Source organism: Rissa tridactyla, chromosome 14 (assembly GCF_028500815.1).
Source record: "Rissa tridactyla isolate bRisTri1 chromosome 14, bRisTri1.patW.cur.20221130, whole genome shotgun sequence".
NCBI classification, from domain to species: domain Eukaryota; kingdom Metazoa; phylum Chordata; class Aves; order Charadriiformes; family Laridae; genus Rissa; species Rissa tridactyla.
In genome coordinates this window covers 14,997,369-15,067,239 of record NC_071479.1, presented here as the reverse complement: position 1 = coordinate 15,067,239, position 69,871 = coordinate 14,997,369, and the positions used below count along the sequence as shown (strand labels likewise).

Below are 69,871 nucleotides of genomic sequence, written 5' to 3'. Positions count from 1 at the left end.
CCAGGACAGCCCTGCTTTTCGTCAGCAGAGACAGTAAAATCAAGATAACAGAGCCACCCCTGTCCCCACTACGAACCCTCGTGCAAACACCCACCATCATCCATCCCATCCCGCAACCCCCAAATTCCCCTCAAATCCCTCCCGCAACCCCCATCCCCCATGAACCCTTGTGCAAACACTCGTGTGAGCCCCCTCCCCAGCCCAACACTCCCAGCCCCTGACTCTTTGCACGAGGGTTTGCACGAACCCTGATGTGAATCCTCGTGTGAGTCTCCTCACCCACCCCACCCCCAAATCCTCTGCAATTCCCCCCTGAAACCCCTCCCCCACCCTTTCAAACCCCCTGCGAACCCTCGTGCAAATCCTCCCGCAAAAGCTCCTCATGTGCCACCCCCTCCCCACCTCCAAAATCCCAAATCCCCCTTCAAAACCCTCCCCCACCCTTCAATCTCCCAGCCCCCCACAAACCCTTGTGCAAGCCCTTGTGCAAGGTCTCGTGCGAATCCCTGAGTGAATCTTTGTGCGAGCCCTCCTGTAAATCCTTGTGCGAACTCCTGTGCAAGTCCTCGTGAAGGCCCTTCATGTGCCACCCCCAAATCCCCCCTTTTCCCACACCTCCAACCTCCCCCACCTGTACGAGCCCCTGTGCAAACCCTCGTGCAAATGCTCGCGTACCACCCTCCACTCCCTCCCCAACCCCTAAGTCCCGCCTAACCCCTCCCCAGCCCCCTGCAAATCCTTGTGCAAATCCTCGTGTGAGCCCCCTTGTTCCCAACCCCCAGCTCCCCCACCCCGAAATCCTGTATCTCTCCAACCTGCCACCCCCCCAGCCCCCTACAAACTCTTGTGCGAGTTGTCGTGCAAGACCTTGCACAAATTCTCATGCGAATCCTTGGGAAAGTCCCCTCATGTCCTGCCGTCCACCCCCATTCCCACCCCCGGAGCCCCCTTAACCCCTCTACCACATCCCCCCACCCCCCATGAATCCTCGTGCAAATCCTTGTGCGAGCCCCCTCCTGTGCCACCACTCACCCTGTCCCCCCTCTTCCTCCCCTCGAACCCACCCTCAAACCTCTCCCCCACACCCCCTGAAAAACCCTCATGCGAACCCCCATGCAAAACCTGCTCGTACGCTCTCCACACCCCTCCCCCACCCCTAAAATCCCCCCCAAACCCCTACCCACCCCCAAAACCCCCTCATTCCTCTACGAACCCTTGTTTGAAGCCTCATGCGAATCCTTGTGCAAAATGCCCTAAAGTCTCACCACCCCCTTCCCCCCTCCCCAGCCTCTCAACCCCCCCAAACCCTTGTTTGAACCCACCACCCACCCCCCCATTCCCCAAATCCCCCCAAAGCCCCTCCCCCACCTCCAACCCCCCCAAACCCCTACAGACCCTTCTGTGAACCCTCCTGCAAATCCTTGTGCGAGCCCCCTCATGTGCCAACACCTGACCTCTCCCCCTCCCCACCCCCAAATCCCCCGTGAAACCCCTCCCCCACCCCTTCAAGCCCCCTGTGAAGCCTTGTGCGAACCCTCCTGCAAACCCTCACGTACCATCATCCACCCCTTCCCCCACCCTCAAATCCCTGCCAGCCCCTCCCCCCCTCCACCTCCCCATGAACCCTCCTGCAAACCCCCGGCCCAGCCCCCACCCCACCAGCCTCCCTGCCCCCTCCCCCCACAGCCCCTCGCCCAACCCCCATCAACCCTCGTGCAAACCATGGTGGAAGGCCTTGTGTGAACCCCCGCACACCATCATCCGCAGCCCTGCCCCTTCCCCCCACCCTCCAAATCGCCCTCAAACCCCTCCCCCAGCCCCCTGCAAGGCCTCGTGCGAATCCTCGTGTGAATCTTTGTGCAAATCCTCATGTGTAAATCGTAGTGCACCACAGCCTGTCCTCCTCTAAGGTCACGCCCCCCAAAACCCCCCCAACTCCTCCCCAAACCCCCCTGTCACCACGCACAACCCCCCACCCCACTCCCCAAATCCCCCCTCAACCCCCTCCCCCACCACCCCACATGCCCACTCCCGTCCCCCCAGCCCCCTGCAACAAGTCATCGTGGAGATCCTCGTGTAAACCCTCGCGCAAAACCCCCTCGTATGACCCCCCTGTAATAAATAAAATCATGTTTGTTAATCAAACCAGGCTTTCTTAAAGGCTGGTGAAAAATTACAATGTTTTGACCCTTCACATACTTAAATCACAGGCATCCGCTGTGCTATCTGGTGCGCTTTGACACCTCAATACCTAAATCGCAGGCATCTGGTGTGCTTTACCACTTCAAAGGGAAGAGCTAAGTTGTGCGATAAGCTGAAAAGAGTCACCCAAAGGACACCGATAAAGATGAGGAGCCTTCAGCCTCACGACCACCAGGAGGCGGACAAGACCGACCCCCTAGCAACACGTCGCTCAGACACAGAATATACCAGGATTGACACATATACGGGAACCAGAAGAGTATAGAATCAGCTACTTTCGGGAAGTGGGTGCGCGCCGTTGGCGGAGCAAAGACTCCCCGGCCGCCCAGCGCTGTTTTGCTTGCTGCCGTTTGCTTAATAAACTAATTTGATTAATTGGACTGGTTCCTGTCAATTATTGGGCCACAATCTATAACAAATTTGGTGCCGTGACTCGGATAGAGGCAATTTGGCTGTAAACCGCTGAGTAAGCGGCCCCTGTTGGGGGTTTTTACACCCAAAACCTCTACCGACGAACTCGAAATTCAGCAGCAAGCAAATAAAAGCCGGCAACCCCGTAAACTTTGTGCACCGAATGAAGACTCAGGAGTGAGTAAGTATGGGCCGGTGATCCGTTCGGTTGGGGTTGGGTATCCCGGAGTGTGCCTGTGTGAGACGTCCACTTGAGGACGAAGCAAGTGCGGACCCCTTAGTAGTGCGGTTCCCATCTCCCGCGAGGGACTGGGCCACGAACAGGGGGAAAAGATTGTGTGTGTGTGTGAAGGCACTCCGGAAGATGGGACAGAAGAAAAGCAAGCCTTCTGATCCCATGGGTGGGTTGGTGCCTGAGGTTAGGTTACCCCAGATACCGCCAGACAGTCCGTTAGGATTAATGATTAAATATTGGGATGATTACCCTTCTAGGCAGGGTAAGGATAAAGCAAAAATGATACATTATTGTATGGAAGTTTGGGGTGGGAAACAAATTAGAAGTGACCACCTGTATTGGCCCGTTTTTGGGTCCTTTGAAGATTGGATATGCCAGGCTTCGCATATTAATGTTAATTCTAAGGAACCCTTTAGCCTGGAGGAGAGTGAATATGCACACTTGTGGATAAGGTCAGAGACTAGAGTAAATCTATATCACTTGAGAGAGAAGAAACAGGGGGGTAGGAAAAAACCCCGGGATGAGGATGAAATCCCTACCTCACCCCCCTCTTATGTACCACCAGCACCACCGCCACAGCCTTCACCGCCCCCAACAGCACCAGACTTTTTCAATACAGATTCTCCCTCTGGTTCTTCTGAAACTAGACGAGTAACTCGAAGTCAAACTAGGATGGGGGAGGATAAAAGTAACTTATATCCGCTTAGAGAAGTTGCATTGGGGGGAGCGCAACCTGGCATGGGATATGTTTCTGTCCCTCTGAACTCCGGGGACGTTAGGGAATTTAAGAAAGAAATGGGAAACTTGTTAGAGGATCCCCTAGGAGTTTCAGAACGGGTAGACCAGTTCCTAGGACCCAACATTTATACCTGGGATGAACTGCAGGCCCTATTGGGCATATTGTTCACTGCAGAAGAAAGGGAAATGATCAGGAGAGCTGGGATGAGGATTTGGGACCAACAACACCAGCAGGGTCCTGCGGCAGATATCAAATGGCCTCTTCAGAGACCTAATTGGAATAACCAAAACGAAATAGACAGAGGCCATATGCAAGATCTGAGGACCATAATTGTCCAGGGGATAAGGGAATCTGTCCCTAGGGGACAGAATACAAACAACGCCTTTAGTGAACATCAAAAGAAAGATGAAACCCCTACAGAATGGTTAGAGAGATTGAGAAAGAACCTCCAATTGTATTCAGGGCTGGACCCTAGTACACCGGTAGGGCAAGCCTTGTTAAAAACCCAATTTGTAGCTAAATCATGGACGGACATTAGAAAGAAGCTGGAGAAAATGGAGGATTGGCAGGATAGAGGTTTGGATGAATTGTTAAGGGAAGCCCGGAAAGTGTATGTCCGCAGGGAGGAGGAAATACATAAGAAACAAGCCAGAATGTTGGTAGCTGCAGTCAGAGAAGGGCAAAGGACGTCAACCCCTGGAAAAGGGTTCGAAGCTCGCCAGATAAGACAGGAGACCCGAAAACCTTTAAGAGGGAGAGAATGGGGAACTGTGGTTTGTTTTTATTGTGGAGGAAAAGGGCATGTTAAAAAGGACTGCAGAAAGAGAATGATGGATGAGAAAATGTTCAAAGAAGACTAGGGGTGTCAGGGGCTCTATTTGCTGGGAACCCGAGAAAAAACAGAGCCCTTGATAAAACTAAAAGTGGGTCCCCAGCAACAAGAAATTGAGTTCCTAGTGGACTCGGGAGCAGAAAGATCTACCGTTCAAAAATTGCCCCAAGGATGTAAAATATCCTCGGCGACTATACAGGTTATTGGAGCAAAAGGAGAACCTTTTGGAGTACCCGTAATAAAGGATGTTGTTATAGTTGAATTTAAAATAAATCAAGTCCGAAATAGATTCAATAAATATTTATTGAGGTAGGAAGGCAAAAGCAGCGCTGGGCGGCCGGGGAGTCGCAGCTCCACCAAAGGCTCGCAAATTCAAGCAAGCTGAGCAGCTCTTTTTATCTTCACGGAGGTCGGTTTCGGTTTCGACATCTTCGGTACGCCCCTCTGTAGCTTCTTGCTTGAGGTAGTTTAGATAAAATGTTGGTCACAGAATCAGCTTAAAACAATACATTCTGATAACATTGTGGTTAAGCTTTTTGTCAAACAGGAGTTCCCATGTTGGTGTAGCAAGATAACATTGTGGACATGTCTCTTCTGGTTAAACAGGGAGTTCTCAAGACTGCCACAATGGGTTCGTTCCTCTTGCTTAACTTGTTCGATCAGCAAATCATCTTTAGTTACTTATTACAATGTGTTTTTTGAAACCCATTCTAAGGAAGGGATGGGGTCCCTGCTACTCATGCCTGAAGCAGACTATAATTTATTGGGCCGAGATTTGATGATTGAATTAGGAATTGGCTTAGAAGTAAAAAATGAAACACTAAGAATTAAACTGTGTCCCTTACGAGTAATAGATGAAGAGAAAATAAATCCTGAAGTCTGGTACACCCCGGAAACAGTAGGTAAGTTAGATATTGAACCCTTTTCAGTAACAATAAGGAACCCAGAAATACCAGTCAGGATAAAACAATACCCCCTTCCTAGAGAAGGGAGGCTAGGTTTGAAACCTGAGATCCAAAGATTACTTGAAAAGGGCTTGCTAGAACCCTGTATGTCTCCTTTTAATACTCCCATCCTGCCTGTAAAAAAAAAAAGCCGGATGGAAAATATAGGTTAGTACATGACTTACGAGAAATTAACCAGAGAACAATAGCTAGATTCCCGGTGCTGGCGAATCCACACACCCTCCTGAGTCAAATAGGGCCCGATAATCAATGGTATAGTGTAGTAGATCTGAAGGATGCATTCTGGGCATGCCCTCTCAAAGAAGATTGCCGAGATTACTTTGCTTTTGAATGGGAAGACCCAGATAACCATCGGAAACAACCATTACGGTGGACGGTATTGCCCCAAGGGTTTACCGAATCTCCGAACTTCTTCGGACAAGCCTTAGAACAAATCCTGAAGGGGTATGAGTTAAGTGAAGGAGTCACACTGGTCCAATATGTGGATGATTTGCTCCTAGCTGGTGATAGCAAAGAAAAAGTGAGGCAGGAGAGTATTAAGTTACTAAATTTTTTGAGTTTACAAGGATTGAAGGTATCAAAATCAAAACTACAATTTGTTGAGAAAGAAGTAAAATATCTGGGACACAGATTAAGCGAGGGAACTAAGAAATTAGACCCCGAAAGGGTGAATGGCATATTGTCATTACCGGCCCCTAGAACTAAAAGACAGGTTAGGCAATTATTAGGTCTCTTTGGCTATTGCAGGCAATGGATTGAGAACTATAGCAAAAAGGTGAAGTTCCTCTATACCAAATTAACTAAGGATGGATTATTGAAATGGTCGGAGGATGATGATAAACAATTAGAAACACTAAAAACTGATTTAGTAAATGCCCCAGTTTTGAGCCTGCCAGATGTAAAGAAACCATTTTATCTATTTATCAGTGTTGATGAAGGGACCGCATTTGGGGTATTAGCACAAGAATGGGCAGGAAGAAAGAAACCTGTGGGATACTTATCTAAACTCCTGGACCCCGTAAGTAGGGGTTGGCCTACCTGCCTTCAAGCAGTTTTACAGTGCAGGAAAAAGATAAGCTGACTCAGATGGGAATCAGGGAGACAGAAAAAGGAAAGCGGAAACTCCCGGATGGCCGGGAAGTTCTCCCAAAGCCTCTGGCTTTGAAAATCATGCAAAAATTTCATGAGAACACCCATTGGGGAACTCAGGCGTTAGTGGATCAGTTTGCCACAAAGTATATGTGCATTGGTGTATACAATATAGCAAAGAGAATAGTTAGCGAATGTATGACATGCAAAAGGTCAATAAACATCAGTTACGGGAAAAAGCCCTGGGGCGAAGAGAACTGGCTCACAGACCATTTGCTAAAATCCAGCTAGACTTCACTGAACTTCCAAAGGTGGGACGATATAAATACTTATTAGTAATCATAGATCACCTAACCCATTTTGTGGAAGCATTCCCGACAGCTAGAGCCACCGCTCAAACCGTAGTGAAGACTTTGCTGGAAAATATAATCCCTAGGTATGGATCCATTGAGGTAATAGACTCTGATAGGGGCTCCCATTTTGTTTCAAAAATAGCAAGGGAAGCTCTCTCCTCTTTGGGGACAAAATGGAAATATCATACTCCCTGGCATCCACAAAGCTCGGGAAAGGTAGAAAGAGTAAATGGGGAAATAAAGAAACAGCTCACAAAATTGATGTTAGAAACTAAGATGTCATGGGTAAAGTGCCTCCCCTTAGCACTATTGAATACAAGAACACAGCCCCGAACTGATGTAGGAATTTCCCCCTTTGAAATGTTATATGGGATGCCATACAATTTAGAAATTCCGCAGGACCACCCCCAACTTGAAAATTCACAAATTAGACCTTATATAATTCAACTCATGGCTAGGAGAGTAAAGCTGCGGAATAAGGGCTTAGTAGTACAGAGACCCCCCTTGGATGTAGCCATGCATAACATAAAGCCAGCAGACAAAGTGCTAATCAAATCATGGAAAGAGTCCTCATTAACCCCCCCCCCCCGTTGGGAAGGGCCCTATCTCGTTTTACTCACCACAGAAACAGCCATCCGGACAGCAGAGAGAGGCTGGACCCATGCGAGCCGCGTAAAAGGACCATTAAAAGACTATTCTTGGGAAGTGACAAGCCCGCCTGGAGATCTGAAGATTGCCTTCCGGAGGTTGTAAATGGACACACGTATAACTGTGGTACAAGTGAGCGACTACAGCATATCGGTGGGGTACGGTTATGGTGATACAGGGGACATAAGAATCAAGTGTGACATTCTGAGCTGTAACTGTTATCCTTTTTATTTGTTTTATTTGTAAAGGGTGTCGAGAACGGAGGGGGACCCATTGCCGTTACGGGATACCCCCTCGAGGGGTTTGCCAACCTTGTGGGGACAAAGAGCGTGAGCTCACCAAATTGGCTCTAGACATAAAAATATTTAATGGTGAAATCCAGGAGCAATCTAGTGAATGGCGGTAGATTATTTGCATGGGGTATTAAACCCGAGTACTATTGCTATCACCCTAGCGAGCCTGCTCCATTTGTAATTGACATTATTAAAGTGTGTTGTCGCAAGGTGTCCTCGCACAAGGATTTGCAGGAGGGTTCACAGAAGGGTCTGTAGGGGGTCGGGGGGGTTGGAGGTGGGGGAGGGGCTTTGGGGGGATTTGGGGAATGGGGGGGTGGGTGGTGGGTTCAAACAAGGGTTTGGGGGGGTTGAGAGGCTGGGGAGGGGGGAAGGGGGTGGTGAGACTTTAGGGCATTTTGCACAAGGATTCGCATGAGGCTTCAAACAAGGGTTCGTAGAGGAATGAGGGGGTTTTGGGGGTGGGTAGGGGTTTGGGGGGGATTTTAGGGGTGGGGGAGGGGTGTGGAGAGCGTACGAGCAGGTTTTGCATGGGGGTTCGCATGAGGGTTTTTCAGGGGGTGTGGGGGAGAGGTTTGAGGGTGGGTTCGAGGGGAGGAAGAGGGGGGACAGGGTGAGTGGTGGCACAGGAGGGGGCTCGCACAAGGATTTGCACGAGGATTCATGGGGGGTGGGGGGATGTGGTAGAGGGGTTAAGGGGGCTCCGGGGGTGGGAATGGGGGTGGACGGCAGGACATGAGGGGACTTTCCCAAGGATTCGCATGAGAATTTGTGCAAGGTCTTGCACGACAACTCGCACAAGAGTTTGTAGGGGGCTGGGGGGGTGGCAGGTTGGAGAGATACAGGATTTCGGGGTGGGGGAGCTGGGGGTTGGGAACAAGGGGGCTCACACGAGGATTTGCACAAGGATTTGCAGGGGGCTGGGGAGGGGTTAGGCGGGACTTAGGGGTTGGGGAGGGAGTGGAGGGTGGTACGCGAGCATTTGCACGAGGGTTTGCACAGGGGCTCGTACAGGTGGGGGAGGTTGGAGGTGTGGGAAAAGGGGGGATTTGGGGGTGGCACATGAAGGGCCTTCACGAGGACTTGCACAGGAGTTCGCACAAGGATTTACAGGAGGGCTCGCACAAAGATTCACTCAGGGATTCGCACGAGACCTTGCACAAGGGCTTGCACAAGGGTTTGTGGGGGGCTGGGAGATTGAAGGGTGGGGGAGGGTTTTGAAGGGGGATTTGGGATTTTGGAGGTGGGGAGGGGGTGGCACATGAGGAGCTTTTGCGGGAGGATTTGCACGAGGGTTCGCAGGGGGTTTGAAAGGGTGGGGGAGGGGTTTCAGGGGGGAATTGCAGAGGATTTGGGGGTGGGGTGGGTGAGGAGACTCACACGAGGATTCACATCAGGGTTCGTGCAAACCCTCGTGCAAAGAGTCAGGGGCTGGGAGTGTTGGGCTGGGGAGGGGGCTCACACGAGTGTTTGCACAAGGGTTCATGGGGGATGGGGGTTGCGGGAGGGATTTGAGGGGAATTTGGGGGTTGCGGGATGGGATGGATGATGGTGGGTGTTTGCACGAGGGTTCGTAGTGGGGACAGGGGTGGCTCTGTTATCTTGATTTTACTGTCTCTGCTGACGAAAAGCAGGGCTGTCCTGGCTCCCCAAGACTACCATTTATGTATCCTGTGATAGCCGGACAGGCCTTCACTCCCCTGGGCTGCACAAGAGATAGCAAAGCCAGTCAGTCTTAATTTCTCTTTGAGCACAGACACTTCACCTCATTATCCAAATTCCACAGTTAACTCACTCCATGCACCACCCCATATCCATTACACCTCTTTCCTTCTTTCACTCTTGAAGAACCGTCTACGAACAAATGAGGACCCCCAGATAGGGGTTCTTCCCTTAAGTCAGGCCGTATCCTAGTCTGGTACTCAATTACATCTATGCATTCGTGTGTAAGTTCTTCATCCTTTGCCTCTTTTTTTTTTCACAAAAAGCTCGCTGGGTTAAGGCAAGGGCTGGTAGTTAAAATCAAATCATCCTTTTCAATTAAAATTCCTTCATACTTCAGTATTCTTGAATCAGTTAGCCATTTTCCCACAGTTTGGGCTAAAATGGTTTTGACTTGGTGGGGGGTGCTAACTTCTATCATTCCCCCAAAGGTAAGCTTCCTGCTTTCTTCTACTAATAAAGCAGTAGCGGCTACTGCCTGCACACATTCGGGCCATCCTCGAGAAACTGGGTCTAGAAGCTTTGACAAATATGCTACTGGCTGTCGTTTATCCCCCCGTTCTTGAGTTAATATTCCCAGTGCAGCCCCTTTTTCTACAGTCACAAACAACTGAAATGGTTTCTCCAAGGATGGTAAAGCTAAAACTGGAGCAGTTATTAGGCTTTGCTTTAATTCGCATATCAAATTTTTCTCTTCCTCTGTCCATCTTAATATATTTGGTTCATCTACTAATAATTTAGAATACAGTCCTTCAGTCCTTTGTGCATACCCTTCTATCCACAGCCTGCAGTACCCGGTTAATCCTAAAAACTTTCTCAATTCCTTTTTGGTCTCAGGCAAGGGTAATTCCACTATTCCTTTAATCCTTTCAGGATTTATCTTGTGGCTTCCTTCACTAATCAAATCTCCTAAATATTTCACTTCTGATTCTACATACTGTAATTTTGGTTTTGAGACTCTTAACCCCTGCTGACCTAAAAAATTTAATAACTCATTGGTAGCTTCTTTTACTTTGTTTTCTTCTTCTCCCGAGATTAACAAATCATCCACATACTGAAGCAGGGCTATTCCCGATGGATGTTTGAATTGTTCAAGCGCTTGTTCTAACACTTGCCCAAACAAATTAGGAGATTCTGTAAATCCCTGTGGTAGCACTGTCCATCTATATTGTTGCTTTCTCCCTGTATCTGGATCTTCCCATTCAAATGCAAATAGATCTCTGCTCCCTTCATCTAGAGGACAAGCCCAAAAAGCATCTTTTAAATCCACTACACTAAACCATTTATGATGAGGAGGAATTTTACTCATTAGCGTATAGGGATTCGGGACCACCGGATGTCGTGCCTGCACTATTTCATTAATCTTTCTCAAGTCTTGCGCTAAGCCATATGAACCATCCGTTTTTCGTACTGGCAGGATCGGAGTGTTAAAAGGGGACATACAGGGTTCTATTAACCCATCTTTGGCTAGTGCTTGTATTACTGGTTGCAGCCCTCGCCTTCCCTCAAGGGGAATTGGGTACTGCTTTTGTCGAATCACATTTGAATGCAGAATGAGTTTTACCCTGAGGGGTTCTATTTTTAACCCTCCTCGGTTCCCTTCACTCACCCATACCTCGGGACTTATCTTTTGCTCATCCTGTTCTGTTAGCAACTTCATAGGTACCATTATCTGTTCTCTTAAAGTTTCTATCTTTAATTCTAAACCAGTGATAAGATCCCTACCTAGGAGGTTACTCCCAGCTTCCAGTATGTATAGCAGAGTTCCCATCACTTTTTCAGTTTCGCTTCCCACAATCATGGGTTCAAAAACAGGGACTGAGAGACCTTCACCCTTTATTCCTGACACAACTATTCATTGATTAGACAATTTTGCCCCTTGGGGTATAAAATTCAAAGAAGTTCTAGAAGCTCCAGTATCGACTAAGACGACTGCTTCCTCTTCCCGAGGTCCCACCTTTAAATTTATCAAGGGTTCCCGGTGGGACCTCGAGCTGGGGAACCCCTGACTTCCCTATGCTACATAATCGAAATCCATCAACGACAACACTCGTTCCTCCCTTCTCAAGTCAGGGCACTCCCGCCTCAAATGGCCTATTTTCCCACAATGATAACACCCTGCCGGTGAACCCCGAGCTGCTGGTAGGAGTGGTCGGGGCAGTCCTCGTCCCCTGTTATTCACCCCTCTTCCTCGCCCCCAAGTAATAGTCTAAGGGGTCCCACTTCGGGGATTCAATTTCTTTGTCGATTGAAACATCAGCGACAGCCCGGGCTGGGAACATATAAAATGGATTTGGGCGTCCCTGAATCCTGAATCTATTCATCTTGACCCGGCAAAAAGCATATTCACCTTCTTCTAATTCCTTATTATTCCTTATTATTCACATACATGTTTAAAGTCTGACAGACCCAGTCTTCATCAGATCCAAATTTGGGCCAAAATACACTAGGAGATCTTATGGGTTCTTTGGTCCAAACAAATTCAAATGCAAATGCAAACATGTCCCCCCTGGGACACCTCTGGGATCCTCGAAGACAGACACAGGACCCCTAGGACACCCCTGAGACCCTTCCCAGGATGTCCACGGCCCCCCCATCCACCCCTGGCCCCTCCACGATGCGGTCCAAACAGAACAAATCATTTTCTTTTTATCTTTATCCCTTGTACAAGAAGAATCATTTTGAAACCTCAACATTCTCCCCTAAAGGACTGTCTGGGGGAATGTTCCCGGGGTCTTTCTTAGTATCCCCTTTTTCATCCCTAGGCCTAGAACCCTTATTTCCCATTCTGAACAGAGACTTTTCTTACACCCCTTCCTTTCGCTTCGTCCTTCTCCGGCTGCGCCCCTCGCGGGACTACAGAACCGCGGATCCGGACTCCACACCCGCTTCGTACCGCAGTACGTCTCAGTCACTCACACACAAGTCTCTTAGAATGTCCCGACCACCAAGGCAATACTTTAACAGTCCGATTTTCCTTACCTTGGTCCGTGCACGGAGTTGCCTGGTCATGGTCATACTCTCTGTGCCTACTGCACCTATCCCTTTTGCCCCTGTGCTTCACAGAGTCTGCCGTCCAACTGGGTCTTGAGATCTTAGTCGATTCCTCCCGGAATCCCCGCCGACGATCCATGAGACCATTGAAATCAACGGGGCGCGTCTTCCCATCCTTCGGCGACAGGGACTCCCAAGAAGATGACTTCTGCTCCCGGATGAGCCCCCAGATTGTGAGAAATAAGTTCCGGTCCGAATGAAATAGGCTCAGGCAGAATCCTCTGTGAAGCACGTTTTTATTCACGTTCTTGCAAGAGCGGGTGACCTAGCAAGTAGGCACACTTTCAGTTCTTGAAACACACCTTTTTATTTCCTAATCCCGGCCGAATTTTTCCCTCCCCTGTTTCCCCTTGGTTGGGTACTGCAGGGTTCACAGTCTGTCCAAGGCGCCTAAAATTCTTCCCGGGTGTCCTGCCTCTGTTTACTTCCCTCTATGCTACACCCAAAGGGATTATCTGACTAGTTTATTTCCTTCCTTTTTGGTAACAAAAAACTTGCTCAATGTCATTAGCCCTGGTTGAATGTTTGACTGCCCTTCTAGACACTAATGCAGTAGGAATGAGTTTGTCCTTTTGTCTGTGTGATAAGAGATGTTCTACAAGCCTTTGCTGGAGCCTCGTTGTCTTAGTCATTCCCTTATCGTGTCACCTCTGATGGCAACGGCTTTTCTCCTCTGCAAAAGCAATACCTGCCTTTCTTACCCCAGGACTTGGCACGAGGATTTGCACAAGGCCTCACACCAGGGTTTGTTCGAGGGCTCTTCAGGGGCTGGGGGGAAATGAGGGGGCGGGGGAGGTGGGTGGAGGGGGATCGGGGCACAGGGTGGGGTGGGCGTTGATGCGTGGTGGGTATTGCACAAAGGTTTGCACGAGGGTGCGTCGGGGGCTGAGGGGACACTTGATGGGGTGGGGGAGGGGTTTGGGGGGTTGGGAGGGGGCGGGGGGTGGGGGTGAGTAGGGGGGGAAGCGCGTGAGGGGGGCTCGCACGAGGATTCACACAAGCCCTTGCAGGATTCACACAAGTGTTTGTAGAGGGTGGGGGAGGGGGTTGAGGGGGGACACGTGTGAGGGGGGTGGTGAGTTCACACGAAGGTTCGGGCGGGTTGAGAGGCTGGGGGAGCATTCCCAGGAGCGTTTGCACGAGGGTTTGCACGAGGGTTTGCACAAGTGTTCGTGGTGGGGGGGGAGGGGGTGAGGGGGGATTTGGGGAGGGTGGCACAGGAGGGGCTTGCACAAGGGTTCGCACGAGGGTTTGCACAAGGTTTTGTGGGGAGCTGGAAGATTGGGGGGTAGGGCAGGGGTCTCACACGAGTGTTTGCACAAGAGTTCATGGGGGCTGGGGGGGTTGAGGGGTGAGGGAGGGATTTGAGGGGGATTTTGAGGGGGTGGGGGAGTCTGATGGTAGATGAGCGTTTGCACGAGGATTTGTACGAGGCTTTGTAAGGCGCTTGAAGGGGTGGGGCAGGGGGTTCACTGTGGATTCGGGGGGTGGGGGCAGAGGTTGGGGGTTGGCACATGAGGGGGTCGCAGGAGGATTTTCACGAGGGTTTGTAGGGGGCTGGGGGAGGTTTTTGGATGGAATTTGGGGGGTGTGGGTGGTGGGTTTGCACAAGGGTTTGGGGGGGTTCAGAGGCTGGGGAGGGGGGATGGGGGATGGTGGCATTTAGGGTATTTTGCACATGGACTCGCACAAGAGTTTGTAGGGTTTGTAGGGCTGGGGGTGTTTCAAGGGTGGGGGAGAGGGTGGAAGGGGAGATTTGGGGTGGGAGGGGTAGGACGTGGGGTACGGGGGGGCTCGCACGAGACCCTGCACTAGGGTTCGTAGCAGGACTGGTGGCGTGGGATTGGGATTCTGCTCGAGGCCTCGCACAAGGACTCACATGGCAGTTCCTAGGGGACTGGGGGGGTTGGGGGAGGGGCTTAGAGGGGATTGGGACGGGGTGGGGTGGCTTTGGGGGTGGGGGAGGGGTGTGGGAGCTGGGGGTGAGGCACGAGGGGGCTCGCACAAAGATTCGCACGAGGGTTTGTAGGGGCTGGGGAGGGGGTTGAGGGGGGACTTAGGGCGTGGGGGAGGGGGGAGTGGGATGGACGGTGGCCCATGAGGGGGTTTTGCAGGAGGATTCGCACGAGGCCTCACACAAGGATTCACACAAGGGTTTGCACAAGGATTTGTGGGTGGGGGATGGGTTTGAGGGGGTATTTGGGGGTGGGGAAGGGAATGGATGTTGTGCAAGGCATTTTTGCACGAGGCCTTCAACAAGGACTTCCACGAGGGCTTGTTGTAGGGTGCTGGGGGGGAGCAGTGATTTGGGGGATGAAGGAGGGGGTTGAAGGGGGATTTGGAGGGAGGGGGAGTGCCGGGGGGTGTGCGTGCGGGGGTCCTGAACGAGGATTCACACGAGGATTTCCACAAGGATTCACACAAGGGTCCCTGGGGGTGGTTGGGGTTTTGGGGAGGGGTCGAGGGTTGGGCTTGGGGGTGGGGGAGTGCGGAGGGGACGGGTGGTAGTGCACGAGGGTGTTTGCACGAGGGCTCGCACAGAGACTCACATGAAGATTCACGTGAGGTCTTGCACGAGGGTTTGTGGGGGGCTGGAAGATTGGGGGGGGGCGCGGGGGCAGAGGTGGGGTGTACGGCGTGGAGATGGGTGGGGGATGGTGCGTGAGGGGCCACAATCCAACTCACCGATCTCCTCGGTCCTCCCAAACCTCCTGAGTCCCCCCTGAACACCTCAGTCCCCCCAACCACCCCTGTCCCCAACCCCCTGCGTCCCCCCAAAACGCGACTCCCCAAACACCCGTGTCCCCCCCAAACCCCCGGGTCATAGAATAGAATCATAGAATCATTTAGGTTGGAAAAGACCCTTGGGATCATTGAATCCAACCATCGTCTCCACTCTACAAAGTTCTCCCTTACACCATATCCCTTAACACCACATCTAAACGAGCCTTAAACACATCCAGGGATGGTGACTCCACCACCTCCCTGGGCAGCCTATTCCAGTGTCTGACCACTCTTTCCGTGAAGAATTTTTTCCTTATATCCAGCCTAAACCTACCCTGTTGCAGCTTGAAGCCATTCCCTCTTGTTCTATCGCTAATTACCTGTGAGAAGAGACCAGCACCAACCTCTCTGCAATGGCCTTTCAAGCAGTTGTAGAGAGCGATGAGGTCTCCCCTCAGGCTCCTCTTCCTCAAACTAAACAGTCCCAGCTCCTTCAATCGCTCCTCATCAGATTTATTCTCCAGGCCCTTCACCAGCTTCGTTGCCCTCCTCTGCACTCGCTCCAGCACCTCGATATCTCTCTTGTATTGAGGTGCCCAGAACTGGACACAATACTCAAGGTGCGGCCTCACCAGTGCTGAGTACAGGGGGACAATCACCTCCCTCCTTCTGCTGCTCACACTATTTCTAATACAAGCCAGGATGCCTTTGGCCCTCTTGGCCACCTGGGCACACTGCTGGCTCATGTTCAGCCGCTTGTCAATTAGAACCCCCAGGTCCTTTTCTGCCAGGCAGCTCTCCAGTCACACTTCCCCAAGCCTGTAGCGATGCATGGGGTTGTTGTGGCCCAAGTGCAGGACCCGGCACTTGGCCTTGTTGAAGCTCATACCGTTAGCATTGGCCCATCGGTCCAATCTATCCAAGTCTCTCTGTAGAGCCTCCCTATCCTCATGTAGATCAACACTCCCGCTTAGCTTCGTGTCAGCTGCAAACTTGCTGATGATACACTCTATGTCCTTATCAAGGTCATCAATAAAGACGTTGAGCAGAAACGGTCCCAACACTGAGCCCCGAGGGACACCACTTGTGACCGGCCGCCAGCTGGATTTAACTCCATTGACCACCACTCTTTGGGACCGCCCATCCAGCCAGTGCTTGACCCAGCAGATCGTATGCTCATCCAGGCCATGAGCCGCCAGTTTTTCCATGAGATTTCTATGGGGGACAGTGTCAAATGCTTTTCGAAAGTTTAGGTAGACAATGTCCACAGCCTTTTCCTCATCCAATAATCGGGTCATCTTGTCATAGAAGGAGATCAGGTTTGTCAGGCAGGTCCTGCCTTTCCTAAACCCATGCTGACTAGGCCCGATCCCCTGCTTGTCCATTAGATGAGTTGTAATGGCACTCAAGATGATCTGCTCCATGACCTTCCCTGCTACCAAGGTCAGACTGACAGGCCTATAGTTTCCCGGATCCTCCTTTCTGCCTTTTTTGTAGATGGGCGCTACATTTGCTACCCTCCAGTCCATTGGTGTCGACGCGGAAGGCTCGGACAATAACACAACGACCAATATGATCAGGTTAATGCCACTTTATTGCACAGATAGCTCAGTAATTACAGATGTTCTGATTCCGCATCACGCGCCGACAATTTGCTGATTGGTTGCATCAGCTGTACATGCAGTAAGCAACGTATTATAATTGCCTTAAAACATCTGTCCACGCGAACAATCACCCCTCCTATATCCTGGGCGAAGTTCTGCATTTTGCACGCTGAGTTCAGCACACTTTCTCCTATCTTGTTTGTCTCAGCATTTCTAACACCGCTACAATGTTTTCACATAACCTTCAAACTTACAAGGCCTACACAGTTGTTAACAATTCTTCGGTGCTTGGAGTGTTCACAGGATGACCCCTTTGTACTAAAAATCCTCCCACAGACCCCCCTTTTTGTTTTTGAACAATCCAAGCACCTGAAAACATTTTTTCTATAGACACTTCTAAAGATCTTTGTAGACAAGAAAACAAACAAGGTAAAATGATCAGCAATATTATTACAACAATCAAAATTACAAGGCCCTGTTTCAACAAATCTTGTACCCAGCCAGCCAGTCCCCAAGAATTAAACAATTGCTCCAACCACGAATGACCCTGAGTGAGCTTATGCATATTGTGCTGTAACTGGGCTAAGTGGTCATGAATGGAGCGTGAGCGATCAGACAAATTCATACAACACATCCCTTCAAAATCCTCACAACCATGGCCTTGTGCTAACAACAAAAAATCAATAGCAGCACGATTCTGCAGCACAGCATGTCGTATACTCTCAGCATCTGTTAATAAAGCAGAAATCATCTCAGAAGTCAGGTTAAACTGTTTTATACTCCAACAGGCTAGCTTTTCTAGATCCGTTAAAGCCTTGGCTGCAGCCACACCTGGAGCTAACAAGCCTGCAAAAATTTTTGACGGGCGATGCCAAAACTTGATGCGGTCACTGCACTCAGGGGTAAAATCGGTAATCGTTCGTCGCGATCGCCGTGACTGGTTCCTAAGACTAATAAGACTAATCCTGTCAGGAGCAAACAAGGTAAGTCCGCCTAAATAACACGGTCCTCCTACTGAACGACTAGGGATGCCTCCCCAAGCTCGGTCACCACATATCAAAAAATACCCAGGTGGAAGTAGCTTAGGAAAAGATGCATTATTCCAAATCCCTCCATACGACAGTCCTAGGTCAGCACCTCCGTTTTGACAATAATTACTCTTAATAAATGAAACAGTGGGAGTAACATTTTGCATACCAGTGAGAGCACCTGTCATATTAAACCCATAACCTCTATATAATACTGGATTTTGCCCTCCCAATTCGATACATCCTAAGCTAAAGTTGCCAATATGCCTGCCAGTATTATTTCCAGCATGATGTCCCACTGCTGGAAGTGACCCCAAAAGATCCAATTCCTGCAAAGGGAGAGGAAATGATCGGTTTAAATGATTAATGAGATGACCTTGAAATAGGGGTCCTACTCCTTCTGGACACCAATAGCTGTCTGCAGATCCTCACAACAGGTTACAAGTGACGTTAACCTGCTCTGATTCTAACAGCAAACTATTTGTTAAATTGACTTGGGATACATAGCCTTCAAAATCCTCCAATCGCAGGAATGGAAAACCAATCAAACATGTTCGGAAAGGATCTGATGGAGTGGCCATGGATAAGCAAAAGGCCGAGTTGCCTGTCTGATTTGCCCATGTTACCCATACGTTCTGCCTAGGGGATATGTTTGTAATACCTTCCACTCCCGGTCCCACTAAACCAATAATCATTATCCCAATTATCCAACCCATGTTGCCGTTATGGTTTTCCCTTTTGCTTCCAACCAAATCGCCTTGCACACTTTTTCTTCGTTTTCTCCCACTCTTCCGGTTTTACCTTCCAAATGCGGGGTATTAAAACATCTTTGCTACACTTGACTACTAAAGGATCATAGTTATCCTGATACTTCCAAATTGCTCTCACACAACAATGTGTTTCCCAAGCTAACCGACGATTATGATTCTCGTCGACGTCATGCCCTGTTAAAATGGCTATACGAACAGCCTGTTGTATCCTTGCATACTGAACTTCCAGGCAAGCCGAACACCAAAACCCTGCTAATCCGGCACGTTGATAGAGCTGCTTCTTGCACTCGTTACACTCGCAAAGAACGCACGGTTCACACCCTCTACAAGCTGGACATATGACAGTTGCCAAGCCTGCGAGAGCCAGAGTGGTGAGTTCACGTGGTCATATCACCGTCTCGCGTTCCACTCTCTTGCATTTTAGGTTCCCTCCACGGCTTAATCCAACGTGCTGGTACCCATCTTGGACCTTGATCTGTCAAAACACAAGCATATCTGCGACCAATCATTTTTATCTCCACTGGACCCTTCCATTGCCCTGATTGCCAGTCCTTATACTGTACCCGTCCTGGTGTGGTTGCTTGCAAACCAGACCGTAATGACATGTGATGAATCACTATTGGAGGTGAGTCACGTTCTCCAGTTAACCGCAAACAGTTCAATACATCTAAAGCTTTTGCAAGGTGTTCTGCAGAAGAAGAGGTAATTTCTCCCCCTTTCTGTTTTTGCAAAAGCGCCTTCAGCGTAGTGTGTGCACGCTCGACTATGGCCTGTCCCGTGGGAGAATGAGGAATTCCAGTATGTTTACTTATACCCCATAGAGTACAGAATTTAGCAAATCGTTGAGAAACATAGGCAGGTCCGTTATTGGTTTTAATTTCCTGGGGTACCCCCAAAACTGCTATAGCTGCACACATATGCTTAATAACATGTTTGGCCATTTCTCCAGTTTGTGCTGTGGCCCAGATGGCGTGCGAATAGGTGTCAATGCTTACATGGACATATTTGAGCCCTCCAAATTCAGGAACATGGGTAACATCCATTTGCCATAATTGCAAGGAATGCAACCCACGTGGGTTCACGCCTAGGCCAAGCCCAAAACCAGTTCCTTGGCAATCCGGACAGGATTGCACAATACCACATGTCTCAGAAATAGGTAAATTAAACTGCCTTGCTAATACTCTAGCCGATTGATGAAAAAATTCATGAGACACTCGAGCTTGTTCAAGTAAGTCGGTTTGACGGTTCTCCCAGGTTGCTGCAACCAAATGGTCAGCACGATTATTACCAATGGCCAGGCCATAATCAGGCTGATGGCTACGTATGTGCACTATAAAATAAGGATACGTTCTCTGATTTAACAAATGTAACAATTGTAACAATAACTGATATAAGACAGAATTTCGAAGAGATCGAAGCATCGATCGTTCCAGTCTCATAACAGTACCGACCACATACATAGAATCTGAAACAACATTAATCGGTTCATTCTGCCAGTTTTGAAAAGCCCACACCACTGCCCGTAGTTCTAAAGTCTGTAAAGAATCTTGTAAAACACCATTTAGTACTTTGGAGTGCCATTGTCCGTTAAGGCACCAGGTAACCACCGCCCTTTTTGATTTCTTTCCGGCATCTGTAAATACCGTGAGTCCAGACACCGGAGAATTCGAACGTCGTGGAGTCTCTTCAAAAGTTTGATTTCGAATTAATGGCAAAAATTTCATTGGTGGGTAGGCATTAGTTATCTGTCCGGAAAAATCCGTTAATGCATATTGTAAAACCTCTGAGGAAGAGAGAAGCCAATCCAGATAACTCTGGGTAATTGGAACGTATATAACCTCTGGCTCATGTCCAGTTAAGTCAACGATACGACATCTGCCCTTTATAATAAGGTTTGCAAACATTTATATACGAGTGCAGACAGTATTCTTAGGTTGGTAAGATAGAAAACCCCATTCTATTATAGACACCGTACAATTGACCTGTTGTACTAACAAACCTATCAAATGTTCTCTGCCAGACCCAGAATTTATCACAATCAATTGTAGGGGAACTCCTGTTAAGCGTTGCACGCACCCAGTCATGATTTTTTGAACAATGAAATCTAAAGCCTTTTCTTGAGTTGGTGAGAGTTGCCGACAAATTTCAGCCTGTGTAGAGGTGCCTAGCAATGCCATCAGAGGAGCCAGGTCATCATTGGTGATACCGGATACGGATCGCACCCATTGAATATCTCCTATTAATTTCTGTACCCGTTAAAGTTTTAATTTTGGTCGTTAGCTGAATCTTTTGAGGCTTAACAGTACTTTGAGTAATAATCCAACCCAAATAGTGCCATGGTGCATTCTTTTGTACCTTTTCAGGAGCAATTTTCAGACCCTTTTGCTCTATGGTTTCAGTTAACTCCTTCAAGGTTGCTTCAACATCCAAATTTGGGCCTGCCACTAAAATATCGTCCATATAATGATATACAAGCAAAAATGGATTATTTTCCCTAAACGGACGTAAGGCCCAGGCCACAAACATTCGACACAAGGTGGGAGAATTCTTCATTCCTTGTGGCAGAACAACCCAATGATACCGCTTAGCTGGTTCTTTCTTATTTGTTGATGGCACGGAAGAGGCAAATTTTTCTGCATCTTCCGGATGCAACGGTATAGTAAAGAAACAGTCTTTTAAATCTACAATAAACAAGTTCCATTCTTTTGGTATCATCGCAGGTGATAGTAAACCTGGCTGTAATGCCCCCATATCCTGCATTACCGCATTGATGGCTCGGAGATCATGTAATAGGCGCCATTTTCCTGATTTTTTTTTGGAATAGTAAAAATAGGGGTATTCCAAGGGCTCGTTGAGGGTACAATATGACCTGCCTCCAACTGTTCCTGTACTAACATTTGAACAATATGCAGCCGATCCTCTTTTAGCGGCCACTGGTCCACCCACACAGGACTTGTAGTGGTCCAGGTGAGCTTCAATGTTGGCTGCTCGACCGTGACCGCTCCTAAAAAGGCGATGTCACAAGTCGAGCCCCAAGCTGAGAAAGCACATCTCTACCTATCAAGGTGACAGGTAGCTGCATCACGTATGTCTTGACTGAGACTACGGTTCCATCCATAAATGTAAAAGAAACTAAAGTTTGGCTGATCATTGTCCTTTGTGGACCCCCTACCCCGACTACACTCGTCGCAGCAGGAACAAGGGGCCACGCTGATGGCCAGCTAGAAATAGGCACAATCGTAACATCAGCACCTGTGTCTATCAACATAGTCAGGGTAATAGACGATCCTGAAGGATGCGTCACAACCACCTTTTCTTCAGGCTTGCCTCGTGCAATATCAATAGCTAACAAGACGTCAGGAGACCCTGTTGAGCCAAAACCTCCGGCACCCCTCTGTTTTGGCAGCGACCTCGGGACCATTAATCGAAATAATATCAATTGTGCAATTTTTGACCCCTGAGGAATGGTAATCGGGGGGGTCAGCATATATACCATAATCTTTATAATCCCTGTATAATCAGTGTTAATAAGGCTCGATACAATAAAAATGCCCTGACGGGACACGGAGGAGCGCCCAATTAACAGAGCACTCAGTCCATGGCCCAGCGGTCCTCGTTGATCTGAATCAATTAGAGTGACCGCCGTTGTGACTAAAGTGGTATCTACTGCTGTTGCCAGGTCCATTCCCACGCTTCCTGCAGTGGCGCTGGCGCAACGGTCCAGGCACCCTATACCGCCTCCTGTACTTGTGTCATAGCGCGAGGAGGACGCATCGCGCTTGGTACCCGGTTTCCCGATCGCCTACACTCCGCAGAATTATGGGTGGCGCTTCGACAATTCACACACCATCTACCTCCACTCTGACGTGGGGAGCTTACTTGCCCGCTCGCTTGTCCCTTACTTGCGTTTCTGCACTCTTTACGAAAATGACCTGATTTTCCGCAATTATAACATTTCTTATCATTATTATTACATTTTCCTTTTGATTGCTGTTGCACCAACGGACGTACCGCCGCTCCAACAGCAGCAGCCATAACGGTAGCCTGTTCTTGGGAAAGCACCCGTTCTGCTGTTTCCAGCAGCTGAGCAGTGGTACTGCCTCGAGGTAGGGTACTAAGAGCTTTCTTGGTTTTATCGTTCGCATTATCAAAAGCAAGTAAGTCTAAAAACTTAGCTTTCATGGTCTCATCAAGGTCAGGGTGAGCAGAAATAGCTGCATGCAATCTATCAACAAACCCAGAATAAGGCTCCGTAGGTCCTTGGCGAACATTTGTAAAAGCAGGAGGGTTTTTTTCCCCTCTAATCCCCAACAAAGCCCTGTGAGCTAGCTGTTGACTGAGTTGCAAAACCTCCACAGCAAAATTAGCTTGCCAGTCAGTTCGAACGTAAGGTCCCGTCCCCATTAACATCTGTGTCTGTACCCCATACAAAGGATCACCTTGAGGACGCCGGGTGGCAGCAGCCTGATCACATAGGTTCTGCCACACACTGAAAAACTGCAACTGCTGAGAAGGGGTGAGCAACATTTGAGAAATCTGCTTTGAATCATGTGGTGTGAGTAAATTTGCAGTAAATAAATGCTCCACTATAGCCCTAGTATAGGGAGAGCCTAGTCCATATTGACTAACAGCCTGTTTCGCCTCCTTTAACAATTTCCAATCAAACGGTTCCCAATCCTTTCCACCCCCAGCATTAGCAAACACCGGAAACGCCATAGGCTCAAGAAACACGCCCTCAATTGCCGCGTCTCTAATTTCTCCCCTCCATCGGTTTTTCAATCCTTCCTCCCCTCCTACCGCTCCCCCATGCCCCTCAAATCCCGACAATGGCGGCCACGACAAGGCATGATGAGGCAGTGGCAAAGGAGCAGGGTAAGCTGGAGGAGCTCGTGAACTGGATTGATCGTCTAGACGAGCTTCCAACGCTTCCAACTTTTTTAACAGCTCCCAGAATTGAAGGTCTGTCAGTCCACCAGGTGGTACTCTAGTGCTGCTGCCAGGTGATGGCGGAGTAGAGGGCGGCAGAGGAGGGTACGGCGTTGGCTGATCCCTGGAATCCTCAGGGCGGTCTCCTTCGGTACTTTCGACAACAGTGTCTTTGGGAGGGGGAGGAGGAAACGTAGTTTCTTCCTCTTTTCCACTTTCATAAACAGGCGTCTCAAGAGGGTCTGTAGCGGGAGTAGGCTGGCTCGGGGCAGTAACGGCATGACTCACTACATTCCCCTGTGTTATTCTGCAGCCCCGGGGTTGAGGGACGACAGCTTCTGGCGATCCCCCAAAAGAAAGGCTCGTGGGGGAAACATCCTTAACTCTGGGTGTTAATGCTGCAAAGGCAGAGGCGGCCGCAGCACGTTCTGCCTGCATTGTTTTCAAAGTCTCTGATACTAACCTCCACACGGTGGAGAGTTTCTGTGCCTCCTTGGATCCTTTACTTACTTCATCCCACAACACCGCTCCTATTTTAGCCCACGTATCTTGAGCAAAAGCGGCAGCAACAGTGGGGATAAGTCCTTTATCCCACGCCCATGCTAAGAGCGCCTTCAAGGTAGGCGTATCATACTTCAGTCCTCTCGTAGAGAGTATATGTTGGAGGAGCTTAACTACCGCCTCTTCTTCTTTGGAGTGCATAGACCACATCTCCTCCCCGGCCGCTCGCTTGGCCAGAGTGAGATTCCCTAACTTGATGCGCTAGCGTCTTCCCGAGTGCCGGGGAAGCACTCACCTATCGACCGGCTTCTTCTGCCCCCTCCGTCCGTTGGTTGCTCATCGGGTATTCGCTGATCCCAACACCGATCTGAGGGTCCCTGTTCGGGCGCCACTTGTCGACGCAGAAGGCTCGGACAGTAACACCACGACCAATATGATCAGGTTAATGCCACTTTATTGCACAGATAGCTCAGTTATTATAGACATTCTGATTCCGCATCACGCGCCGACAATTTGCTGATTGGTTGCATGAGCTGTACATGCAGTAAGCAACGTATTATAATTGCCTTAAAACATCTGTCCACGCGAACAATCACCCCTCCTATATCCTGGGCGAAGTTCTGCATTTTGCACGCTGAGTTCAGCACACTTTCTCCTATCTTGTTTGTCTCAGCATTTCTAACACCGCTACAATGTTTTCACATAACCTTCAAACTTACAAGGCCTACACAGTTGTTAACAATTCTTCGGTGCTTGGAGTGTTCACAGGATGACCCCTTTGTACTAAAAATCCTCCCACACATTGGGACCTCCCCAGTTAGCCATGACTTCAGGTAGATCACGGAAAGTGGCTTGGCGAGCACGTCTGCCAGCTCTTTCAGCACTCTTGGATGTAACGCATCCGGTCCCATAGACTTGTGCGCATCCAAGCGGCGTAGCAGGTCGTAGATCACTTCCTCTTTCATTGCGATGGCCTCGTGCAGCTTCCCCTCCCTGTCTCCCAGCTCACGAGGCTGGGTGCCCAGGGAACAGTTAGTTCCACTGCTAAAGACTGAGGCAAAGTACGCATTGAGCACCTCAGCCTTCTCCTCAGCCTTTGTGACTATGTTTCCCTCTGCATCCAGTAAGGGAGGGAGATTTTCCCTAATCCTCCCTTCGTTGTTAATGAATTTATAGAAACATTTTTTGTTATCCTTAACAGCTGTAGCGAGGTTGAGCTCGAGCTGCGCTTTGGCTCTCCTAATTTTCTCCCTGCATAGCTTCGCTATATCCTTACAGTCTTCATGAGAGACCTGCCCCCTCTTCCAGAGGTCATAGACTCTCCTTTTGTTCTTGAGGTCCAGCCAAAGGTCCCTATTTAGCCAGGCCCGTCTCCTTCCCCGCCTACTTGTTTTTCGGCACACAGGGACAGCCTCCTCCTGTGCCTTTAAGACTTCTCTCTTGAAGTACGTCCGGCCTTCCTGGGCTCCTATATCCTTCAGGGCAGCCTCCCAAGGGACTTTGTCCAGCAGTCTTCTGAACAGGTCAAAATTTGCCCTCCGGAAGTCTAAGGTGGCAGTTTTACTAACCCCTCGCCTTGTTTCCTCAAGAATCAGAAACTCAATCATCTCACGATCACTGTGCCCTAGACGGCCACCAACCTTTACTTCCCCTACAAGTTCTTCCCTCTTCACAAGAAGCAGGTCCAGGAGGGCACCTTCCCTGGTGGGCTCACTTACCAGCTGTGTGAGGAAGTTATCTTCCACACATTCCGGGAGCCTCCCGGATTGTTCCCTCTCAGCTGTGCTGTATTGCCAGCAGATATCCGGGAGGTCAAAGTCCCCCACAAGAACAACGGCAAGTGATCGCGAGATTTCCCCCAGCTGCTTATAGAAAGCTTCGTCCGCCTCACTGCTTTGGTTGGGAGGTCTATAGCAGACTCGCACAGCGATAGCAGCTTTATCGGCCCTTAACCTAATCCAAACGCTCTCCACCCCGTCATCACTATACTCGATTTCTGAGCTCTCGTAGCATTCTCTAATATACAGGGCCACTCCTCCACCTCTCCTTTCCTGTCTGTCCCTCCTGAAGAGCTTGTAGCCATCGATTGTGGCACTCCAGTCATGTGAGGCATCCCACCACGTTTCTGTGATAGCCACTGTGTCATAGTTTCCCTGGTGCATCATGGCTTCAAGCTCCCCCTGTTTGTTGCGCATACTGCGTGCATTGGTATAGATGCACTTCAGATGTGCTAATGACTCCAGCACCTTTTTGTGAGTGTGGGCCCCATTTCCCACCAGACCCCTTTCAGGTGCTTCCATGATTTCTAAGCGTCTATCCCTTCTCTCCAATGAAATGTCAGAGTGAGAGTCCTCGCTAGCCCACCATCCTTCAAGCCCTGGCATGCCTCCCTTGGATTTATTCCTGACAGGCCCAGTTGTCTCCCCTTCCCCCCTCATATCTAGTTTAAAGCCCTGTCAATGAGCCTTGCTAACTCCTGCCCCAAAATTCTTTTCCCCTTCTGGGACAGGTGCGTCCCACCTGCCACCAGCAGGCCAGGTGACTCATATAGCAGCCTGTGATCAAAAAACCCAAAGCCCTGCCAATAACACCAGTCCCGGAGCCGCGGGTTGACCTGTTGCCTCTTCCTGTTAATTTCCTCATTCATGATTGCCACTGAAGGGATAGAGGAGAATACAACTTGTGTTCCTGACCCCTTAAGCCGTCGCCCCAAGGCTCTAAAATCTCTTTTAATCGATTTTGGGCTCCTCCTACCCACTTCGTCACTACCCACCTGAAATACTAAGAGGGGGTAGTAGTCAGAGGAGTTTACTAGGGCCGGAAGTTTGCCTAACGCATCCCTGACCCGTGCCCCAGGGAGGCAGCAGACTTCCCTGTGAAGTGGGTCTGGACGGCATATTGGCCCCTCCGCCCCCCTCAATAGAGAGTCACCCACCACAATGACCCGTCTGCTTTTCCTTTTGGAGCCAGCTGTGATGCTGGGTCCATGGCGACTTGGTCTTTCTGACGTTCCTGGCCTGGGTGTATCATCCTCCTCTCCAACAGCCAGTTCCTCCTGCAGGACTCCATGCCTGTTCTGCAAAGGTAACTGGGAAGGTGGGAGGGGCCGGGAGGGCATTCTCCTGCTTCCCCGCGCAGGGACCGGTTTCCATTCCCCCTCGTCTCTGCGATCCCCTCCTATTGCCTGGTGACGAGAGGGGAGGGGGTCCTCTGACTTGTGTGGGGCCTCACCCTCTTCCCTTTCTCTCAGGGAGCGGGTCCACCAGTCACTCTCCCTCTCGCATTCTCTCATACTCCTCAACCTCTCCACTTCTTCCTTCAGCTCAGCCACCAGAATGAGCAGATCATTTACCTGTTCACATCTGACACAAGTGTTGTCTCTGCTGCCCTCCATGGCGAGTGCCAGGCTCCGGCACTCTTTGCAGCCAGAGGCCTGGCTGCCCATATGTTTGCGTGGGGCCTCTGTCTGGGTGCCCACAGTTTTTTTAACAGCAGCCTTCGACCGGGTAGCAACCACGGCTGGATCTCTAGACACAAGCGAGACCTTGTGACTCGACGGTCAGTTTGGGGGAGCACTGGTTGCTCGCTCTCTGCAGGGACTAGTCCTTGCTCTGGGCAAGGCATCTCGGTCGTATTTAAAGCACCCGTTGCATGTTTATTTTATTAATTGGTGCTTATTTGCATAAATTAACATGGCATTTGGGAGGGAACATGGAGGGTTTGATTAGTTGAAGGAAGGAAATGGAAAGAAAGGCATCTTGTCTCTCCCAACAGTATAAAAAAGGCTGATTTTTTTGTTTCCGAGCCACCAGATTTTGATAACTTTGTTTAATTTTTGCTGAATATTCATGTCCAGTGGAAAGAAAAATAATCTATATTTTGGTTCTGTTTTTCTCTTGAAAGGACCAATCCTCAGGTCTGGGCCTCGATAAACTCCTGTCCCCAAAGCAGAAGGCGTGTGGGAACGTTCTCCTTGGGCTTCTCAAGGCTTGTATTTTTCAAAATAAACCTCAAAGGAACGTTTTTATCTAGCCCTTAACGATTCCAAAGGGAAACCGGCTGCCTTCCAGAAACCAAGACGGGCCTCCCAGTAAGGCTGGAGTCAGCGGCAGCCCTGCCAGCTGGGAGGACTGGGAGTTTTTCAGCAGAAAACCTGGAGGCTGTTTCCTTTTCAACAAAGAAAAAGAAGTGGGATGTTGCAGCACTGAGTGATTTTTTAAATTCCATAGAAAGGGATGAGTTTTGAGCAGTTTGGCTCTGGAGGCGGGGTGGGAAAGCGAGTGCCGAGAGAATGTGGCCCATGTTCTCCGGCGCCAGGACGGCTCGCCGATGCTCCAGGCCGCTCTGGCCGGTGGCAAAGGCCTGCTGGGGCGAGACGGCGGTGGCCGGGATGGCCAGGTACTGCCGGCTCTGCCACCCCCACCATTCCCCCTCCGCCCACCTCGTCTCTCCCTGTCTCTCCGTCCCCCGGCCCACATGGCGGAGGAGCAGGCGAGGGGGGAAGTGCGGGTTATGCTGAGTTCCCCCCAAAAGAGGTGGGTCACGGCCCCAAAATGTCTGGAAGTTGGGCGGGGGTCGCAGTGTTTAAAAAACGTTCAAACCTGTAACTCTGGGTGTGAGGCACTGAAATAGAGAACAAGCTCTTCTTTTGATAGCTATTGAAAAATAATATTAATTTCTGTATCTAGAAGGAGACGAAAATAAAAAGCTCTCTCTCTAAGGATGAAATTATTTCATGGTATGAAATTATTTCGTGGTATGAAATAATGCTGTGGGCCAGCCTGGGTCAAGTGCCTCAAGTCCTCATTTCTACACCTGGGAAGGCTTAAAAGCACCGAGACCGCTAATCCCCCATAGGCTAGCTGGCTATGAAGTACATATTTTCACAAATTCAGACAAGAGAGTTCTAGAAGTGCAGTTTTCCCCAGCATTACAAGAGAAGTTAGTGCTGTGTCGCTCACAGCAGGACACCGGGTAATGGCGGTGACAGACGGAAGATGTCACTGCGAGCCGATTGTGATGCGTGAGGTGAGTTGCCGGGCAAGCGATGACCTGCAGAGGAGGCCGCCGCCTGGTGACTGTGACCACCCCGGGAAGGCGGAGGGCTAGTCGCCCCGCACAGAGGCCCCGGGCTCAGTGTGCAGCTTGCACTGTGCAGTGAGGTCCTCGTCCTCCTCCCGGCTGGGCACGGCCGTCTTCTCCTGAGGTACCCCGTGTGCCGCAGGGCGCTGACGATGGCTTCTGCCTGGGAGAGGAATCGTCACTACGGGGACCTGCAGAAAGCAGTCGCTTTCCTCCCCTCGCTCCTTGCTGATAGCTCCCTCAGGAGCAACGACACCGCTCAGAGTGTCCATGGAGTGCTGCTCTTTGCGGATATCTCAGGTGGGGGGAGCAGGGAGGAGCAGCCACGGACATGAGCCATGTGGGGACACAGCAGGCCCTTTGGAGCCCCTCAGACAGAGTGGTCATCTTGTCACTGCTGAGGTCTTCTGTTGGGACGCCCACAGAGAGCGGGATGGGTGACCTTGGGCGGTCCATCATGGCTGCCACCAGTGCGGAGCTGGCACGGGAAGGTGTCCCCTACAGGCTCTCGGGCCGGGCATCGTGGAAACAGCTGCCAGGTCTTTTGGCCCACATGGGCATTTCCTGATTTCTGGATGTCCCTGTTCCAGGTTTCACTGCGTTGACCGAGAAATTCGTGCAGAGGAGCGGCGTGGACAGAGGCACTGATGAGCTGGCGCAAACGCTCAATGAGTACCTGTGCGACATTTTGGAGGGTAGGAGCCGTGCTGCAGGACTGTGTGGCATCGGGCCGTGATGGTGGAGGGTGGAGGCAGCCTGGTCCTGCCTCCTTGGAAGGGCTGGGGCTTTCTGTGAGGAACAGCGAGCGCAGCCAGGGTCTGCTGGCGGGTCAGCACCAGCGCGGGTCCTTTCTGCTCCCCGCTGCGGCCGAGGAGGCACCCACTTTCTCAGCAGCCACCTCGGTGCCTCTGGCGTGAACAGCCGTCTCAGTGCTGCGTCAGGGCCCAGAGCAGGCTGAGGGCATCCAGCAAGTGCTCCAGGGTCTGGAGCGTCTGTGCTATGAGGAAAGTCTGAGAGAGCTGGGCCTGGTTTGCCTGGAGAAGAGAAGGCTTGCGGGGGGGACCTTAGAAACGTGCCTACAACCTGAAGAGAGGGTGCAAAGAGGACAGAGCCAGGTTCTCCCCAGTGGTGCCCAGAGTGGAACAGGAGGTTCCCTCTGTGCATCAGGAAACACTTTTCGACTGTGAGGGTGACTGAGCACTGGCAGAGGTTGCCCAGGGAGCTTGTGAAGTCTCCCTCCTTAGAGCTATTCTGAAACCATCAGCCACCGTCCTGGTCAGCTGGCTCTGTGCAGCCGGGCTTGAGCAGCGGGGTTGGACCAGATGGACCCCAGAGGTACCTTCCAGCCTTCACCTTTCTGAGGTCTGGTGGCATCTGGAGGCCCTGCCTCCCTGCCTGCTGTGCGGGTACAAGGGCTGTGACCACCATGAGCCTGGGAGAGAGGCCGGAGCGGTGCTTTCCTGAGCTGTGCCCCACAGTGCACCCTTGCCCCGGTGCTCCCCTCAGGCAGAGGGCCTTGCTCGGTGGCTTCTGGAAGAAGGTGTCCACATGACTCTGCCTTTTCTTCCCTCTGTCCACAGAGTTCCTGATTTTTGGAGGAGACATCTTGAAGTTTGCTGGTAGGTTCTTGGGACGATGACCTCGGGCACTGAGCTGTAACATTTAACTCCTGTGGCGGCCGTTTGCTCTGCGCTCCTTCTCAAGAGGCTCTGTGCAGCGCCTTGAGCCAGCTCTTTGGCCACGCACGCACCCCTCCAGCAGTGCCCTCTCTCCAGTGCTGCAGCTGCAGAGGAGCGCTCGGGACAGGGGGTGTCACCGCTGCCAGCCGTCTGCTGCTGTGGCTGGCCCGGGATAGGAGAGGTGTCCCGGTGCCCAGGACATGGTCCTCCAGGACGATGGCCTCCCACAAGCCCATCTTCCTCTGCACAGCAGCTGGTTTCTGCTGTCTCTGCAGAACCAGACCGTAGGTCGGGGAGAGTCAGGTCTCGGCAGAGCCTTTACTTTCCCTCCCTTTCCCCAGGAGATGCTGTGCTGGTGCTGTGGAGAACACCACCCCAGGAGGTGGCCAGGACCATCAGCCTGGTGCTGCACTGTAGCCAGCAGATCCAGAAGAAGTACGGAAGGCGTGACACAGATGTGGGGCAGAAGATCCAACTGAAGATAGGTACGGGCGCTGTGACAGACGCAGCTGTGTGGCACTCTGCCATGCCACAGGGTGCTTCTGGTTTGCTGGGCTTCTGGGGCAGGCAGCTGGGGATGACGCCTGGCGCACTCAACACATTCTCAATGTCAACTCAGTTCGTCTATTTCTAGACGCCTGTTTTAGGGACTCGTGTCAGCGTCTCCCCCAGGAGGAGGGAGGATGCTCTACCCCTCCGTAACGCCCCTCTCCCCGCTGGGCTTCAGAGGAGCTTCTGAGCAGCCGAGATGCTGGGGGCTGTGGAGTTCCAAATGTTCCTGTGTCAGTTCTGCTTCTCCTTCTCCCCAGGGATCTCTGCAGGGACCATGAGCCTCCTGGTTTTCGGAGATGAGAGCTGGCAACACTTCTGCATTTTTGGCCCGTGCCTGGCTGAAGTTCGTGACGCCGAAGAGGTTGCGGGTGCAGGTGAAGTTGTCCTCTCGGCAACCTGCTGGGAGCTCTGTGAGCAGCACCGGCTGAGGACCAAGCATCTCGCAGGCACAAGAGCTGTGCAGGCAGGTGGATGGGACGGCCTCGAGAGCCATTCTGAGGGCCTGGGCCTGGCCATGAAGGAGGGAGGTGTTGGAAGGCTGAGGAGATGAATGTGGAGAGAGTTGTAGGTGGGAAAGTGGGCAGGCAGGGGAAGGTCTTGTCCTTCCATCTCAAGGGTAACCGTGGGCTGGGCTTTCTTGCTTTGAGGGGTCAGGAGGCGCTGGGAGGGTTTGAGCCCCAGCAGCAATGTCCTCTGTGGGCCATGGAGCTGTGGTTGCTTGGAGATGGGCATGCTTGGAGAATGGCTGTCCAGCTCCGGTGCTTCTGAGGAAGCACTGCTGTCCCATCCAGCCAGGTGGGCTACTTCTCCCCTTCTCTGGGCAGTGACGGTGGAGGGCAGGCTCTGTCCCCTGGGAGTCCTGGGGAGGCCAGTGGCAGTGCTTTCATTCTGTGTGTCTTCAGGTGACGGGCATGGATCCGATGCCTTGGTCCGAATGCCAAGACGCCTTACGCAAGCTCGTACAAGACCCAGTGAGACACCGCTCAAAAAGGGAAGGTGAGTGCCCACTTCCCCTTGCTCTGTGATTGTCCCGAAAGGTGGGGCTTTGCTGCTTCAGGGGCCAGAGAGGAACCACCTCCTCCCTCTTACCTCTGTCCGTTAGCACTCAGGCTGTTGGGCCTCCCAGGGCGGTGGCTGCTGCCGCCTCCTCCTTCCAGGGGAGAGCTCTGCCCTCAGCATCTGGAGGTGGCAACATGAGCAAGCGCAGAAGACTCTTTCTCCCCCGGTTCCAGGGCCAGGCCCTGCTTTGCAACAGCTCGTAGTCCCGTCCACCCAGCGACCACCTGCCTTTTCTCTCCTCAGGTGCCATGAGGCCTGCTCTTCTCTTGCCCAGTGACCTGAACGCCAAGGATGTGCTTAGGAAGTACATACCAGTCGCTGCTCTCGGGAAGGTACGGCAAGGCCACCGCTGCTGGGGGCTGCATTTTCGGAGGGCAGAAGAAGTGGTGCCTTGCAGAGATGGAGCTCTTACGGGAACAGACCAGTCAAAGAAAATGCGCCCTGCGATGACAACGCAGGGAAACTGAGCCCGGGGGCACCGGTGCTGCACCATTGTCTGCGTTGTCCTCAGAGAGACATGGGTGGCAGGAGGAGGACTCCTGTCGCTCTGTCTTTTCCATGGCTATGGTTCTGGGTGTGCCACGGACACAACGGTGGGATAAAAGGGAGATTCCCCTGAAGTCCCTGGAGCATCCCTGAGGGTCTCCCCTCATGTCCGTACCGGTCCCCAGATGGCGTGTTAGCGGAGCAGCCTTCTCTCCTTTGTCATTTGTGTTATGACTCGGCGTCTGCCTGCCGCAGGCTGGGCGGCCTGCCCGCCCTTTTGCACTGAGAGGAGGATTTATCCCTTCCTCTGCTATTACCCGCTATCGCCAGCACGCCTGCTCTCCCTCGGTACTGGTGTGGGCAGTAAGAGCCCGGGAGAGCAGGCTGGTGAAGCCGTCGTGCTCTTGTCTTCCAGCTCGATGCAGGACTGCCCATGGACCTCCTCTCTGAGCTACGGCCAGTCACCTGCATCTTTGTCCAGCTGCAGCTTGCTGCAGGTACCAGCTCGGAGCATCTCAGCACCGTCCTCAAGGAGGCCAGCAGGGTGATGCTAGAAATCCTCTCTCCTCACAAGGGCCACATCAACAAAGTCCTCCTGTGTGATAAAGTGAGTGGGGGGGAACGGTGGCCTCCCCCAGCGCCAGAGGGTGGGCAGTGAGCGCGAGGGAGAGACTCCCTCTTAGGCGCTGTAGCAACATGTTCCACATCTGTCCTGGGCAGGGCTGCACATTCCTCTGCGTGCTGGGACTCCCTGGAAACAAGCTGCCCTGCGAGAGCCTTCACGCCCTGCAGAGTGCTCTGGAGATCTTCAACTCGTGCTCCACCATGCTCAAGGAAACAGAGTGAGTGTGTGGCGGGGGTCGGCGGGGTGCATGCTGCCTGGGACGGCGCAAGGGGGCTTCCCAGAAAGAGATGTGCCTTCTAGCTTGCTCTCCCTTGTCCCTGGCAGGAAGGAGGCAGTGCCCTGAGAGGTGCAGGCAACCCCTGGGCTCAGCCCACGGCAGCCAGACGGAGTCCCTCCAAGCACACTCTGCTGGCCACCGTGCTGGAAAGAGCCCTCGTGAGGGCCAGAGGCCGCTGCGGCCAGAGGCAGGCCCTTCTGGGCCACTGCCCCATGAACGGGGATGGGGCCCAGCCACCTGATCCCAAGTGGCTGTCATCGCCAGGCGGTGACATGGCGGGCGCCTTCTTCCCTCTCTCTTTGCTCACAAGAGGGCTGTGGCCCTGCCCGTGCTCTGCCCCTGCCCCTTGTCCCTTGCAACCTGCAGATGTTGCACCCCTGAGCTCTCCACGTCCCCGAGACCCACGCTGGCAGGGCAGCACAGCCGGTGGCCCAGGCTGGCACCGAGGGGAGGTGTGGGAAGGGATGAAGCCAGGCGGGCAGGACTGCGCCTGGGGCGCTGCTCAAGCCCTGCTGTTTCTCTGTGTGCCAGGACAATGTCTGTGGCAGTTACCAGAGGGACGGTGTTCTGCGGAGTCACTGGCCACCCGCTGAGACACGAATACACAGGTATTGGCCTGGAAGGGTGCCGCGGGGCTGGTGGCACGGGCCACACCGACGCATGCTCTCTCTCTCTAACGCGTGCTCTCCCTCTGGCAGTCCTTGGCCGGAAGGTGAACTTGGCTGCCCGGATGATGGTGCACTACCCTGGGCTGGTGTCCTGTGATGCAGTGACCTACGCCGCCTCCCGGCTGCCCGCTTCCTACTTCAAGGAGCTGCCTGAGAGAGAGATGAAAGGCCTCAGGCAGCCTGGCCCTGTCTATCAATACGTGGGGGTCACCGAGGAGAGGTGAGTGTCCTCCGAGACGGTCGGAAGCCCTGGCGTGGCAGGCTTTTTGCCCCTCTCCCCTGCTGTCTCCAGCTGCTGAGAGAGCAGGAGTGAAACCACAGGGATGGGGAAGGTTTGTCTGTTTTGGTAGACACAACCTGGCCTTGTGGGCTGGGTCTAAAGGGCTTTGGGCTGTGCTTTCCGTGCTGTGCTTGCTCCACCACGTGCCCTGGGAATGCTGACCCAAGGAGTTTTCTGTCCCAGCTGCTCCGAGCAGGAAGCTTTGGGCCGGTCTGGTCCCCATGGGGAAACGTGGACCATCGGGACACTCTTCCTCAGGTCTTCCTGCAGAAATCTCAGCTCTTCTGGGCCAGGATTTCACCTTCCCTTTAGAGGACGGTTTGAAGGTTACCACTGCCGTCTCTTTGAGACTGCGGGAAGACTTGAGCCAAAGGTGCCAGGTGCTTGGCGTCCCAAGCCCTTCAGGGACACAAGTCCCCCTTTCAAAGACGCTTGGTGTTCTTGGCCAAAGTGGTAAAGCTGTCTCCCAGCCAACAGCACGCCCTGGCTTCTTTCACGTGTCTTCTCCTGTTTCTCTGGGTTTGGCCTCTGGGGATGGACTCTTGATATGTTCTCCTGTCCCACCGTGGCCGCTGGGCTTCTTTACGCTTGAAGCTGTCGTAGCGTGTCAGCTTGAACTTTGGCTGGGAAAGCGTGCAGGGGATAACAGCCTGCTCCAGAGAAAAGCCGGTACCCGAGGAGCACCTCCTTCCCTACCACGCCAGGCTGCTTCTCTAGGTCCCCTTGGCTTCTCACCATCTCATTGACTTGTGTTGTCTTTTCCCCTGCTTGTAGCATCTTTGGCGTGGGTCTTACCAAGAAGAGGTCGGAGTACGTCCCCTTGCTGGGTAGGTGGAGAACGCCTTGCTCTTCTGAAGCCCAGGTTCTTCCCCTTGGTAACTTTTAGTGCCTTGCTGGGAAGGGAGAGGCTTTTACCAGGGATGGTGTTGCCTGCAGCAGCCCTAAGAAAGCGCCGCCTGTCTTGGTCTCTGCTTGCTTGATATCTTTGGGTGGAAAACGAGGTGGGGCGCCTGCTGCTCCCTGCTGTCTTCCAGAGCTGGTAGGAAGGTTGCTTTCAACTGTGGAGCTGCTCACAGCCTGGGGGCTAAACTGATCCCTGTCTTTGGGGTCAGGAAAGAGATTTCCTTCTGCCAAATCGATGGAGAGTTTTGACGGTGGGTTCTCCTCCTTCTACTCCTCAGAGCTGCTTTCTTGGCAGCATCTGGGCGAAGACACGGAAATGTCAGGAGGCAGGGGATGCCTGTATTCACTCGGGGTCTTGCCGAATGTTTTGGGCCCTGTTGTGGGTTAACCCCGCTTGGCAGCTCAGCCCCACAGAGCCACTCGCTCCCCACAGTGGGATGGGGAAGAGAGTCGGAAGGGTTAAAGTGAGAGCACTGGTGCGCTGAGATACAGACAGCTTAATAGGGAAAGCAAAAGCTGCACACACGCCCAAAGCAAAATCAGGCATTCGTTCACCGCTTCCCATGGGCGGGCAGGCGTCTTGCCATTTCGAGGAAAGCAAGGTTTCATCACGTGTGACGGTGACTTGGGAAGACAAATGCCATCACTCCGAATGTCCCCCCTTCCTCCTTTCCGCTGGATTTTCTTGCTGAGCACGGCGTTGTATGGTCTGGAATAGGCCTTTGGGCAGTTGGGGTCAGCTGTGGCGGCTGTGGCGGCTGTGCCGCCTCCCAGCTTCTTGTGCACCCCCAGACTGTTCGCCAGCGGGGCAGCGTGAGCAATGGAAAAGGCCTCGACGCTGCGCAGGCGCTCTTCAGCCATAACTAAAACCTGGTTGTGTTATCAACAGCGATGTTTGGTCACAAATACAAAACATAGACCTGTACAGGCTATTGCTGAATAAAATTAACTCTAGCCCGGACCAAACCAGAACGGGACTGGCGACGCTGCCTTAGCTACTGGGAGGTGCTGTGCAGCTCACGGCACAGCGAGGAGATGCTTTGAGTCTGTTTGGGACGCAGCTGCCTGAACCGGCTGCAGTCATCCCTTACAGTCTCGTGCTGGATCGCTGCGGGGAGTCGCATGGGGCCGGCAGAATCTCCGTGCCTGTGGGATAGGGGAGAGGGCGAGGGGGCTGCGCTGTGGGGCAGGCAAGCAGGTGGCCCCGTGACTGCTCTGAGGAAGGCAGAGGTGCCCAAGCGTGGACGAGCAGGTGGGAAGGAGGCCTGGGTGCCGGCAGGCTGGCCGATGTGGTAGCGGGGAGGGAAGCTGCGGTGGAGGGTGCCCGCAAAAGGGACGGCTCTTTGCTTTTCAGCACGCCCCCAGCAGCTCGTTCTCTGGTTTGTCTTCGCAGGTCGGAAGCAGGAGACTGACCTCTTTGTCAGCTGCTTGAACGCCTATAGGGATTCAGGCCAAAGGAACATCCTGGCGGTTGAGGGCACGATGGGCTGTGGAAAGAGCCACTTACTTGCTGAACTGGCCTCTCTAGGCCAGGATGCTGGCCACAGGTACAGGTTTTCCACCTGTAGCTTTGCGACGCTGCCCCTGCCCATCCCCTGACAGCTGTGGAACGCTCCAGCCCCTCTGCCAGGGTACCTGGCCCTTGGACTGCAGCCTCCCGACAGAGCCTCCTGGAGACACTGCCTGGGAGCACCTGCGTGCTCCGCTCCCGCCTCTGCCTCTTTGGGGAGTTGGAGGTGGCTTCTGGAGCCACGGCCTTTCCTCCTTCCCCCCTGGGTCAGGCGCAGATAGAAGGAAAGAGCCCAAGCTCAGTGCTTTTCATCCCACTCCAGACCCCAGAGACAGCAGGGCTGCCTGTCTCAGAAGCCCTGCTCGCCCTCGGCGTGTTTCCCAGGAGGAGCACGGGGGCCTGTGCTCTGGCAGGCAGACCGATAAGGTCTGGAGCCCAAAGGCAAACCCACCACTTGCTCCGTTCTTGCCTCTCAGCCCCGTGAGTTCCTCTGCAGGGGGCACGTAGGGAGACCTAGGCCGGCGCTGCAGAGACACAGGCTCTGGACCCGGCTCTCCCGCTGGCTTGGCAGCAACTGCCCCTCTGTGCCCTTTCTCGTACGAGGAGGGAAAGGCTTGGCCTTCTGTGGGAAGCGCTTGGAGATGGGGGGCTGAAGAGCTCCCCCCAAAGGGCACCTCCGCCCCTCTTGTCTTAGAAGGCTGGGGCTGTGGGGAATCTCAGTGCCTTTTGCTTTTGCACCGCAGGGTGGTTGCCCTGGAACTGCTGGAGATCGACATGAGGCAGCCCTTCTCTGCCATCCGCATGCTGATGGCCAGGGCCCTGGGCCTCCAGGACTGTGAATCGCGCGGCGACAGGCAGCGCGTGCTGAAGACAAAGCTGCAAGGGACAATCGAAGAGAGCAGCTACTGCCTCCTCAATGACATTTTCGGTGTCAAGGTGAGAGCCAGAGGCCCCTGTGGACGTTGAGAAGGCCTTCTCCTGAGCTTGTCTGGGTCTGACCTTGAGTGGGCACGCTGCTGGGAGTGCCTTAGCTCCGGGGTGGGCATTGCGGGGGTCACAGTGTGCATTTGCCATGCCTGGGCCCGGGGGGCTCCCTGTCTGTGGGGCTGGTGTCCTGCGCCGCATCCGCAGTGCCCGGTGCCTTGTTCGGCACCCTGGAAGTGGCACTGGAGAGAGGCTGTTCCTGACCTCGTGCCGAGGTCACCGCTGTGCGAGGGGTCTGCCCCAGCCAGCCCACGATTCCCACAGCCAGAGAACCGGCTCAGCCCAAGCCCCAGCTCTGCAGAGACCCTCAGCAGAGGGCCTTTGCTTTAGGCTCTGGGTGGAGTCCCCGCTGCGGCTCCCTGCCCCTGTGCTGGGCAGAGGTGAGGTGCTGAGGCTGTCAGAGACGGTGGGCTCTGCGGTCTTGCGTGCTGGGTAGGTGTGCCGAGCCCCGGAGCCTCTCGGAGTTTCTCCCTGACTCTGCTTTTCTGGCCAGTTCCCCATTTCGGACAATGTTCGCGAGATGGGTGAAACTCAAAGAAGACTGGAATTGCACTCGACTCGGCTGAAAGTGCTGGAGAAGGTGAGCATTTCTCCTTCCTTCCCCCTGGGTCAGAGAAGGAAAAACCCTGCCGTCTGCGGGCTCTGTACCACTGAGGTGTGAGCAGGCGGGATGACTGCGCACCTGGGTCATGGCCCGTCAGAGCCCGAGAAAGCCCTCGCCCCCCCACTTCCCCCCGCAGCCCCACAAACACACCCGAGGACTTTCCTCCCGTAAAGTGTGCCCTGGAGGAGGAACAATGTCTTCTGGGTTCCCTTGCCCGAGCTCCCTCCTTCTGCAGGGCAAGTGATGTTAGGTATGACCCTCCAGTCTCAAAGAGTCAGTAAGCTTCCGAGCGGGAAAGTGGCTGGGGAGAGACTTCAGAGCATCCTCTCAAGAGACGGAGGCTAAATCTCGTCCCCTGCAAGACAGCTGAGAATCCACTGGATTCCCCTCAGAGCAACCTGCTTTTTTTCAGACCCTTACAGGAGATTTTGGCATATTTGTCATCGACAATGCCCATTTCATCGACCCTGACTCCTGGTTCATCATGTCACCCGTGCTCCAAAAGGTCTCCCTCTTCATGGTCATGAGCTTAGCCCCAGGCTACGAGATAACAGAGAGCTTTCGCAAAGCCGCAGCAGACAACGCCACGTCCCAGAAAATCACTTATCTTCATCTGGACAAGCTGAAAGCTTCAGTTGTGATGCAGAAAGTCTGCAAGGAGCTCGGAGTGGTCAGCATCCCCAGGGATCTGGTGAGGTAAGTTGGAGGCAGGGGAGCTCTTCCTGAGGGCCTGAACCTCTGCTGACCGTGGTAGGGAATCAGCCCCCCAGGCAAGGGAGCGCAGGGCCGCTAGAAGCATCCCGGACTCTAGCGAGTGCCAGGCGTGGGCGGCTTGTTATGCCTCACCCTGGTGGGTGTGCGCTGAGAGCGGGCAACTCCCGAGACACCCAGCCTGGGAGGTGTCAGCCTTGGCTGCCGCACAGGGAGGAAGGGAGGAAGAGTCCTGAGCCCAGCTGTGTCTGGGTGTGAACAGAAAAGGCCTTGGTCTGGGTGGCTGGGCTGTGGGGGAGATTCCCCGGGGCAGAGGTCCATCCTCTCCAGGCTCCTGAGGAGAAGAAAGGCAGGGCTCGCTGCTCTGCGCTTTGGGCATTGTCCGCAATTCTTTTCCCGTGGACTTCGGCAAAGGCTGGAGGGTTCAGGGGGCACAAAATCCCAAGGCAGTGGGAGGACGATCCCTTTCCAAAGTGAGGTGTAGCTGTGATGAAGATGCTGGCTACCCTGGTATGCCTGAGTGACTGGCCGCCCACCTGAACTGTGTTTCACCTTACTTTCCTTGTGCTGGTCCCCGACGGGTCTGCTCCTGTGCAGGTTCCTGATCCGAACCAGCTCAGGGATCCCATATTACTGCGAGGAGCTGCTGCGCTGCCTTCGTGCCAACGACATGCTCCAGTTCTGCACCCGGAGGCAGTCTGGAAAAGCAAAGGACAACTGGGAGAGCCTGATCAGTAAGCACCTTGGCTGCGACTAGCGAGTTGCTGTGGCGTGTTCTCCACAGCAGAGTCTTGCCCCGTTGTTCCCCCATGGCTCTGGGCAGAGTCAGATCTTGGTCTGGCGGAGGTGCGGGCTCCTGTGCGCCTTGCTGTTGGGACAGGCAAAGCAGGGGCAGTGAGTTCTGGTGGCTCGGAGGGACCTACATTCTTGGGGCGGGGGTTGTGGGGCTAAAACACAGGGGAAATCCTTCCGAAGCACATGTGCTTGTGGTGTTTCTTAGGCATTCCAATGGGCATGCAGTTTAACTTGGCCAAAGGCTAGCTCACTTGAGAACAAACCCCAGCTTGAGGTGAGGGACGAGCCCAGGAAACTTGAATGCCAAACCATAAATCCCCACAAGAGTGCCGGTAACGGAAGAAAACGGTGGTAATGCCATCCGAGAGAGCAATGCCAGCCAGAGTGCCGCGGCCTTGGGAAGAGCCAGGACTGAGGCCACGTCTTGCATTAGCACCAGCAGTTTCCCTGGCTGGGAACTGGTGGGAACTGTTTTGCTCTGCTTCATGACCACCACATTCAGGGCAGGCACTGGACCATGTCGGGGGCGACTTGTCCCATCCCAAGTGAATCGTGAAGCGCTCGCGAGCTGCGAGTCGCTTTGCGAACTGCCTTATCGGTGCTCTCTTGCTCCGCCCAGCATCTGCAGCCGAGGCTTCATCCCTCGCAGCAACCTGGAGCTCCGAGGCGGGGAATGACGGGAGGGTCTGCCTCCTCAGGCCAGGCGTGACCCTGGAGAACACCGCGCTGCCCATCCCCTTGAAAGGTAAGGAGCCGAGCGCCGCTCTGCCGGCTGTCGGCTGTGCTGGGGCTCCTTCCCGGGGCAGGGGCTGGAGGGAGGCCGGGCATCCGTGTGCTGCAGAGTCACCCTCTCAGCGTGGGGGCTCTGCTGGGAAGGGGGCTCCGGTCCCACCAGAAACAGGCCTGGGGCTGCAGGCAGCCGCTTTCCCCTCCTGTGAGCCTGCTGGCTGCTCTCCGTCAGCAGGTAGGAGAGAAAAGGTTATCCGTGCAACACTGAAATGGCTCCCTTTTCTCACCAAAACAAATACTTTGCTGGGAAAAGGCTTTGACTTGCCTCTGTCCCAACTTTGACGCAGCATCTGTGTTGCTGTTCTCTTTTTAAGTTCCCCAGCTAATGCTGGTCTCAAGGCACTTAATCCAAACCAAACCTCTCTGGCCATAGACATTTGTTATGAATTGTGAAGAAACATCATGCTAAAGTATTCCTGCTGTGAAGTGGCTTTGTCCAAAAAAAAAAAAAAAAGAAAACCAAGAGAAAGGAATAGTATTGTCTGGCCAAGTTAAGGCAAGCGTTGTGGGGAGCTCTGTGTCCACCTGTGATGTGGGGAAAGTTCTCTGTGTGCGCTGTTGGGCAAAAGCCTACTCCAGATCTGGTAGGGCACATCATGGGATGCGCATACCTGCTGGGTCCTGCCCTCCCTGCCCTCGGTGGGGGAGCATTTGTTTGAGCATCTGGCTTTTCCCCAGGCCTCATGGCCTGCGATTCCATCAGGAGCGGAGCCAGTTTGAAGATGCCTACCCTGGGTTGCGATTGCCCAGTAGGTGCAGCCGCAAGGAGAGGAGGCCAAAGTCTACCCCATCTCATGGGTTGAAACTTTCCAGCCTCTCCAGCCTCAGCATGGGGAAGAGGCAAGAGAGACGTGTTGTTTCTTCTTGACAGAGATTGCGCTGACTCAGCTGGATCGGATGCAGCCGCTGACGCGGATGGTTGTGAAGTTTGCAGCCATCATCGGGCCGGTGTTTACCACCCAGCTCCTGTTGCACATCCTTCCCACTGGCCTCAGGACCCATATGAATTCCTCCTTGGACGAGCTGGTGAGCGACAACATCCTGAGGTGGCTGAAAAACACAGAGGTGCCAGAAGATGTGCAAGATCCTACCGAGGGGCCAGCCACCTCTTCGCAGGTGGAGAGCAGTAAGTGGTAGCGGGCAGGTGGACAAGGGAGCTCCCAGCTGTGTCCCGGCAGGGCTCCCCAGGGCATGGTGCGCTTCCCCTGCCGTGAGGGGTGGCTGGGGCTCAGGCAGGCACGGCTCTTTGCGATGGGTTGTTCAAAGACCTTACGGGTCAGTCTCAAAGCCCGCTAGCTTTGCGCTGGAGGGAGGTTCCCACCAAGTGCCATCCCGAGTGCTGCTCGTAGCGCAGGCACGGGAGGGCGTGTGGAGTCCCTGACATCCTCTCCCAGCCACCTGATCAAAGATGCTCTCCAGGTTGCCCCGGGGCCCTTGACGGGCTTTTATTCAGCTTTGACTCCCCTGTGGCGCAGGAGGAAGCTCAGGAGGCTGGGGACTGCCTTGCCAAGAGCAGGGAGAAAGTGCTGGACGGGGCTTGCTTGGGCTGGTGGTGACATGCCCAGCTCCTGCCTGGAGCGCAGCTGAGCGCTGTGTCCGCGGGGCTGGGCTAGCGTCAGCAAGGCAAGCTGGGCCCTTTTGCCCCGTGCTGCAAGGCTCGGTGTGCAGCAGTGCTGGTTGGCTGGCAAGGGTGCACGCCAAGGCATGACTCTCGTGCCCCGGCTGCGACGGCCCTGAGCTGGGGCTGATGCCAAGGCCCTTTGCCTTGCAGGTGTGCAGAGGCCCTCTCCCAGCACGAGGACCGAGGAGCAGCAGCCTGGCGTCTTGGCCTTCTGCGTCCCGCTGCTGCAGAAGGCTGCGTACGAGCTGTGGCCCGAGAGGCAGCGAGTCGCCTTGCGCGGCAAGTGTGCCGCCTTCCTGGAGCAGCACGCGCACAAATGCAGGAGCTGCGGCCAAGGGGAGTTTGTCGCCTTCCACCACTTCGCCGTCACCAGCAGCCAGGACGGAGGCAGCTGTCGGGACCCTGCCGACGGAGGCGACTCATGCAGCTGGGAGGCCTTGGTGCTGGCTGGAGAAGAGCTGAAGCAGGATAGGACCCACGCCACTGGGGGTACGCTGTGCACCGTGCTCCACAGCCCGGGCCCTCCAGGAGCCCAGGGGTGTATGCTGGGGATCGGCTGGGAGGAGGTCTGCCGGGGACGAGCCCAGGAGCTGAGGACAACCACCGCAGACTTTGCTCAGCGTGTCGGCACCCTCGCAAGGGTCCTTGAAGCCCAGTGGGAGAGCGAGAGCAGCTCTTCCCCTGGGGCAGGCGAGGAGGTGTCTAACCCCCTGTTTTCTTTGCAGATGCCGCAGAGCAGCAGGCTTTCATGGAGGAGGAAACTGGGTGAGCAGACAAGGGTTTGATTCTCTGTAAAGGCAGGGGCCTCAGGGGTCTCCAGAGGAGACCAAGGAAGCGCTGGCATTTGCCTGCCGGTTGTGACTCTAGCTTAAGGAAGAGGCTTTCTGTGAGGTGGGAGCGGGGAAGAGATGGCCACGGAGGTGAGACAGTGCTGGAGGAAGCCCATGGGCTCCTAGTGATGGTCACACTACCCTGGAGCAGGCCTTGCTTTCCAGTTCCTCGAGAGGAGCGCTACAAGATCTGCAGGCAAAAAGCCACCACAAGGGAGCCAGGTGGTTTGCCTGGGGGAGGTGACAGAAAGCCCAGCTTGTCTTCTTCTCCCTGGCTACAAAGCAGCTGTAGGAGTCATGCCTGCCCGTGGGCTCGCGCTCTCTTTTGAACAAAGGGCTTTTGATGGCCTCTCTGTGGGGCAAAAGACCAGTGTAGGTGATGCCTGTGCATTCTTTGCTCTCTTCTTCCCCTGGGAACGGTGCTCTGACTAGTGTGGCGGAGCGGCTTCTGCCAGAGGGCGAACAGACAACTGAGCTGCCCGACGAGACCGACAGGCAGCACAACGGCACACACTGGTGTGAATGCCGAGCCATCGTGGAATCGGTGCTTGTGCCTTTGGCTCGCCACTACGTGGCAATGGGCGATGCCGACCGAGCCTTTTACTACCTTCTGGAGTGTGCTGCTGCCTACCTGCACGTCTCCAACAGCTACATGGTGAGTTGCCTCGCTCGCCAGTGCCCACCGTGCACGGAGTCCTCTCAGTCAGCTGGCTCTGGGCAGGACAACTTCACCGCTGCAATAGGGCGTGCCTTGACGGGGCCTTGGAAGGGACATGCTGGGGTCAGAGCCTGACTTCTTCCTCCGGCTTGCCTCTTCTGTGGACGGAGACACAGGCCACCGTGCCCATAGCAGGAGGGGAATTAGCAGGGAGGGGACCTGAAGGAGCACTGGTGCCTGTGCTCTGAGCCGGCGTGACTGTGTTGGGGCGGGCATCAGCAGGGGGAGAAACGGGCCCTCTTAAGACAGATGCCAGAGGCAACAGGGGAGGACGAGGCCGGCCATGGGCTCTGCATCACGCTCGCCTGCTCTCTCTGTGCTTGCGCAAAGGCCCTCATGAAGCTGAACGAAGCGGAGGTCCTGAGGAAGATGAAAGCCACTGCGATAGCCTGCTTTGAAGAGGCCACCTTCTTCAGCCTCAAAGGGGAGGTAAAGAGATGGGGAGGTCTGGAGGGGTGTCCTGGGGGATGGAGCTGGATGCTTTCCCCGGCTGCAGGGGCTATCCCTGGCATCACCAGCCACCGGCAGACTCCGGCAGTCTCTTGGCTGACTCGAGCAGATCAGGGTGTTTCCCTTTTCCTCTGCAGGTTTGCTGGTGTATGCAACGCCTTCAGCTGGCAGAGAAAATGATGAGGCAGGCTTTGAGCTTGCTCAGAAGGAACTTCCCCGAGACCTTCCTTGGCGCCTTTGTCAAGGCTCAGGTGGAAAAGTTGCCTTGTGTCGCTTACGTCAGAAGAGCAGCCTGCCTTCTGCAGAAGGGCCGGTAAGGAGCAGAACTGAGAACCTAGGGGAGGAAGAGCCATTTCCTACCTGGTCCCAGACCTGCCTGGGCTTGAGGCCACACGTGACCTGACGCACGGCCCTTACAGGACCGAGGGGTTAAGGAGCGATATGCGGGTGGAATGGGGAACGACAGAGCCCCACACTCCCTCCCCCCTGCACGCTCCTTCCCCCCTGGGTAAAAAGCAGCTCACAGCCGGGGCTGTGCCTGCCGGCACGCGTCGACGGCGGCAGGGCCTTGGTGGTGGTTGGGGACAGAGAGCTGCAAACAGGGAGTAGAGGCTGACGAGGGGCAGGGCTCAGGAGCCTGGGAAGGAGCAGTGGGTGGGGGTGAGGTGTGAGAGCGAGGAAGCTCAGAGGGCGATAACCCTTTTCTTGCCGGTTCCCAGCTTTGCTTGGGCCCCCGGGCGCTGTAGCGCCAACGCGCCCTCTCGAGCGGTCACCTTCCCCTGGCGGCACTGCTTTGTTTGCCCCCTTCCTCTCCATCAGCTCCCTTTCCTCCCAGGAGGTGCGACTGGCTTGTCCGCCGCCCTGCTTTCCCCCAGCCCTGGCTGATTTAGCGCTGTACAGCGAGAGCCTCTGGGCCCAGCAGTTTCTCTCGTGCAGCAGGATGAAGAGGCTGGCCTGGCTGCTGCAGCAGAGCTGCTGCCTTTCCTTACTGGAGCGCCTCTTCAGCCTGGAGGGCACTTCCAGCGGACGGAGGTTCTCCCGCCTGGCAGCGCGCATGAAGGCCAACACGGACAGGGCGTTGGACTCCTGTTGGACAGCAGAACTCCCGCCACGCACAGACTTAGGACACAGACAGATGCCAGCACAGACGCAGACACAGGTACAATTGGGCACACAGGCACCGTACAGAGACCTTCACAGACGCCGGCACCAATACAGGCAGGGACACCCGTACTGATACCATCAGAGATACCACCGCCCATTCCGTTGCAGGTGCAGATGCCGTTGTAGAGGCCGTGGCAGACACAGATACCGCTGCAGACGCCCTTGCAGAAACCAGGTAGTCTTTCAGATGCAACTGCAGACGGAGATGCCATGGGAGAGACAGATGCCACACCAGATACCCTTTCGTGCGCCACTGCAGATGTAGACACAACCGGAGTGCAGAGAGCATTGCAGATGCCCTTGCAGACAGAGGGAGCGTTGCTGATGCAGGTACCATTTCAGAGGAAGGCATCTTTGGGGATGCCGGTGCGGATGCAGATAAAATTGAAGATGGAAACGCAGATGGAGACCACGTTGCAGGTGCTGTTGCAGGTGCAGTTAGCGTGGCAGATGTTTTTCTTAAACAGGGACCATTCAGGACAACTTTACCGACTTCTTCTGTCACCAGAGCTGTATATTTGTTTTCCAAATAAAATGGTTCTTATGAAAACTCAGGAGTTCTGTTCTCCGCCATACAACTCTGCAATGACCAAGTCAAGTGGTATCGCCAGAGCGTTTCAACCTACTAGACTTCAGGAGACATTGATTAGCATTTGTAAAGCAACTTGACAGTGTTTTGGAGGGCTACAAAAGTAGAATTTGTAATGGCATGTTGCAGTTCCTTCTTTGTTGGATGGAGGAGTCAATATTAGTACAATTAGCCACTTCCCATCCCAAGCAGTTCTGAAAGAATCCAGCGTGTTTTGAAAGAATCGGGGAAGGAAGGCGCTTCCTTGTGTTTCAAGCCTCTTCTGTCAAGGTACATTGGTACTGAAGTTCAAAAATAAGCACACGTATTATGTGAGTTATCTCTGAAATAAGTCCGTTCACTGACAGAGAGCCGCCACAGTTTCTATTGTAATTTCACCAAAGACACCAAAGAGTAAGACATTTGTCAATGTCAGGCAGAGTTTGCCTTTGGTGAAGCCAAACTGGTGAAGCTGTCACCAATCACCTCCCTATTTCCCATGTGCCTTAGTAGCGTTTCCAGGAGGATCTGCTCCATGACCTTGCCAGGCACAGAGGTGAGACTGACCGGCCTGTAGTTCCCTGGGTCTTCCTTTTTTCCCTTTTTGAAAATGGGCGTTCTGTTTCCCCTTTTCCAATCAGCAGGAACTTCACCAGGCTGCCACGACTTCTCAAATATAATGGAAAGAGGCTTGGCGACTTCATCTGACAGCTCCCTCAGGACCCGTGGATGGATTTCATCTGGTCCCATGGACTTATGCACCTTCAGGTTCCTCAGATGGTCCTGAACCTGATCTTCTCCTACAGTGGGCGCTGCTTCATTCTCATAGACCCTGCTTTTGCATCCTGCAACTTGGGTGGTGTGGGTGGAGCCCTTGCTGGTGAAGGCCGAGGCGAGAAAGTCATTCAGCATCTCAGCCTTCTCCGTGTCCTGGGTGACCAGGTCTCCTGTGTCCTTCCTGAGAGGGCCCACACCTTCCCTAGTCTTGCCTGTACTCGTGACGTACTCATAGGAGTTTTTCTTGTTATCCTTGATGCCCCTAGCCAGATTTAACCAGGCTGGGAAGTTTTCAAGTGACGTCCCTGACCCCGGCCCCGGGGAGGCAGCATACCTCCCTGTCAAGAGGGTCTGCGCGGCATATTGGGCCTACTACTATAACCCGCCTCTTCTCCCTTGCAGAGGCAGTTTTTAAACTGGGGGTAGGCCTTGCTGGTCCCAGCATCTCTTCTGGTGTAGCCAAACCATCTTCCATGCCATCCATGGGCTGGCCTCCCTCCTCAAGAGCCTCATACCTGTTGTGCAGAGGCACCTGGTCGGGGGATGTGGGCAAGGAGGGAGTTCGCTTCCCTCCCCTCGTAGGGACTAGCCTCCATTCACTGGCCTCCTTTTGGCCACTGCCTTCAGTGGCAGGGCGAAGGGACCAGATCTCCTTCAGCTCGGGGTTTTTTTGGGGGCTCTTCTGGTTTTTGACTCAGGGAGGTCAGAGTCTGCTTCCACCAATCCATTCCTTTCTCACTCTCCCTGATGCTCCGCAGCCCTTCTGTTTCCTCTTTCAGCTCTGCTGCCAGGCTGAGCAGATCATCCCCCTGGTGGCACCTCACGCAGCTGTCACCTCTTCTACCACCCACCAGCCCTGGGAGATTAAGGCACTCTCTGCAGCCGGCGACCTGGGGGGCTGCGTGCTTCCAGGGGAGCTCAGTTGGTACGGCCACGTCTGCTCTGGCAGGTGCAGCAGATGCGGGAAGCTGCGTCCTTCAGTTGGAGACCATGGCTGACCTTCCCCCCCGAGCGTCCTGCGCCCTTCCACGCGAACTGACGCGCCATGCCCTGTCTGCCCGCCCTGTTCCCCGCACTCCCTTGGGCCGCCTTTGAAGGGGCTGGGGGCTGGCCGCTGCTGCTGCAGGCTCACTTGCCTCAGCCAGTGACCGTTGGTGGCGGTTACGCCTCCTTTAAACCTGCCGCTGCTGCTGCAGGCTCCGCCCCGGCCTCGTCAGACGCTCTCGCATCAGCTGTCAGCTGCGGGCTCCCTGCGGGTCCCTGCCACTGCCCGGTCTTCTCCCGGCCTCAGAAAAACTCGGAAAAAGCCCCTTTTCGCCACCATTGCCCGGCTCTGCTGCCGACGTGCCAGCACCGGAGCTGTTTGCCTCGGCGAGTGACCTGTGCTTGTAGATTTGCTGGCTTAAACCCTGTTTTTCATTTTACTGAGCCTCCACTGCACCAAGTGAAATTAAATTTCCAGTATTTCAAGTACTCTTGAGCGTCTCCCTGTGAAGCTGTGAAAGTTACTGCATTGCTCAAAGCAATGATGAGAAGCTCTCTGTGGTTCCAATTTGTAGCTACCACATGCTTGGTGACTTGACATTTCAAAAAATGGGTCTCAGCTGACCCATCCCCACCTGTTTGGCTTCTGAAGGAAAAACACTCATTTTTTAAAAACGCGACATGACGAGGAGAGTATCTTCTCCGTTGTTTTTGGTCCTAGATACAAACATTGGGCTTTTTGTCCTCGAGGTGAGACTGACCCGGAACATCCCACACAGAATCTCAAATACAAGGTTGCCGACTTCACGCCAAAGGCAATTAGCAAGAAAGAAATACAGCCTCCTCTGTTGACATTCGGGGACAGGTAGAGGAGAGTACTTCATTACTTACCAATGAAGTAATGAAGAAAAAAAACCCAAGGAACACAACACGCGTATTTATGCATGTATCATCACATACTCATCCTTCAGCCCTCGGGTTTGGGCTTTCTGATTCTCGGCACAGTGCTGGATGGTTTGTTTGCCGCACACTACGTTCTCCTCCTCCACAGGAATTCGTAGTTAGTACCAACCGTTTCATTACAGAACCAGAGCACAACACAGAGGGCAGTCAATAAGTAGCGGGTTTTGGTTTGTTACTTAGGATCATAGGTAAGGCATTCTTACCTATGGTAAGAATATAATAAGGTATAAAGAAGAGAACGGTATAACTCCCAAGAGAAATTATGATCTACCAAGGTATAGATATATATACATATAAAAGTATATATATATCTCAATTAATGTGGAAACATTCTTTGTTTTTATGGGACTGTTGAATTGGGTCTCTAAAGAGTCTCTTCTATCCCTACGGGACAGGAGAACAGCATGAAAGGAATAGGTTAGGGAAAACTGTTTGGGTTTTTCCTGCCTCAGGCAAGGGCAAACCCATTCGTGGGACTGTTTTTGCTCAAGGACCTGGAGGTACTTGGTGGGTGATGCTGGAGAATGGGGAAGCTCAATGTGTACCCCAAGGAAATTCGACCCTGGGTGAGAAGACTTAGTTCCGAGCTGCGTGATATTAACCGTTATATGATACTAACAGTGTTCTAGAAGTGTTCTTCAGGATAACACAGTAGTGATGAAACCTGAATGTTGTGGTTTGGCCTCAGACGGCAACAAAGAACCATGTGCCGCTCGCTCGGGCCTTCCCAATACAGGACTCTTGGGTTGAGACAAAGGCAGTTTAACAGAACGGCAAAGGGAACAAGCAAACAACAACAATCACACGGACAGAGGAATATACAAACACGATTACGGAACCGCCGCTCCCCGCCGCTCACCGACCGGACCCGAGACGCCCCAGCCTGCTCCAAACGGTGACTTCCTGCCCCCTCCGCCAGCAGCTCAGGGTGGGCATGGCTCACATGGCATGGAATGCCAGGAAAAATTAACCCTATCCCCGCCGGAACCAGGACATTATCCACCCCTTATTCCATACCATCTATGCCATGCCCGGATCTTACAGGTTCCAATGAATTGCCACCACTTTCCCCTGTCATATATATATATATACACATGTATATTCATGCGGATATAATGCCCTTAGTTTATGGGCCATCCCTCCAAAGCGTCCGTTGAGTTCTTTTAATCCATGGCTTTGGGCTCCACCTGTTAGAACAGTCTCTCAGGGCAGGTGAGATGCTGGGTGGTGCTGGTCTGTTGCATGCTGTATTTTCGGAGGTTGTGACTGGTGCACCCGGTGTGGCTCATGCACACAATCCGTGGGCTGAAGACGTAGATCTTGAGGAAGTTGCTGGGCGCCAGCTGCTGAGGTCAGTTCTTATCCCATCACCCCTGTGCCTTACTCATAGTACAACTGATAGCAATTATAGTAATGAGCACATACAGTGAGAGTGTTACTTAGCAATTAACAGCACACAATTTGATTCATTGGCTATTCTCACCCAAAATCAGATCCCCATGAGGTATACGTCGGACTTCCCCATGCTGCCACATCACGCACCAAGTGCACCCAGGTCCTTGGGCAAAAGCAATCCCACGGATGGGTTTGCCTTTGCCCGAGGCAGGACTAACCCAGACTGTCTTCCCTAGCGTATTCTTCATGTGCACTACGGGGACTTTATCCCCTTCTACGGTACGTGGAAGTTTTGATTGGGCAGGGCCAGCCCCATTGGTAGATCCCCTGGTGTTAACTAGCCAGGTAGCTTTTGCTAGATGTGTATCCCAATGTTTTAAAGTCCCACCACCCATTGCTCTCAGTGTAGTTTTTAACGATCCATTGTATCGTTCTAGCTTCCCGGCGGCTGGTGTGTGACAGGGGATGTGATATACCCACTCAATGCCATGCTCTTTGGCCCAGGTGTCTATGAGGCTGTTTCGGAAATGAGTCCCGTTGTCCGACTCGATTCTCTCTGGGGTACCATGTCACCACAGGACTTGCTTAAAAGAGCAAAAGGTGGTGGGCTGGCTGCCTGCAAAAGCAGCCCCACAGCCACAGCCTTCTGCGTGGAGGCAAGGGGGAGGAGTGGGAAAGGCTGCTCCACAACTTTTCAGCCCCCTGCCCTGAAAGCAAGGCTCTCGTGTGCAGGTGAAGGGGCTGGTGGAGTTCCTCTTAGAAAACCACTGGGGCCAAGACGTCTGGCCTTTCCAGTCCCTCAGCTGAGGAGTCGCCAGCAGCCAGGGACACATCCAGAGGTAGGAGGAGGGACTGAGGGTTCTCACAGCCAGAGCAGAAAGCTGGTGGAGGGCTTTGGGTGGGTTTTGCTTTAGGTGTTGTCCACTTCCCACAAGTCACTTGGCTACACGAGTTTTTGCTTTCCAGATTTGCCTTTGGAAGAGCAACGTGGCCCTGCTGGGGAAGGTGATGTAGAGCACCAGGCCAAAGCCTTCCTGGACGCACCACCCTCTCTGCTCGTCCTCCAGAAAGCAGCAGGGGTAGATGCGGTGAGAGGACGGGAAATGGCAAAGGTAGGGCAGGTCCACAAACCCTGGGACAAGGCGTCTCATCTAGGAGGAGGTTCCCGATGAGTTCAAGGAGCTGCTCTGCCTCTTCCTGATATTTTTGCTCTGTTGGATTTAGGTAGGGCGTCCCTTGCCACCTGCTAACGCCAACATTTCTGCTTTAGGCACCCGCCGCTTTGCCTCCAACTGCCCCAGAGACCACGGAAGATGCCCCAGGATGCGCACAAGAACTAAAGAGCCTTTCCCGGGAAAGACGGTTAAAGGAGTCAGCTTTGCTTCCATCAAGACGTGATGAATCCAGTTGATCCTGCCTTTACCTATCTAAACCCACTGGGGGATGGAAAGCTTTGCAGGCTCCCTCCAGGAAACTGAAAACCCAAAAGGAAGAGAGAAGAGGCCTGGGATGAGGAGAGGGAACGCTGGCAAGAAGAGGAAAGAAGGAAGAGCGCAAAAGATGGGGACGGAAAAAGAGGAGGGAGAAGCCCAGGTGTGTCCCAGGCTCCGCTACCCATCTTTCCCAGCTGGGGAAACTGCTCTAAGGCAGTCCAAGGGGCTGGCAAGGGAGGGCAAGGGACGGTGCTGCGCAGGGTTTGGGAAGAACTCCACGGCAGCTCCCCAGGGGCTCCCCATGGAGCCCTGCTGCGTGGCACAGGGGCACTGAGCACCTCTGCACACGCAGGGGCCTCTAAGGGCATTTCCATGGGGGATACGGTGCCAGAGCCCTCCCCTCGGCAATGCCCGCAAGAGCTCTCTCTTCTGGGCTACAAACTACTCCTTGTCCACTCTGTTTCCCAAAGAAAGGGCAACCAAGTCCTGCCTTTGTGGGTTCATCAGTGCTTTCCGACTCTCGCTGTAGATGCCCATTTCCTTTCAGGAGCCGAACCCCTGCCATTCCTGGGCTCCCGCACCTCATGTCCGTCCACAATAAAAGGCTGTTTTCTCCCATCTGACTGCGCCTCTCGTCAGCTGTTCTGGAGTGAGAGCTCTTGTTTTGCGATGGTGCTTGTAAGCATCTGCTCTGCAACCGCTTTGAGCAAAAGAGAGTAAAATCCTGTTCCCACTTGTAACCCTTGTGCTGCGTGTCCTTGCAAGTGGTTTTGGAGATGAAAAATCCATGGCATTTCAGGCTCATCATGATTTGACTCATTGGAAAGGAAGGAGAAGGGAAGGAAAAGGGGAAGGGGAAACAAAAGGGGAAGGAAAAAGGGAAGTAAAATGAGAAAGCAAAGGGGAGGGAAGGGAAGGAAAAGGTTGGACTGCTGTGCTGTGCTCCCATTGGTCGAATGTGGAGATTGACAGTGGCAGCGGGCCAATGGAGCGGTGCAACCCAAGAAGGAGGGGGCGGGCGATGGGGCAGCGGTGGCCAATGGGCGCCCGTCGTGGGCGGGCCGGGCCGGGGGAAAATGGCGGCCGGCTGGAAATGGGAGCGGGGCGGTCGGGGCGGAAAGCAGGGCCCGGCGGGTGGTTGGTTGGGCTGGGCCCGCGGGGCCGCTGCGAGCACGTGGTGAGGCAGCTGGAGCATGTGAAGGTGAGTGGGCGGCCCCGAGGGGTGGTGGAGGGGCGGGTAGGGCCCTGAGTGGGGCTGTGAGGGCTGAGGGGGGGCATTGACGGGTGGGAGGGGGGTGTCTGGGCCCGGCTCCCCGCAGGGTGCCTTGGTCCTGGGGGGTTTGGGGTGCGGTGCCGGCGATGGCGGAGAAATGGAGCCCGTCAGGGTGGTAAGAAAGCGATGCTCGGGCCGTGCTGGTGCCGCCCCGGAGGGACGCGGGGCCGGGCCCTCCGCAGTTTGCCAGCGCTCCCCGCAAAGTGTCGGTGGGGCCCTGGGTGTGCCGGGCTGTGGGGTGTCTGCTGTCCCTCAGCGTCGCCCAGGGGGGCTGCAGAGGGGGGCGAAGCAGAGAGGGGAAGCAGAGAGGGGGAGCCGGTTTGTGGCCTGACCCGGAGAGTGGGACTCGTGCTGCTGGGGCTGGCAAAGGGGCTGGCGTGGCTGGTTTTGGGGCTGAGAAAGAGAGGGAGTTGTGTGGCTTTGGGCTGAGGAAGAGGGCTGGAGATGAAATCCGCGCCAGGCCCCTTCTCTCTGCGCGGAGGATCTGTCCCAGCCCCGCTCCTGAGGGGCAGAGGTGAGGTGGGGATCCCCCATCTCATCCCCCTTGGCTGGGTGTGACAAACAGGCTCATTTCTCCTCTCTTCTTTTCCCAGCGTCACCTTCTGCGGCACGGCAAGAAAACCCTGCATGGCTGATTCCGCTCACTGCTCAGGTAGTCGCATGCCTGGGGCGAGACACGTTTGTGAGTTCCGGGTCGCTACAGATCTTCCCCGTCAAAGCCGCAGAAAAGGCAAATTTGCTGCCAGTGCAGAAAAGCTGATGAGGAGTTTTGTGCTTGTTTTTGTGCGGCTATTTAGTCGTTTGAGGACCAAAGGCCTCCAAGAGAAGCGTTATAAAAACAGGTGTTTTTATTAATACTAAAGTGAGAAGTGTAGAGTAACGCGAGGAATAAGTGCATTTTTTATTAGCATCGACAGCTCTAGATTCGCCAATAACAGCACTTCAAAAGCGCTCGTGTCCGGGGCGCTCTGAAAACCATTAACTAATTAATCCGGTGCCAAAGGCTGAGAAATCATTTCAGGAGCTCAAGTCTTGGAATGTTTAATGAAGTGAGATGGAGCCTTTCAAGTGGCGGTAACGTGATGCTGCTGGAGAAGTTGTTAGAGGAGAGCAATTAGTGCTTTCCTGGGAAATACGGGCCGTATTTCTTACAGCACCTCACGTGCTGTGGTTGCTTGGAGATAGGCATGCTTGGAGAATGGCTGTCCAGCTCCGGTGCTTCTGAGGAAGCACTGCTGTCCCATCCAGCCAGGTGGGCTACTTCTCCCCTTCTCTGGGCAGTGATGGTGGAGGGCAGGCTCTGTCCCCTGGGAGTCCTGGGGAGGCCAGTGGCAGTGCTTTCATTCTGTGTGTCTTCAGGTGACGGGCATGGATCCGATGCCTTGGTCCGAATGCCAAGACGCCTTACGCAAGCTCGTACAAGACCCAGTGAGACACCGCTCAAAAAGGGAAGGTGAGTGCCCACTTCCCCTTGCTCTGTGATTGTCCCGAAAGGTGGGGCTTTGCTGCTTCAGGGGCCAGAGAGGAACCACCTCCTCCCGCTTCCCTCTGTCCGTTAGCACTCAGGCTGTTGGGCCTCCCAGGGCGGTGGCTGCTGCCGCCTCCTCCTTCCAGGGGAGAGCTCTGCCCTCAGCATCTGGAGGTGGCAACATGAGCAAGCGCAGAAGACTCTTTCTCCCCCGGTTCCAGGGCCAGGCCCTGCTTTGCAACAGCTCGTAGTCCCGTCCACCCAGCGACCACCTGCCTTTTCTCTCCTCAGGTGCCATGAGGCCTGCTCTTCTCTTGCCCAGTGACCTGAACGCCGAGGATGTGCTTAGGAAGTACATACCAGTCGCTGCTCTCGGGAAGGTACGGCAAGGCCACCGCTGCTGGGGGCTGCATTTTCGGAGGGCAGAAGAAGTGGTGCCTTGCAGAGATGGAGCTCTTATGGGAACAGACCAATCAAAGAAAATGCGCCCTGCGATGACAACGCAGGGAAACTGAGCCCAGGGGCACCGGTGCTGCACCATTGTCTGCGTTGTCCTCAGAGAGACATGGGTGGCAGGAGGAGGACTCCTGTCCCTCTGTCTTTTCCGTGGCTATGGTTCTGGGTGTGCCGCGGACACGATGGTGGGATAAAGGGGAGATTCCCCTGAAGTCCCTGGAGCATCCCTGAGGGTCTCCCCTCATGTCCGTACCGGTCCCCAGATGGCGTGTTAGCGGAGCAGCCTTCTCTCCTTTGTCATTTGTGTTATGACTCGGCGTCTGCCTGCCGCAGGCTGGGCGGCCTGCCCGCCCTTTTGCACTGAGAGGAGGATTTATCCCTTCCTCTGCTATTACCCGCTATCGCCAGCACGCCTGCTCTCCCTCGGTACTGGTGTGGGCAGTAAGAGCCCGGGAGAGCAGGCTGGTGAAGCCGTCGTGCTCTTGTCTTCCAGCTCGATGCAGGACTGCCCATGGACCTCCTCTCTGAGCTACGGCCAGTCACCTGCATCTTTGTCCAGCTGCAGCTTGCTGCAGGTACCAGCTCGGAGCATCTCAGCACCGTCCTCAAGGAGGCCAGCAGGGTGATGCTAGAAATCCTCTCTCCTCACAAGGGCCACATCAACAAAGTCCTCCTGTGTGATAAAGTGAGTGGGGGGGAACGGTGGCCTCCCCCAGCGCCAGAGGGTGGGCAGTGAGCGCGAGGGAGAGACTCCCTCTTAGGCGCTGTAGCAACATGTTCCACATCTGTCCTGGGCAGGGCTGCACGTTCCTCTGCGTGCTGGGACTCCCTGGAAACAAGCTGCCCTGCGAGAGCCTTCACGCCCTGCAGAGTGCTCTGGAGATCTTCAACTCGTGCTCCACCATGCTCAAGGAAACAGAGTGAGTGTGTGGCGGGGGTCGGCGGGGTGCATGCTGCCTGGGACGGCGCAAGGGGGCTTCCCAGAAAGAGATGTGCCTTCTAGCTTGCTCTCCCTTGTCCCTGGCAGGAAGGAGGCAGTGCCCTGAGAGGTGCAGGCAAGCCCTGGGCTCAGCCCACGGCAGCCAGACGGAGTCCCTCCAAGCACACTCTGCTGGCCACCGTGCTGGAAAGAGCCCTCGTGAGGGCCAGAGGCCGCTGCGGCCAGAGGCAGGCCCTTCTGGGCCACTGCCCCATGAACGGGGATGGGGCCCAGCCACCTGATCCCAAGTGGCTGTCATCGCCAGGCGGTGACATGGCGGGCGCCTTCTTCCCTCTCTCTTTGCTCACAAGAGGGCTGTGGCCCTGCCCGTGCTCTGCCCCTGCCCCTTGTCCCTTGCAACCTGCAGATGTTGCACCCCTGAGCTCTCCATGTCCCCGAGACCCACGCTGGCAGGGCAGCACAGCCGGTGGCCCAGGCTGGCACCGAGGGGAGGTGTGGGAAGGGATGAAGCCAGGCGGGCAGGACTGCGCCTGGGGCGCTGCTCAAGCCCTGCTGTTTCTCTGTGTGCCAGGACAATGTCTGTGGCAGTTACCAGAGGGACGGTGTTCTGCGGAGTCACTGGCCACCCGCTGAGACACGAATACACAGGTATTGGCCTGGAAGGGTGCCGCGGGGCTGGCGGCACGGGCCACACCGACGCATGCTCTCTCTCTCTAACGCGTGCTCTCCCTCTGGCAGTCCTTGGCCGGAAGGTGAACTTGGCTGCCCGGATGATGGTGCACTACCCTGGGCTGGTGTCCTGTGATGCAGTGACCTACGCCGCCTCCCGGCTGCCCGCTTCCTACTTCAAGGAGCTGCCTGAGAGAGAGATGAAAGGCCTCAGGCAGCCTGGCCCTGTCTATCAATACGTGGGGGTCACCGAGGAGAGGTGAGTGTCCTCCGAGACGGTCGGAAGCCCTGGCGTGGCAGGCTTTTTGCCCCTCTCCCCTGCTGTCTCCAGCTGCTGAGAGAGCAGGAGTGAAACCACAGGCATGGGGAAGGTTTGTCTGTTTTGGTAGACACAACCTGGCCTTGTGGGCTGGGTCTAAAGGGCTTTGGGCTGTGCTTTCCGTGCTGTGCTTGCTCCACCACGTGCCCTGGGAATGCTGACCCAAGGAGTTTTCTGTCCCAGCTGCTCCGAGCAGGAAGCTTTGGGCCAGTCTGGTCCCCATGGGGAAACGTGGACCATCGGGACACTCTTCCTCAGGTCTTCCTGCAGAAATCTCAGCTCTTCTGGGCCAGGATTTCACCTTCCCTTTAGAGGACGGTTTGAAGGTTACCACTGCCGTCTCTTTGAGACTGCGGGAAGACTTGAGCCAAAGGTGCCAGGTGCTTGGCGTCCCAAGCCCTTCAGGGACACAAGTCCCCCTTTCAAAGACGCTTGGTGTTCTTGGCCAAAGTGGTAAAGCTGTCTCCCAGCCAACAGCACGCCCTGGCTTCTTTCACGTGTCTTCTCCTGTTTCTCTGGGTTTGGCCTCTGGGGATGGACTCTTGATATGTTCTCCTGTCCCACCGTGGCCGCTGGGCTTCTTTACGCTTGAAGCTGTCGTAGCGTGTCAGCTTGAACTTTGGCTGGGAAAGCGTGCAGGGGATAACAGCCTGCTCCAGAGAAAAGCCGGTACCCGAGGAGCACCTCCTTCCCTACCACGCCAGGCTGCTTCTCTAGGTCCCCTTGGCTTCTCACCATCTCATTGACTTGTGTTGTCTTTTCCCCTGCTTGTAGCATCTTTGGCGTGGGTCTTACCAAGAAGAGGTCGGAGTACGTCCCCTTGCTGGGTAGGTGGAGAACGCCTTGCTCTTCTGAAGCCCAGGTTCTTCCCCTTGGTAACTTTTAGTGCCTTGCTGGGAAGGGAGAGGCTTTTACCAGGGATGGTGTTGCCTGCAGCAGCCCTAAGAAAGCGCCGCCTGTCTTGGTCTCTGCTTGCTTGATATCTTTGGGTGGAAAACGAGGTGGGGCGCCTGCTGCTCCCTGCTGTCTTCCAGACCTGGTAGGAAGGTTGCTTTCAACTGTGGAGCTGCTCACAGCCTGGGGGCTAAACTGATCCCTGTCTTTGGGGTCAGGAAAGAGATTTCCTTCTGCCAAATCGATGGAGAGTTTTGACGGTGGGTTCTCCTCCTTCTACTCCTCAGAGCTGCTTTCTTGGCAGCATCTGGGCGAAGACACGGAAATGTCAGGAGGCAGGGGATGCCTGTATTCACTCGGGGTCTTGCCGAATGTTTTGGGCCCTGTTGTGGGTTAACCCCGCTTGGCAGCTCAGCCCCACAGAGCCACTCGCTCCCCACAGTGGGATGGGGAAGAGAGTCGGAAGGGTTAAAGTGAGAGCACTGGTGCGCTGAGATACAGACAGCTTAATAGGGAAAGCAAAAGCTGCACACACGCCCAAAGCAAAATCAGGCATTCGTTCACCGCTTCCCATGGGCGGGCAGGCGTCTTGCCATTTCGAGGAAAGCAAGGTTTCATCACGTGTGACGGTGACTTGGGAAGACAAATGCCATCACTCCGAATGTCCCCCCTTCCTCCTTTCCGCCGGATTTTCTTGCTGAGCACGGCGTTGTATGGTCTGGAATAGGCCTTTGGGCAGTTGGGGTCAGCTGTGGCGGCTGTGGCGGCTGTGCCGCCTCCCAGCTTCTTGTGCACCCCCAGACTGTTCGCCAGCGGGGCAGCGTGAGCAATGGAAAAGGCCTCGACGCTGCGCAGGCGCTCTTCAGCCATAACTAAAACCTGGTTGTGTTATCAACAGCGATGTTTGGTCACAAATACAAAACATAGACCTGTACAGTCTATTGCTGAATAAAATTAACTCTAGCCCGGACCGAACCAGAACGGGACTGACGACGCTGCCTTAGCTACTGGGAGGTGCTGTGCAGCTCACGGCACAGCGAGGAGATGCTTTGAGTCTGTTTGGGACGCAGCTGCCTGAACTGGCTGCAGTCATCCCTTACAGTCTCGTGCTGGATCGCTGCGGGGAGTCGCATGGGGCCGGCAGAATCTCCGTGCCTGTGGGATAGGGGAGAGGGCGAGGGGGCTGCGCTGTGGGGCAGGCAAGCAGGTGGCCCCGTGACTGCTCTGAGGAAGGCAGAGGTGCCCAAGCGTGGACGAGGAGGTGGGAAGGAGGCCTGGGTGCCGGCAGGCTGGCCGATGTGGTAGCGGGGAGGGAAGCTGCGGTGGAGGGTGCCCGCAAAAGGGACGGCTCTTTGCTTTTCAGCACGCCCCCAGCAGCTCGTTCTCTGGTTTGTCTTCGCAGGTCGGAAGCAGGAGACTGACCTCTTTGTCAGCTGCTTGAACGCCTATAGGGATTCAGGCCAAAGGAACATCCTGGCGGTTGAGGGCACGATGGGCTGTGGAAAGAGCCACTTACTTGCTGAACTGGCCTCTCTAGGCCAGGATGCTGGCCACAGGTACAGGTTTTCCACCTGTAGCTTTGCGACGCTGCCCCTGCCCATCCCCTGACAGCCGCGAAACGCTCCAGCCCCTCTGCCAGGGTACCTGGCCCTTGGACTGCAGCCTCCCGACAGAGCCTCCTGGAGACACTGCCTGGGAGCACCTGCGTGCTCCGCTCCCGCCTCTGCCTCTTTGGGGAGTTGGAGGTGGCTTCTGGAGCCACGGCCTTTCCTCCTTCACCCCTGGGTCAGGCGCAGATAGAAGGAAAGAGCCCAAGCTCAGTGCTTTTCATCCCACTCCAGACCCCAGAGACAGCAGGGCTGCCTGTCTCAGAAGCCCTGCTCGCCCTCGGCGTGTTTCCCAGGAGGAGCACGGGGGCCTGTGCTCTGGCAGGCAGACCGATAAGGTCTGGAGCCCAAAGGCAAACCCACCACTTGCTCCGTTCTTGCCTCTCAGCCCCGTGAGTTCCTCTGCAGGGGGCACGTAGGGAGACCTAGGCCGGCGCTGCAGAGACACAGGCTCTGGACCCGGCTCTCCCGCTGGCTTGGCAGCAACTGCCCCTCTGTGCCCTTTCTCGTACGAGGAGGGAAAGGCTTGGCCTTCTGTGGGAAGCGCTTGGAGATGGGGGGCTGAAGAGCTCCCCCCAAAGGGCACCTCCGCCCCTCTTGTCTTAGAAGGCTGGGGCTGTGGGGAATCTCAGTGCCTTTTGCTTTTGCACCGCAGGGTGGTTGCCCTGGAACTGCTGGAGATCGACATGAGGCAGCCCTTCTCTGCCATCCGCATGCTGATGGCCAGGGCCCTGGGCCTCCAGGACTGTGAATCGCGCGGCGACAGGCAGCGCGTGCTGAAGACAAAGCTGCAAGGGACAATCGAAGAGAGCAGCTACTGCCTCCTCAATGACATTTTCGGTGTCAAGGTGAGAGCCAGAGGCCCCTGTGGACGTTGAGAAGGCCTTCTCCTGAGCTTGTCTGGGTCTGACCTTGAGTGGGCACGCTGCTGGGAGTGCCTTAGCTCCGGGGTGGGCATTGCGGGGGTCACAGTGTGCATTTGCCATGCCTGGGCCCGGGGGGCTCCCTGTCTGTGGGGCTGGTGTCCTGCGCCGCATCCGCAGTGCCCGGTGCCTTGTTCGGCACCCTGGAAGTGGCACTGGAGAGAGGCTGTTCCTGACCTCGTGCCGAGGTCACCGCTGTGCGAGGGGTCTGCCCCAGCCAGCCCACGATTCCCACAGCCAGAGAACCGGCTCAGCCCAAGCCCCAGCTCTGCAGAGACCCTCAGCAGAGGGCCTTTGCTTTAGGCTCTGGGTGGAGTCCCCGCTGCGGCTCCCTGCCCCTGTGCTGGGCAGAGGTGAGGTGCTGAGGCTGTCAGAGACGGTGGGCTCTGCGGTCTTGCGTGCTGGGTAGGTGTGCCGAGCCCCGGAGCCGTGTTTCTCCCTGACTCTGCTTTTCTGGCCAGTTCCCCATTTCGGACAATGTTCGCGAGATGGATGAAACTCAAAGAAGACTGGAATTGCACTCGACTCGGGTGAAAGTGCTGGAGAAGGTGAGCATTTCTCCTTCCTTCCCCCTGGGTCAGAGAAGGAAAAACCCTGCCGTCTGCGGGCTCTGTACCACTGAGGTGTGAGCAGGCGGGATGACTGCGCACCTGGGTCATGGCCCGTCAGAGCCCGAGAAAGCCCTCACCCCCCCACTTCCCCCCGCAGCCCCACAAACACACCCGAGGACTTTCCTCCCGTAAAGTGTGCCCTGGAGGAGGAACAATGTCTTCTGGGTTCCCTTGCCCGAGCTCCCTCCTTCTGCAGGGCAAGTGATGTTAGGTATGACCCTCCAGTCTCAAAGAGTCAGTAAGCTTCCGAGCGGGAAAGTGGCTGGGGAGAGACTTCAGAGCATCCTCTCAAGAGCCGGAGGCTAAATCTCGTCCCCTGCAAGACAGCTGAGAATCCACTGGATTCCCCTCAGAGCAACCTGCTTTTTTTCAGACCCTTACAGGAGATTTTGGCATATTTGTCATCGACAATGCCCATTTCATCGACCCTGACTCCTGGTTCATCATGTCACCCGTGCTCCAAAAGGTCTCCCTCTTCATGGTCATGAGCTTAGCCCCAGGCTACGAGATAACAGAGAGCTTTCGCAAAGCCGCAGCAGACAACGCCACGTCCCAGAAAATCACTTATCTTCATCTGGACAAGCTGAAAGCTTCAGTTGTGATGCAGAAAGTCTGCAAGGAGCTCGGAGTGGTCAGCATCCCCAGGGATCTGGTGAGGTAAGTTGGAGGCAGGGGAGCTCTTCCTGAGGGCCTGAACCTCTGCTGACCGTGGTAGGGAATCAGCCCCCCAGGCAAGGGAGCGCAGGGCCGCTAGAAGCATCCCGGACTCTAGCGAGTGCCAGGCGTGGGCGGCTTGTTATGCCTCACCCTGGTGGGTGTGCGCTGAGAGCGGGCAACTCCCGAGACACCCAGCCTGGGAGGTGTCAGCCTTGGCTGCCGCACAGGGAGGAAGGGAGGAAGAGTCCTGAGCCCAGCTGTGTCTGGGTGTGAACAGAAAAGGCCTTGGTCTGGGTGGCTGGGCTGTGGGGGAGATTCCCCGGGGCAGAGGTCCATCCTCTCCAGGCTCCTGAGGAGAAGAAAGGCAGGGCTCGCTGCTCTGCGCTTTGGGCATTGTCCGCAATTCTTTTCCCGTGGACTTCGGCAAAGGCTGGAGGGTTCAGGGGGCACAAAATCCCAAGGCAGTGGGAGGACGATCCCTTTCCAAAGTGAGGTGTAGCTGTGATGAAGATGCTGGCTACCCTGGTATGCCTGAGTGACTGGCCGCCCACCTGGACTGTGTTTCACCTTACTTTCCTTGTGCTGGTCCCCGACGGGTCTGCTCCTGTGCAGGTTCCTGATCCGAACCAGCTCAGGGATCCCATATTACTGCGAGGAGCTGCTGCGCTGCCTTCGTGCCAACGACATGCTCCAGTTCTGCACCCGGAGGCAGTCTGGAAAAGCAAAGGACAACTGGGAGAGCCTGATCAGTAAGCACCTTGGCTGCGACTAGCGAGTTGCTGTGGCGTGTTCTCCACAGCAGAGTCTTGCCCCGTTGTTCCCCCGTGGCTCTGGGCAGAGTCAGATCTTGGTCTGGCGGAGGTGCGGGCTCCTGTGCGCCTTGCTGTTGGGACAGGCAAAGCAGGGGCAGTGAGTTCTGGTGGCTCGGAGGGACCTACATTCTTGGGGCGGGGGTTGTGGGGCTAAAACACAGGGGAAATCCTTCCGAAGCACATGTGCTTGTGGTGTTTCTTAGGCATTCCAATGGGCATGCAGTTTAACTTGGCCAAAGGCTAGCTCACTTGAGAACAAACGCCAGCTTGAGGTGAGGGACGAGCCCAGGAAACTTGAATGCCAAACCGTAAATCCCCACAAGAGTGCCGGTAACGGAAGAAAACGGTGGTAATGCCATCCGAGAGAGCAATGCCAGCCAGAGTGCCGCGGCCTTGGGAAGAGCCAGGACTGAGGCCACGTCTTGCATTAGCACCAGCAGTTTCCCTGGCTGGGAACTGGTGGGAACTGTTTTGCTCTGCTTCATGACCACCACATTCAGGGCAGGCACTGGACCATGTCAGGGGCGACTTGTCCCATCCCAAGTGAATCGTGAAGCGCTCGCGAGCTGCGAGTCGCTTTGCGAACTGCCTTATCGGTGCTCTCTTGCTCCGCCCAGCATCTGCAGCCGAGGCTTCATCCCTCGCAGCAACCTGGAGCTCCGAGGCGGGGAATGACGGGAGGGTCTGCCTCCTCAGGCCAGGCGTGACCCTGGAGAACACCGCGCTGCCCATCCCCTTGAAAGGTAAGGAGCCGAGCGCCGCTCTGCCGGCTGTCGGCTGTGCTGGGGCTCCTTCCCGGGGCAGGGGCTGGAGGGAGGCCGGGCATCCGTGTGCTGCAGAGTCACCCTCTCAGCGTGGGGGCTCTGCTGGGAAGGGGGCTCCGGTCCCACCAGAAACAGGCCTGGGGCTGCAGGCAGCCGCTTTCCCCTCCTGTGAGCCTGCTGGCTGCTCTCCGTCAGCAGGTAGGAGAGAAAAGGTTATCCGTGCAACACTGAAATGGCTCCCTTTTCTCACCAAAACAAATACTTTGCTGGGAAAAGGCTTTGACTTGCCTCTGTCCCAACTTTGACGCAGCATCTGTGTTGCTGTTCTCTTTTTAAGTTCCCCAGCTAATGCTGGTCTCAAGGCACTTAATCCAAACCAAACCTCTCTGGCCATAGACATTTGTTATGAATTGTGAAGAAACATCATGCTAAAGTATTCCTGCTGTGAAGTGGCTTTGTCCAAAAAAAAAAAAAAAAAAAAAAGAAAACCAAGAGAAAGGAATAGTATTGTCTGGCCAAGTTAAGGCAAGCGTTGTGGGGAGCTCTGTGTCCACCTGTGATGTGGGGAAAGTTCTCTGTGTGCGCTGTTGGGCAAAAGCCTACTCCAGATCTGGTAGGGCACATCATGGGATGCGCATACCTGCTGGGTCCTGCCCTCCCTGCCCTCGGTGGGGGAGCATTTGTTTGAGCATCTGGCTTTTCCCCAGGCCTCATGGCCTGCGATTCCATCAGGAGCGGAGCCAGTTTGAAGATGCCTACCCTGGGTTGCGATTGCCCAGTAGGTGCAGCCGCAAGCAGAGGAGGCCAAAGTCTACCCCATCTCATGGGTTGAAACTTTCCAGCCTCTCCAGCCTCAGCATGGGGAAGAGGCAAGAGAGACGTGTTGTTTCTTCTTGACAGAGATTGCGCTGACTCAGCTGGATCGGATGCAGCCGCTGACGCGGATGGTTGTGAAGTTTGCAGCCATCATCGGGCCGGTGTTTACCACCCAGCTCCTGTTGCACATCCTTCCCACTGGCCTCAGGACCCATATGAATTCCTCCTTGGACGAGCTGGTGAGCGACAACATCCTGAGGTGGCTGAAAAACACAGAGGTGCCAGAAGATGTGCAAGATCCTACCGAGGGGCCAGCCACCTCTTCGCAGGTGGAGAGCAGTAAGTGGTAGCGGGCAGGTGGACAAGGGAGCTCCCAGCTGTGTCCCGGCAGGGCTCCCCAGGGCATGGTGCGCTTCCCCTGCCGTGAGGGGTGGCTGGGGCTCAGGCAGGCACGGCTCTTTGCGATGGGTTGTTCAAAGACCTTACGGGTCAGTCTCAAAGCCCGCTAGCTTTGCGCTGGAGGGAGGTTCCCACCAAGTGCCATCCCGAGTGCTGCTCGTAGCGCAGGCACGGGAGGGCGTGTGGAGTCCCTGACATCCTCTCCCAGCCACCTGATCAAAGATGCTCTCCAGGTTGCCCCGGGGCCCTTGACGGGCTTTTATTCAGCTTTGACTCCCCTGTGGCGCAGGAGGAAGCTCAGGAGGCTGGGGACTGCCTTGCCAAGAGCAGGGAGAAAGTGCTGGACGGGGCTTGCTTGGGCTGGTGGTGACATGCCCAGCTCCTGCCTGGAGCGCAGCTGAGCGCTGTGTCCGCGGGGCTGGGCTAGCGTCAGCAAGGCAAGCTGGGCCCTTTTGCCCCGTGCTGCAAGGCTCGGTGTGCAGCAGTGCTGGTTGGCTGGCAAGGGTGCACGCCAAGGCATGACTCTCGTGCCCCGGCTGCGACGGCCCTGAGCTGGGGCTGATGCCAAGGCCCTTTGCCTTGCAGGTGTGCAGAGGCCCTCTCCCAGCACGAGGACCGAGGAGCAGCAGCCTGGCGTCTTGGCCTTCTGCGTCCCGCTGCTGCAGAAGGCTGCGTACGAGCTGTGTCCCGGGAGGCAGCGAGTCGCCTTGCGCGGCAAGTGTGCCGCCTTCCTGGAGCAGCACGCGCACAAATGCAGGAGCTGCGGCCAAGGGGAGTTTGTCGCCTTCCACCACTTCGCCGTCACCAGCAGCCAGGACGGAGGCAGCTGTCGGGACCCTGCCGACGGAGGCGACTCATGCAGCTGGGAGGCCTTGGTGCTGGCTGGAGAAGAGCTGAAGCAGGATAGGACCCACGCCACTGGGGGTACGCTGTGCACCGTGCTCCACAGCCCGGGCCCTCCAGGAGCCCAGGGGTGTATGCTGGGGATCGGCTGGGAGGAGGTCTGCCGGGGACGAGCCCAGGAGCTGAGGACAACCACCGCAGACTTTGCTCAGCGTGTCGGCACCCTCGCAAGGGTCCTTGAAGCCCAGTGGGAGAGCGAGAGCAGCTCTTCCCCTGGGGCAGGCGAGGAGGTGTCTAACCCCCTGTTTTCTTTGCAGATGCCGCAGAGCAGCAGGCTTTCATGGAGGAGGAAACTGGGTGAGCAGACAAGGGTTTGATTCTCTGTAAAGGCAGGGGCCTCAGGGGTCTCCAGAGGAGACCAAGGAAGCGCTGGCATTTGCCTGCCGGTTGTGACTCTAGCTTAAGGAAGAGGCTTTCTGTGAGGTGGGAGCGGGGAAGAGATGGCCACGGAGGTGAGACAGTGCTGGAGGAAGCCCGTGGGCTCCTAGTGATGGTCACACTACCCTGGAGCAGGCCTTGCTTTCCAGTTCCTCGAGAGGAGCGCTACAAGATCTGCAGGCAAAAAGCCACCACAAGGGAGCCAGGTGGTTTGCCTGGGGGAGGTGACAGAAAGCCCAGCTTGTCTTCTTCTCCCTGGCTACAAAGCAGCTGTAGGAGTCATGCCTGCCCGTGGGCTCGCGCTCCCTTTTGAACAAAGGGCTTTTGATGGCCTCTCTGTGGGGCAAAAGACCAGTGTAGGTGATGCCTGTGCATTCTTTGCTCTCTTCTTCCCCTGGGAACGGTGCTCTGACTAGTGTGGCGGAGCGGCTTCTGCCAGAGGGCGAAGAGACAACTGAGCTGCCCAACGAGACCGACAGGCAGCACAACGGCACACACTGGTGTGAATGCCGAGCCATCGTGGAATCGGTGCTTGTGCCTTTGGCTCGCCACTACGTGGCAATGGGCGATGCCGACCGAGCCTTTTACTACCTTCTGGAGTGTGCTGCTGCCTACCTGCACGTCTCCAACAGCTACATGGTGAGTTGCCTCGCTCGCCAGTGCCCACCGTGCACGGAGTCCTCTCAGTCAGCTGGCTCTGGGCAGGACAACTTCACCGCTGCAATAGGGCGTGCCTTGACGGGGCCTTGGAAGGGACATGCTGGGGTCAGAGCCTGACTTCTTCCTCCGGCTTGCCTCTTCTGTGGACGGAGACACAGGCCACCGTGCCCATAGCAGGAGGGGAATTAGCAGGGAGGGGATCTGAAGGAGCACTGGTGCCTGTGCTCTGAGCCGGCGTGACTGTGTTGGGGCGGGCATCAGCAGGGGGAGAAACGGGCCCTCTTAAGACAGATGCCAGAGGCAACAGGGGAGGACGAGGCCGGCCATGGGCTCTGCATCACGCTCGCCTGCTCTCTCTGTGCTTGCGCAAAGGCCCTCATGAAGCTGAACGAAGCGGAGGTCCTGAGGAAGATGAAAGCCACTGCGATAGCCTGCTTTGAAGAGGCCACCTTCTTCAGCCTCAAAGGGGAGGTAAAGAGACGGGGAGGTCTGGAGGGATGTCCTGGGGGATGGAGCTGGATGCTTTCCCCGGCTGCAGGGGCTATCCCTGGCATCACCAGCCACCGGCAGACTCCGGCAGTCTCTTGGCTGACTCGAGCAGATCAGGGTGTTTCCCTTTTCCTCTGCAGGTTTGCTGGTGTATGCAACGCCTTCAGCTGGCAGAGAAAATGATGAGGCAGGCTTTGAGCTTGCTCAGAAGGAACTTCCCCGAGACCTTCCTTGGCGCCTTTGTCAAGGCTCAGGTGGAAAAGTTGCCTTGTGTCGCTTACGTGAGAAGAGCAGCCTGCCTTCTGCAGAAGGGCCGGTAAGGAGCAGAACTGAGAACCTAGGGGAGGAAGAGCCATTTCCTACCTGGTCCCAGACCTGCCTGGGCTTGAGGCCACACGTGACCTGACGCACGGCCCTTACAGGACCGAGGGGTTAAGGAGCGATATGCGGGTGGAATGGGGAACGACAGAGCCCCACACTCCCTCCCCCCTGCACGCTCCTTCCCCCCTGGGTAAAAAGCAGCTCACAGCCGGGGCTGTGCCTGCCGGCACGCGTCGACGGCGGCAGGGCCTTGGTGGTGGCTGGGGACAGAGAGCTGCAAACAGGGAGTAGAGGCTGACGAGGGGCAGGGCTCAGGAGCCTGGGAAGGAGCAGTGGGTGGGGGTGAGGTGTGAGAGCGAGGAAGCTCAGAGGGCGATAACCCTTTTCTTGCCGGTTCCCAGCTTTGCTTGGGCCCCCGGGCGCTGTAGCGCCAACGCGCCCTCTCGAGCGGTCAGCTTCCCCTGGCGGCACTGCTTTGTTTGCCCCCTTCCTCTCCATCAGCTCCCTTTCCTCCCAGGAGGTGCGACTGGCTTGTCCGCCGCCCTGCTTTCCCCCAGCCCTGGCTGATTTAGCGCTGTACAGCGAGAGCCTCTGGGCCCAGCAGTTTCTCTCGTGCAGCAGGATGAAGAGGCTGGCCTGGCTGCTGCAGCAGAGCTGCTGCCTTTCCTTACTGGAGCGCCTCTTCAGCCTGGAGGGCACTTCCAGCGGACGGAGGTTCTCCCGCCTGGCAGCGCGCATGAAGGCCAACACGGACAGGGCGTTGGACTCCTGTTGGACAGCAGAACTCCCGCCACGCACAGACTTAGGACACAGACAGATGCCAGCACAGACGCAGACACAGGTACAATTGGGCACACAGGCACCGTACAGAGACCTTCACAGACGCCGGCACCAATACAGGCAGGGACACCCGTACTGATACCATCAGAGATACCACCGCCCATTCCGTTGCAGGTGCAGATGCCGTTGTAGAGGCCGTGGCAGACACAGATACCGCTGCAGACGCCCTTGCAGAAACCAGGTAGTCTTTCAGATGCAACTGCAGACGGAGATGCCATGGGAGAGACAGATGCCACACCAGATACCCTTTCGTGCGCCACTGCAGATGTAGACAAGACTACATCAATGATGTAGACATCCGATGTAGACAAGACTACTACTCTGTCACCAGAGCTGTATATTTGTTTTCCAAATAAAATGGTTCTTATTAAAACTCAGGAGTTCTGTTCTCCGCCATACAACTCTGCAATGACCAAGTCAAGTGGTATCGCCAGAGCGTTTCAACCTACTAGACTTCAGGAGACATTGATTAGCATTTGTAAAGCAACTTGACAGTGTTTTGGAGGGCTACAAAAGTAGAATTTGTAATGGCATGTTGCAGTTCCTTCTTTGTTGGATGGAGGAGTCAATATTAGTACAATTAGCCACTTCCCATCCCAAGCAGTTCTGAAAGAATCCAGCGTGTTTTGAAAGAATCGGGGAAGGAAGGCGCTTCCTTGTGTTTCAAGCCTCTTCTGTCAAGGTACATTGGTACTGAAGTTCAAAAATAAGCACACGTATTATGTGAGTTATCTCTGAAATAAGTCCGTTCACTGACAGAGAGCCGCCACAGTTTCTATTGTAATTTCACCAAAGACACCAAAGAGTAAGACATTTGTCAATGTCAGGCAGAGTTTGCCTTTGGTGAAGCCGAGTTGGCTGTCACCAATCACCTCCCTATTTCCCATGTGCCTTAGTAGCGTTTCCAGGAGGATCTGCTCCATGACCTTGCCAGGCACAGAGGTGAGACTGACCGGCCTGTAGTTCCCTGGGTCTTCCTTTTTTCCCTTTTTGAAAATGGGCGTTCTGTTTCCCCTTTTCCAATCAGCAGGAACTTCACCAGGCTGCCACGACTTCTCAAATATAATGGAAAGAGGCTTGGCGACTTCATCTGACAGCTCCCTCAGGACCCGTGGATGGATTTCATCTGGTCCCATGGACTTATGCACCTTCAGGTTCCTCAGATGGTCCTGAACCTGATCTTCTCCTACAGTGGGCGCTGCTTCATTCTCATAGACCCTGCTTTTGCATCCTGCAACTTGGGTGGTGTGGGTGGAGCCCTTGCTGGTGAAGGCCGAGGCGAGAAAGTCATTCAGCATCTCAGCCTTCTCCGTGTCCTGGGTGACCAGGTCTCCTGTGTCCTTCCTGAGAGGGCCCACACCTTCCCTAGTCTTGCCTGTACCCGTGACGTACTCATAGGAGTTTTTCTTGTTATCCTTGATGCCCCTAGCCAGATTTAACCAGGCTGGGAAGTTTTCAAGTGACGTCCCTGACCCCGGCCCCGGGGAGGCAGCATACCTCCCTGTCAAGAGGGTCTGCGCGGCATATTGGGCCTACTACTATAACCCGCCTCTTCTCCCTTGCAGAGGCAGTTTTTAAACTGGGGGTAGGCCTTGCTGGTCCCGGCATCTCTTCTGGTGTAGCCAAACCATCTTCCATGCCATCCATGGGCTGGCCTCCCTCCTCAAGA

General features: G+C 54.7%; 1 protein-coding gene across 1 annotated transcript; it reads left to right on the top strand.

Moving 5' to 3' along the window:
- Positions 1-23,495: 23,495 nt before the first annotated feature.
- LOC128917661 (adenylate cyclase type 10-like) lies at positions 23,496-45,117 on the top strand. Its single transcript, XM_054221009.1, has 14 exons — positions 23,496-23,512; positions 29,414-29,478; positions 29,769-29,873; positions 30,759-30,790; positions 33,532-33,561; positions 33,675-33,796; positions 34,388-34,464; positions 34,555-34,736; positions 38,638-38,641; positions 42,884-43,210; positions 43,447-43,486; positions 43,984-44,206; positions 44,600-44,657; positions 45,107-45,117. Exons 1-14 carry the CDS (start codon positions 23,496-23,498, stop codon positions 45,115-45,117), a joined length of 1,293 nt encoding a protein of 430 aa, XP_054076984.1.
- The last annotated feature ends 24,754 nt before the right edge of the window (positions 45,118-69,871 follow it).

What these genes read in the sequence shown, in the direction of transcription:
- LOC128917661 (XM_054221009.1), top strand. An exon ending in CCTGTGCGACATTTTGGAGG is followed by an intron (nt 29,874 to 30,758) that starts GTAGGAGCCGTG and finishes CTCTGTCCACAG; the next exon opens with AGTTCCTGATTTTTGGAGGA. An exon ending in TAGGACCCACGCCACTGGGG is followed by an intron (nt 43,211 to 43,446) that starts GTACGCTGTGCA and finishes TTTTCTTTGCAG; the next exon opens with ATGCCGCAGAGCAGCAGGCT.